The sequence below is a fragment of the Chenopodium quinoa genome, unplaced genomic scaffold (genome assembly GCF_001683475.1).
Source record: "Chenopodium quinoa cultivar QQ74 unplaced genomic scaffold, ASM168347v1, whole genome shotgun sequence".
NCBI classification, from domain to species: Eukaryota; Viridiplantae; Streptophyta; class Magnoliopsida; order Caryophyllales; family Amaranthaceae; genus Chenopodium; species Chenopodium quinoa.
The window spans coordinates 2,766,641-2,838,729 of NW_018743327.1; the positions used below are offsets into that span (position 1 = coordinate 2,766,641).

At 39.4% G+C, this 72,089-nt stretch overlaps 4 protein-coding genes across 5 annotated transcripts; all 4 read right to left on the bottom strand.

Moving 5' to 3' along the window:
- Window positions 1–8,136: 8,136 nt before the first annotated feature.
- LOC110737397 lies at window positions 8,137–31,353 on the bottom strand. The gene is made up of 27 exons (XM_021917752.1): window positions 31,204–31,353; window positions 30,864–31,124; window positions 30,340–30,399; window positions 30,126–30,218; window positions 28,957–29,185; window positions 26,809–26,915; window positions 25,362–25,424; window positions 24,848–24,948; window positions 22,976–23,070; window positions 22,142–22,162; window positions 20,934–21,029; window positions 20,731–20,851; window positions 20,405–20,602; window positions 20,039–20,229; window positions 19,553–19,824; window positions 18,448–18,549; window positions 17,522–17,698; window positions 16,910–17,098; window positions 14,557–14,798; window positions 14,320–14,466; window positions 13,500–13,734; window positions 11,852–11,980; window positions 11,581–11,721; window positions 9,673–9,738; window positions 9,399–9,578; window positions 9,171–9,230; window positions 8,137–8,782 (listed from the first exon to the last, which is right to left on the bottom strand). Exons 1-27 carry the CDS (start codon window positions 31,207–31,209, stop codon window positions 8,708–8,710), a joined length of 3,657 nt encoding a protein of 1,218 aa, XP_021773444.1. The 5' UTR covers window positions 31,210–31,353; the 3' UTR covers window positions 8,137–8,707.
- A 5,793-nt stretch (window positions 31,354–37,146) lies between these two features.
- LOC110737465 lies at window positions 37,147–39,582 on the bottom strand. Its single transcript, XM_021917825.1, has 2 exons — window positions 39,336–39,582; window positions 37,147–38,048 (listed from the first exon to the last, which is right to left on the bottom strand). Exons 1-2 carry the CDS (start codon window positions 39,580–39,582, stop codon window positions 37,147–37,149), a joined length of 1,149 nt encoding a protein of 382 aa, XP_021773517.1.
- A 722-nt stretch (window positions 39,583–40,304) lies between these two features.
- On the bottom strand, window positions 40,305–42,212 carry LOC110737466. The gene has a single exon (XM_021917826.1). It carries the CDS (start codon window positions 42,210–42,212, stop codon window positions 40,305–40,307), a length of 1,908 nt encoding a protein of 635 aa, XP_021773518.1.
- A 2,003-nt stretch (window positions 42,213–44,215) lies between these two features.
- Window positions 44,216–51,787, bottom strand: LOC110737398 (sucrose-phosphatase 2-like). Of its 2 annotated transcripts, none has more exons than XM_021917754.1 (9): window positions 51,493–51,787; window positions 50,684–50,787; window positions 50,292–50,591; window positions 50,051–50,152; window positions 49,767–49,955; window positions 49,366–49,656; window positions 48,973–49,159; window positions 44,703–44,749; window positions 44,216–44,606 (listed from the first exon to the last, which is right to left on the bottom strand). In XM_021917754.1, exons 2-9 carry the CDS (start codon window positions 50,741–50,743, stop codon window positions 44,523–44,525), a joined length of 1,260 nt encoding a protein of 419 aa, XP_021773446.1. In that variant the 5' UTR covers window positions 50,744–50,787; window positions 51,493–51,787; the 3' UTR covers window positions 44,216–44,522. The 2 variants fall into 2 exon arrangements, with proteins under 2 accessions (XP_021773446.1, XP_021773445.1); XM_021917753.1 differs by having other exon boundaries at window positions 49,767–49,951; window positions 50,038–50,152.
- Between the last annotated feature and the right edge of the window lie 20,302 nt (window positions 51,788–72,089).

Below are 72,089 nucleotides of genomic sequence, written 5' to 3' on the forward strand. Positions count from 1 at the left end.
GAGCCCGCAGCAACTCGATGACGGGGATGCTGAGGTTCCAGCAGCAGGCTCCGCAACCCGGTTGCTGGGAAATGAGGCCAACCGCAGCCTAGGTGCGGAGTGCAGTGATGTGCACCATGATGAAGCAGAACAGTCCGCAACCCTGTTGCGGGGAGATGAGGATAGACGCAACTTAGGTGCGGAGTACATTGATGCACAAAATAGTGAGGGGTCGAGTGAGGAAATATTGGGCCGAGGAAAGCGGATTAAGTTTCCATCAACAAAGCTTCGTGATTGTGTTACGCATACTATTCGGAAAAATAAAGTCCCATCGTTGTCATCCGCGGAATCACCTTCCTCAGGTACTCCTCATCCTATAACCTATTTTGTTAATTATGATCGGTTTTCCGAGAAACATAGAAATTATATTGCTGCAGTGACAGAGGCACGGATTCCGAGATCATTTAAAGAAGCAACGAGACATGAAGGGTGGAGAAATGCAATGGCATCTGAGATAAAGGCCTTAGAAGATCAAGGTACGTGGACCTTGGAGACACTTCCGAAAGGGAAGAGAGCACTTGGAAGCAAGTGGGTTTATACTGAGAAGAGAGATGAGGAAGGCAAGCTGATTAGATTAAAAGCAAGATTGGTTATTCTTGGAAATCATCAAGAGGAAGGCATAGACTACAATGAGACGTTCGCTCCGGCGGCAAAGATGTCTACAGTTCGTATTTTTCTAGCTGTTGCAGCAGTAAAGGGATGGGAGGTGCATCAAATGGATGTACACAATGCCTTTCTACATGGAGAGTTGGAGGAGGAGATTTACATGAAAGTTCCCCCTGGTTTTCAGAAAAATAATTCAGATAAGGTGTGCAAAATGAAGAAGTCGTTGTACGGGCTAAAACAGGCGCCTAGGTGTTGGTTCAAGAAATTGTCTATGGCTCTTAAGAAATACGGCTTCAAGCAGTCATATAACGATTATTCGTTGTTTACTTTATCAAAAAGTAAATTGCAATTGAGTGTGTTAGTTTATGTGGATGACATGATTATAACATGTAACAGTAAATTTGCATTGGAAAGTTTTAAAGCATATATGTGTGAATGTTTTAAAATGAAAGATTTAGGAGCCGTAAAATATTTTTTGGATCTAGAAGTGGCCCGTAGAAAACATGGTTTTTATGTTTGTCAGAGAAAGTATGCCTTGGATATTATTTCAGAGACAGGATTGTTGGGTGCTAAACCTACAGACTTTCCAATGGAGCAGAATCACAAGTTAGCAGTTTCAAGGGGGAAAGAGTTCGCAGATGTTGAGAAATATAGGCGTTTGATAGGGCGTCTAATTTATCTAGTTGTGACTAGACCAGACTTGGCATATTCAGTGCATATTCTATCTCAGTTTATGAGGTCTCCAAAGGAAGAGCATTGGGAAGCAGCCTTGAGGGTGGTGCGCTATCTTAAGAAGTGCCCGGGCCAAGGTATTCTTCTTAGATCTGATAGTGCTTTGCAGTTAGAAGGTTGGTGTGACTCAGATTGGGCAGGTTGTCCATTGACTGGTTGGTTTGTGTTACTTGGTTTCTCTCCTGTGTCGTGGAAGACCAAGAAACAACCTACGATGGCTACAAGTTCGTCAGAAGCAGAATATCGATCAATAACAGGCGTTGCATGCGAATTAAAGTGGTTGAAGAGGATGCTTCGAGATTTAGGGGTTGAACATAAGCAAGGGATGAAAGTTTTTTGTGATAGTCAGTCAGCTTTACATATTGCTAATAATCCAGTTTTTCATGAGCGAACCAAGCATATTGAAGTTGATTGTCATTTTATTAGAGATGTGATTCAAGAGGGTCTCATATGTCCGTCATATGTGTCTACGAAGGTACAATTAGCAGATATCTTCACGAAGGCGTTGGGCAAGGCACAATTTGAGTTTATTCTTCGCAAGATGGGCATTCGAGATCTCCATGCTCCATCTTGAGGGGGGATGTTGAGATAATATTATATTTATGTAAAGATAATATTTAGGGAATATTGTTAGGATTCCTTAGTTATCTTTATGCAAAGATATGATTTGATATTATTCCTAAATCTAAGATAATTAGGAATATATTGTAGCTTATATATGTACACATTGAGGCATAATGATAATTTGAGATCTTGAGTTAATTTTGACACATTCCACAGCTAGCACCTTCACTTGCGGCACACCTCGGAAAAAATAAAGTCCATTATCTCGTTCACCGACGCCAATCACCGTCCTCGTCAACTGGTCCTGAATAACACAAATTTTGTTAGTAAATTGTATTGTACATCTAGATTCATCACTCAGTTGAGTGACAGAAATTAAATTACAATTTAATCGTGGTACAAACAACACATTATCAATGACAAGACCACCCTCTAGAGTCACCGTACCCAATTGATTCGCGTTCACTGTTTGACCATCCGGTAATCCCACTGGACAGTTTTGAATTGTTTTAATGTTTCTCATAATCGACAAATCATTTGTGACATGATTAGAGGCTCCGGTATCTAAAATCCACGGGACTTTTGTCTTACCTTCTAAACGAGTCTTAGATTTATTACTAAGCAGTTCAATAATTTGTTGTGCCTGATCGGATGTCACCCCTGCAAGGCCTTGTATGGAGGAAACCCGACTGCTGCCTGCTGCACTGTTCACGCCTCCTTGGACAGCGTTTGTGCGATGTGTGTTGCTTGTAGAAGCGTTACTTATCCCCCCACTAGCACCACGACCGCCACTTCTTCCCCCACGACCACCTCTTCCTCGGCCTCTACCTCCTTTGCGATTGTCATCCCACCATTCGGGAAACCCGATTAATTGATAACAACCCTCTTTATCATGACCCTCTCGATTGCAATGGGTGCAAAAGGGTCTATCACCATCTCCCGAGGTTGACTTGGCTCTTGTGTCTACTTTGAAGGCCATAACGTTCTCCTTGGGATTTCCATCCTTAGAACGAAGCCGCTCGGTGTTTGTAGCTGCTTGATACGCATTGTCCACATGAGGCAAAGGGTGTTGTGCCAACAATTGAGCCCGGATTTCCTCATACGGATCATCTAGGCCAATAAAAAAATAGTGTAGGTAATCTTCATCTCTAATATCACCTACTTGCTTGGCAATATCACATTTACACTGCCCACATGAACACTTCGGAACTCGAGAGTATTGTAGCAGCTCCGTCCATAATTTAGACAAGCGTCCAAAATATTCCGTCACCGATTCTGTAGATGTCTGCTTACACTCTCCCAAAGAGTTCTTTAATTGACAAACTCTAGTACCACTAACAACACAATAGTGTTGCTGTAAATGCACCCATAATTCACTCACATAGTCATAGTCTCCAATGGTTGAACGCACTGAATCATCCAACGTATTACTAATCCATGAAACAAGCATAGAGTTGACTGCCATCCAGTGCTTCCTCTGTGAAGAATCGGCATCAGGCTCCTTGATCGAGCCATCCACAAACCCAAACTTCCACTTAGCAATCAACGCTCTACGCATAGCCTTAGACCACTCATCATAATTCGCCCCTCGCAGTTTTATTGGGGTAATAATAATGCCGGATGATCACTCGATCCCAAATGATATTCAAGATCAACAGGGGGTGGTGGTGGTGGCGGAACATCATCATCACCCTTCGCCATCACCATTTAGTTGATCGTGAAAAAAAATTATTTTATGGCTTCTCAAATCTAGCTCTTGATACCATGTCAAAATTAACTCAAGATCTCAAATTCTCATTATGCCTCAATGTGTACATATATAAGCTACAATATATTCCTAATTATCTTAGATTTAGGAATAATATCAAATCATATCTTTACATAAAGATAACTTAGGAATCCTAACAATATTCCCTAAATATTATCTTTACATAAATATAATATTATCTCAACAGGAATCCATTGAATTTCACTTGAAACATGAGTTTTGCTCCAACATTTTCTTGTATGAGATTGTTATTGAGGTAACAATGTTTTGGAGTGTAGTATTCAACAACATTTATGACCTTCTGATGGATATTTGTTCTTTTTCATTGCAATCAAAATTTGTTCTTTTTCATTGCAATCAGACTCATGTTCATACAACCCCATAATCCTCCAAGTTTTCTGCCATGTGTTGTGCTTATCTTCTTTTTTTCAGCTCAGGGTTGATGACACAGGGGTGGCAGTAGCTTGTTTTTGTGGAGATTAAGCTACCTTGTGGGTTTGTATGGATGATGGAGGTCTCAAGCCAATGAAGCGTCTGTTTTTGTGTAGCACTAATTGTAGTTAGGCTAATTTTTTGGGTACTGATGGGGTAATTATGTGGGGTTAGTGCTAACTTTTGGAAAACTTTGTTAACATTTGAATGTTTTCATGGCTTGTACTTTTGAATTAAACATTGAATCCTTGTAGTAAAAAGAGGTTGTATTTATAAGCCTCGTAAATGAAGGAAGTCACTTGTTGCAAACAAGTGAGAAAAAAGATGGCTTTTTCTATTTTATTTATTTTTTATTTTATTTATATATATTATTACACAGGTGGGAAGCTTTAAACTTCCAAAATTTCAAACTTTTTAAATATTTGGTGATAAATTTAGAGGGAAATGGAATTCCCTCCTTACTTGACAGATTTTCCCACTAAAATGCAAGTTGGGGGGGGGGGGGTCCTACATTCTCTCTCCTTAAAAATTTAATCATTCCCCTTAACTTTCTCTAATCTTTGCCCCTTAAATTTTGCATCGTGAACCGCAAACTCCTCCAATGTTGTAGAAAACATTTAACGGAGGTAGTATACAACCAATTTTAGCACATAAATAAAAAAAAAAAATTTATTTTAAAAAATTCAAATAAATCGTGTATTCCACGGGCTTTATCTAGTTATCAATTATTTTTTAATATTCTCTAGTAAGGAGGTGTTTTCTTCTATCAAGTCATAACCGATCAACAAGTCAATGACCCATTATACCCAGTTACCTAGATACATGTCAATACGTGATTTGTCTAAAATATATATATAAAAAAATTACCCTGTCTTCGGCTAAATCTTTGGTATCAAGCTTCATCTATGATATTTTTTGCACCTACTGAATAAGTTTGTGTTATTGTACCTATTAGTCAAAAGTTCATGCTTAACCTTAGGATCAAAGATTTGTGTTTTATAACGTCAGAGTACACAGAATGAACCCAGTTACCTAGATACATGTCAATACGTGATTTGTCTAAAATATATACTTCATCCGTTCTTTTATTATTGCACCACTTGCCTTTTAAAGAAATTTCACAAATATTGCACCATTTTCATTTAAAGAAACAAAAAACGTGTGTTCACACAACAAATATCCAATATACCCTTACTTTTAAGGGTTGATTCTTTACTTTATGTTTACATCACATGGATTTGTAATTTTACCCTTCTCTCTCTTCATTTTTCCCACTACCAAAAAATGTGTGCCTAACATGTATGGTGCAATAATAAAAAAAAATATCGTGTCTTCGGCTAAATTTTTGGTATCAAGCTTCATCTATGATATTTTTTTGCACCAAATGAATAAGTTTGTGTTATTGTAGCTATTAGTCAAAAGTTCATGCTTAACCTTAGGATTAAAGATTTGTGTTATATAACATTAGCAGAAATAACGTTGAGACGGGGTAGTACATTTTTGTACTCCAAGTTTCACCTTTGTGTTATTGCAACTTGTTAAAAGTTTGTGTTGTTGTGGCCAATTTCGCCAAAAATAAATTAAAACCTGTTATACCACCCAGCCCCATCGCCAACGCCACCATTGCCCAGCCCCTCATCTGAAATCACTTTCTCCCCCCCCCCCCCACCAGAATTCAGCCCCTCCCTTAGCCCCACCAAGAACCCAACCCCATCCACCCGAAAGCCATAACCTACCTAAAAACCGAAGATGTGGTGGTTTAGGCACTCGCATCTTGAAAACGAACGGGTGTGGTGGTTTCGAGGGACTGGGCATGGGGCTCCGGTGTTTTCGAGGGGGGGGGGGTTTGGAGTTGCGGTGGTTTCAGGAGAAGGTAGGGGTGAATTGAAAATGGTGGCTTGCAGGTGGTTTCAAGAGAAGGGGGTGGGGCCGCGAGTGGTTTTGGGGGATAGGAGTGAGGTTGCCTTAATTTAATGAAAGTCCGCCTTTTTGTGTTATTAGTCTTGTATAGGTGGGTTTACATTAATTTTAGGAAAATTTGCTAACTACTATTTAAATGGCTACTTTTGAGAACAACTACCATTTAAATTTTTCTTCTTAAAAAAGTACCACAAAGTCACAAAAACTTTGAGTATTAATACCATGTTTAATTTACCGGCAAATATTTCCGATTGAGAGAGCCTAGTTTATAGAATTTCAATCAATTATGGTATAAAAACAAGATATTTCGATAATCAAACACAAGATCAATTATCTTTAATTTTACATTATAGTTGATTTAATTTCTCAATTAAATTTTGAAAGTAGTATTTATGGTCAAAAAATTGAATTAAGGGCTTTACATAATTGGGAGATATGGGGCAATTGAACTGCATTATCCAATTTAAGGTTAATGTAGAGCAATATTGTGATTTAATTTGAGTTTTTTAGAGGGAAGTTTTATAAAATATGTCCTCAAAATAGAGATTCTTCTAGAAACGATGAATGTAAGAGTGTTACTCAAACTTGTTGTGTTTTTATGGTAGTTTTTTTTTTTAAAAAAAAAAATTAAAAAAATAAATGATAATTGTTCCCAAAGTGATCATTTAAATGGTAATTATTGGCATAATTTCCTTAATTTTACTGTAAATCGACCCATTTAAGAGTAACTGTAACTATTTTAGGAGAAAATACAAGTTTATAACTGTGCTAAATTAACCAAGTTTAGCACATGGCATTTTTGTAATTAAATTACATTGGAATCTGTGCATAGCCAATAAACAATAATAAACAATACTAAAGCATCTGACATTTGCCATGTGCACAAACAAACCATCTAACAGCAACATACCAGCGTCTGTTAATGCAAATAAGGGGTAACTCTCACCCCCAACTACTGTAACTCTTACTCCCAACCACGGTAATTATACTTGAGTTAAGCTTTTACTACCTATGAAATCTCTTTTTCTCTCTCTTTGCAACTGCCATAGTACTCCATTGAAGCAACCTTGAGTTTTCTCTCTCCCCGCCATAGTACCCCATTGAAGGCCTTTGAGTTTCCTCTCCACCGTCGAATCTTGTCAACTACTCAGTTAATTATCGAATTTCAGTTTCATAATTTAGCATTACTCGTTGATTATAGAATTTCAATTTCTCAATCTAGCAACTTCAATGGAGGAGGGAAAGCACAAGAAAACAAAAAACGCCTATCCTTTAGGGTTAACCATACCCTTAATTTCTCCCGTATTCTTAGGGTTTACGTTAAATATAGCGGCGAAGCCGCGAAATGGCCGCCGGAAAAGGTGGGTTAAGGTTGGTCTATGTTAGTTGTGGTTATGGACCTTTAGCTTGGAATTTCAATGACGAACTACTTGCTTCTGTCCTTCCTTCGTTTTTCAAAGGAGGTGTTGGTTGTGGTGCTTGCTTTAAAGTTTGCCTCCTTCTTGTTAAAGTTGCTCGTGTTTCGTGGTGCAATGGTGGGTACTTGTGAGGGAGGAGAGAGAAATTCAATGGAAAGTTGAAGAAGAAGACACGTGTCGTTAAAGTCTGATGTGTTTGGGTAGGTGTGACAGCAAGTAACCATGGTTAAGCAAAGCAAGGTAACGGCAAACATAACAGCAGTTAAGTATCAATTTTGCATTGGACATTTTAACCCTTACTTTTGAAGCTGAATGGACGAAAATGCCCTGTTATAAACGGCTCAAGTTTAGCACAGTTATTAACCTGGGACTCTTATTTTAGGGTAACTTCAATCCCTTTAAAGGTATATCTTATGCAGCAGGAAGTCCAGAAGTAATGCCAAAATAATGGGACTAACGAAGATCCCATATACGAAAATTATCTAGACAACAAGGATAATGAAGATGGCCTAGTTATAGGTTGAAATTTTTGCCTTCGATCAATGAACTCTTTCTCACAAAAAAAAAAAAAAAAAAAAAAGAAGACACACATAGTATAGTAAATAGAATCGACACATGTTGAAGTAGGAAAATATCAGGCTAACCAAACGAGAAACATGCTACAAAAAATGGGTATCATAATAAAGTCAGTTGACGTCAGTTGCATATCATATGCTACAAAAAAGAATGGGTTTTACATACCTAGGTCTTGAAATGTCAACTCTACAAAACTGCATCACACTGTAAGGACTGCAGTTTACACAATCAAGATAACTATACATATGTTCTACCTACAATGTCTTTCAGTATATGATTTGGAACTCGATCACAACATGAGTTTCCATAAGACAAATCTGACTACAAACAACACCAGGGCTTCAAATAATGCAGCTCACCTAATGAGCTATACAGATAACATGTACTAAGCTTATCGGCGCAGACCAGATCAGTAGATACAAATCTAGTATCGGGTGGACACATTTTAGTCAGCAGGACTCATCAGTCAGCAACAACAATCTGCATTAACTATTATTAATAAAAGAAAAACCTTTTCCTCCAGTGAACTCTCTTTAAGCCGCAGATACAGTTACTAGTTTCTTTACATATACCACAAGGGGATAATTATGTATTTTCTGAAATACATCATGAGATGGCAATTGATTTATCCACACAAATACAGGAAAGATCATCAAGACTGATTAACATAAAGTACTGGTACTAGCCCAGCCACCTTCCCATCTCTACCAGGGCGTTTCTTTCTTACCTGCAAGTTCAGAAGTAATAGTCAGTAAGGACAATATGTGTATGTCAGAAAGTAGGAAATGTGTGCAATGGCATCAAGTCAGGTAAAGCAGAAGAGTGCTATTAATGCACAATTTCAAATCATGAGAACCTAACCAAACAGCTTTTTGACACCTCAACTCCTAAAAAAACACATTTTGTAAATAGTGACTACACCCCAAAAACTCCAAAAGCTGAAGCGGTGTTTGCCCATATAACAACCCTACATTAGAACAGCACCATATGCAAAATCGAAAACATACTCACCCTGTATTTCATCTAAAACCAGAGTCAACACAAGCATATCAAAAGCTAGGGTTTCTTTGCATGATAAAAGTTCTTAAGCAGGGAAAAAAGACATCTACACTTACAAAAAACCAGCCATCCACTTCATCCTCAATTTCAACCTCTTCGCCTGCTGTTAGATTTAACTGCATGAAATTGGGGAATGATCAATAACTAGCTGTTAAAAAAACAATAGGATTTATGCTTTGGCTGCATAAAATGACAAAAGAAAAAAATTCAAACAAAACTTAATCACTCTAATTCACCAAACGATAAGAATCCAAAATCTGAACAGGTTGCACAAGTGGATTTACCTCGTCATCCCCACCAGCAGTAAAGTCATACAGAGCAGTTCCAGGCTGAGGATTTCCAGAAGAAACTCGTTCTTCATCCTGGGATCCAAAACTATGAGATGCAGAGCCAGCTAATGGATTAACAAATGCATCATCTCTCTCAAAGGCATGTGATTCATATGATGGTGGTTCTTCTTTAATCTGAAGATGATAGAGGAATCAGTAATGCATAGCTAATAGCAAATTAAACACAACAGAGAACACAAGGGGGAAAAAAGGTTTAGTAAGCACATACCGGAGAACCATAGCCCTCATAGAGAGATGAGCTACCCCCCATGGGATACTTGTTAGACGCCTTCTCCTGCAAGTTAAAGAGTTTGTTATTCCGGATAATTGCTCACAAGGAAAGATGGTATGAAGTAAAGTTGTAAAACAGATCAGTTGGTCCAGCATATAAAAAGGTGTGCTAGGCGCAAGACGACATGGACCATGCACCTTTTCTGGTCTAGGTAAGACAATCACGGAGAGACACAACTTTTTTTTTCCCCCAGATTTTTTCCCCTTTTTTTATTCAGTGCGCTTCACTTCAATAAGAAATCCCAATCTCCTTGGTACGCCTTGAGCCGTCTACGTTATTTTGTTGGGTTGAGTTTGTTTAGTATAGCTAGAATATCAGGTTTGAAGCCATGATAATCAAATTCGTCACCTATCTAGCTGTACCCATGTTAGGATGATACTACCTGAGTTCAGACACATATTAAAGGCCAAAGTAAGAAACAAACCCCACTCAATCTCTACAAACTTAGCCTACCTCAGTCTCTTTATAGATGATATGGGATACCATCAGATTCAATTTAATCTAAAAAAAAAACACTAAATACTTCCACCATTTATTTATAGATGCAACGTCTTGCAAATTACACTATTTAAATTCTTTGACTTCTTTTGGAGATTTACAATTTAGAGAAAACATAGTCATGTGGGATCTTGCTAGTTTCATCACAATTACGCTTTAGAAATATGAACTTTTTTATACTTGTATTTATTGGTCATAAGGAATTTGATGGCTGAAGTTCTGCATAGGCTAGCGTGAAGATAGAGGGGTTACATCTCCAAGTAACGAAGACATAATATGCCGAGTAAGTATTAACTTCGAAAAGCCAAGATCTGAAAATCATGCATCAGCTCTTGTGGACGAGTCAAGGATATTACAGCTTTCACTCACCTAACAGAGACAACCTCTGGTCTATTGCCATCCTTCCACGGCTACCGTTAATTTTTTTTGTACAATGGTTGAAACACTTGCTTTAGAGCAACCCTCTCACAAGTCAGAATCCCTAAAATTAGAAGGATATCCCGTAATGAGGCTAGGGAGGGGGGCATAGGAGAAGAGTTTTACATTTAATATGGAAACCTCATTGAACATAAAATATGTCTCACTGAACTTGGAGAAGTGATTTCATTGGGAAAAAAAATCAGGTTAACAACCTATTTTCTATGTCTCTAATGACAATGAGAGTTCTTTAAGAAGGGGATCAAGATAAATGTTCTAAGGATGTGGGAGATGTGTGCTTAGATAAGGTAGTCTCTGCACAGAAATGGTAAAAGCCAATCTTATGGCTAGCAAAGAGGCAGTGAGGTAATGGATTTTCAAAGGTCGAAGGAAGTATCCGATGAGGATCCCTTGGTTAAATGCATTTATGTTTTGCAAAGTATGAGTGCACAGTGCAATCAGGGAAACAGAGCTCTACCAAAAGCATCAAGCCTTATAAATTTGGTCAGATTCAGAGAGGCTTGATAAGGCTAAATAGGTATGTTTTATGGTGATTGCAATGCATTTGATGGTTGAAGGGAAAAGTTACAGAAGAAAAAAAGGAGCCACATTAAATTTTTGATTTCTACAGTAGGCCACAGAAGAAGACCTCGTAAAGAAGGAAACATAACAAAGATGTGACGAGACTAGCCGTACTCTAAATTACCTAGGTGGAAATCACTTACTCTCTCAAATATATCTTTTAAGTAATCCTCAATGTTGAAAAAAGGGGGAATAAAAGTCAACAAAGGAGGAAATGCTGGTATTATATTGTAACTTAGACTTTTTCAGCAATTAAAAAAGAGAGAAGGAAAAAATAGCCATGAAGAAAGAGACAAAGGGAAGATATTTAGAAAAGACCAAAATTTAGTATCGACATCAATTACATACCGATGACTGTGAGCCCCCATACGATGGTTTTGAACTAAAAAGTGAAGGATAATTCATTCCACCAAAATGTGATGATATGGAGGTCCCAACTGATCCTGCTGAATCTGGAGATGATGATCCATATGACCGCGCATCTTCTTCCTGCAAAATCGTACATACAAACAAGATGTAAAATTTGTGGCAAAGGAAATGAAAAGGGAAGTTTGGAGGACTTTCTAGATAAGAGAAAATAATACTAACAATAGAATCTAGAGAATGCTCAGATGCATACCTCAAGTTCTGTGGTCTCCAGAAGTGTCTTTGCCCACATGTCATCATAACCAACAGAAGGTCGAGCAATGACGTTCTCCTCCTCAACATCTGGAGCATCGGTTCCCATCCCAGCCAGAAACTCATTAACCTAACACCATAAAGCATGCAACATTAAGGACATGGCGTCAGATGACAAAATCAGAGCATAGAATTAAGCGTACTTGATTTTGGCAATAGAAAAACTATTTAAAATGGTAACCAAAACAAAGGCAGCTTAGCATTGCAGTAGCATGGTATTAATATAAGAGGCACTATGTCAAGGACTTAAAAACCCACCAAATGTTATATTCTAGTTTCATTAAATCATATGCGAACATCCACTATGGATTATTACCTATAAAACTTACATTTCAAAATAAGTTCATTAGACCCAGAGGGAAGCTCTGGACACATTCTATTTATTACCTATGTTTAATCCCCTCAACTCTCAATATAGGACATAAGGTGTTACAAAGCATAATATCGAGTTGACTTAATAAGAAACTAAAAATTTTCAACTCATACAGAGACAGCTCATCATTTATGAAAATGCCAACAACTTGGCTACTTCTCACCACAAACCTTAATATCATAATCTAACAAACATATAGCATATCACTGGGAGGTGATCTGACAACTTGATAGTATCCGAGAGAATTAAGTGGTTGCCTATTATAAGTTTGAATATTAATATAAAGCTAAATAATAACATAAATTTCAAAGCTCAAAGGCTGTGATACTTCTATTTGGACAATGTATATTATCTTTGTGGACAGTATTTCAAGTCTATTTTCCTTGGACCTACTATAATTATCAGTATAATTTGGGGTTTATCTGATACTTACATCTAGCCTATTTTGGGCAATGAAAGTCGGATATAATTATGGTGAATGTAAATGACTGCATTTGATACATTGTTTAGCTTTTCAGATGATTTGGTCAATGGATAAACTGTATTTTAGTTTCTAATCCGTCATCGGAATTTTCTATAACATTAATAAGTCTAGTTATGGTTCACTATGCTCGAGCATTTTTAGGTATAAAATAAATAATTATCAAAGTAATAAAACATTAACATTTTATATTATTAATTGATATTATAAACAAAAATATAAGTAGATGCTGTATATATGTGCTATAGGAAGTGAGTAGAACGGCCCAGTCTTGAAATTTATTGGGCTTACTAACCCAAAAAGCTAGAAATTAACAAGTGGCTAGACATAATTTCTGACCAGAATGTGTAGGCTGTGACTTTGTCAGGATGATGTTTGTAATCGGAAAATGCAGTGTTTTTGTATATAGTAATGTATCTTGACCTGTTTGAATTAGTGTATGACATATACTATTGTGGACTATAAGAGTATAAGCTTAATAACAAAAATCTCATATTGAAAGAAGAATGGGAGTAAGTAGGAGAGAAGGTTATAAATGAAACAAGCTAGCTCATTGGCATAATATAAGAAGTCCCACATCGAAAGAGAATTGGTAAAAAAAATAGAGTGGTTATAAGAAGCAAGCTAGTTGTGGAACATCATGGCTACCTAATGTGCTTGCAGCATATTTGTCTCATCAAGCTCATCATATCTAGACCATACAGCATGAAAGACAAATACAATAATTTATCTTACTCTGTTCATTGCAGGCGCATTCTTTCCCAGCAAGCCATCGTCACCAAGGTTTGCTGCCCATGCATTGACAAGGTCATCATCAAGCCCATCAGATTCAGTAGGCGTTGCTTTGGTTTCATACATAAGGTCAGAAATCCCAGTTGCAACAGCAGGATCATTTAAACTGCTGAATCCACTTATACCAGTCGACACACTAATATTATGCTTGTTGCGGTAGATCTCAATAAGCTTTGAACTGCAATGTAATTTCAAAAGGAAGCAATGTATAACTGTCAGCATAAATAAAATAAAAAGCCAATACAGTCAGTAGCAGTCCTGCCTCATATGTCTTCCACCAACTTCACTAACACCCCTCCCCCCCGGGCGTAAACTGCAATTTTGAAACATGTATATGCAAAATTTTGACTTTTTGTACTATTCATTTGCTAAATTTGAGTACACTTTTTACATAGATATCAAACATAAACATTTATAACGTTATATGTAAAATAATGTTGGATTGGTCTCAATGTATAGTTTCAAAATATAAATTTTTAAATTTTTTATTAGTTAATGTATACAAAAATTAATGGTCAAGGTAGTGTATGGAAAGTAGAAAAGTCAAAACAGTGCATCTATTGTAAAATGGAGGTATTATAAAAAGAACAAACCCCACAGATCAAGTCAATCACAATGATAATAGAATATGGAAATGAGAATGGTCAAAGGCTGAATTATCTTTCTTTCTCGAAAGTTTTTAAATTTCTACTTGCACAAAAAAGTAGCTTCTACTAGTTAGACAGATTGAAATGCTAATTATGTCAAGAAGAGAAGAACTTACCTTGTTGGTCCCAGTGGGAGATACTTTGCTCTAGGAACATAACAAAATAGTGAAACAAAATCCAACAATCTCTCATGGGTATCATATAATTTTTTCAGTTCTTCATCAGTCCATTCCTTATTTGCATTGTCATGGGTCCTTATGTCCCTGTGTTAATAGTAGGATAGGCTCTTTGAGGATCAACAGAAAAAATTGAAAATCAAAAAGTACATACAAAAAAGAGAATTGACTTCTTACCTGATTAGATCATCTTGTGCTTTATACATTTCATCAAGCACTTGTATCATTGGACTCAAAAGAGATCCAAGTCCCGTGCCACTTGCCCCTTGATCTTCACCATTACTAACATGTAGATCAGAAAACTTCGCCTGTACTCCACCGTGAGCTAAAGCATTCAAGAACTCATAGATCTGAATCCTGTATGGCTCACCGGATCTGATAGCCATTGTCGTCAAAGCTTGCACAGCAACTATACGGATCTAATAAAAATTCCAGATAAAGGGGTTAATATCAACCTGATTTGCATATGAGATATAGAAGATTCTAACCACAACACTATATAAATATTTCCCTCATAGTTTTACTCCTTTTCTTGCCTAATCTCCTCAAAGGGTACAAGGGTGAATTGAGAATATATGAAGAACAAATCTGGCCTACCTCAGGCTGCGATTGGCTCTAGATAACTTCAATGCAGGTCAGTGTAACATATGAAGAAACATTTCAGCAACATCACTTAACAATTTTTAATTGGTTCTGGACAGTTAAGCATGAAAGATTAATCTATGGTGTAAGGTACCCATGCCAAACAGTTGGATGGATCAAGCTTTACTTCATTTTCAGAACATGTTCCTACATACAATCATCCTACTTTCAAGCATCACCCCACCAATCCAGCCTACCACCCTCACACTAACAACATCCTCATTGATCACATAACAATTAGTTCCCAGTCTTCCCACCCCACAATTATTTCTGGTTGAGTACACCTCCAGCTGGCTCCAGTGCTCAGTTGTGTCCAAATAACCCTTCCACCAGAACCAACACCACTTTAGCACAATTTTGAATTTGCAATTTGCAGTTAGGGACTCAGGGTGAATTGGGAATAAACTTCAAAAAAATTCTGGTCTTGATTATCATATTAATTTCATGATGCGGTCCATTTTTCTGAATTTTTAGCTCTTGAATTACCTCAGATTGTTACTTGGATAGTTAACACATGCTTGATTTAATTTAAGTTATTTTGGAAAGACGTTCAGTTATGGAAAAGACAGAAATAGAGGAAGAGATTTATGTGAGTGAGAAAGATAAATGATTGATTGTTGAAGGAGATTTAACGAGAAAGAAGATACGGTGTCTGTTATGAAGGCAGCCATCATTGGTGGACATAAATTATCAAAACACTGACTCCATGGTAGATTTTCTCCAGGGAGTATTATAAAGTTAAGTATTAGTTTAGGAAACTGAAATAGGGAAAATTTGGTGACAACAGGTAAATTTGAGACAAGTTAAAGCACTTAGTGCACAAGCTGAGCCCACATCTAGGGGTTTTAAGCTCTCAGTTTGGCTCATTAACACCCCTAGCCCTAGTAGGACACAACAGACCAAAAGGAAGAGAGATTGCGAGGAGGGAAAAGCAATTATGAATTTGTTCAATCTAATTTATAAACCCTAGAACTGTTACTTAGGGGCAAATTTCACCCCTGCTTCCCCCTTCTAATTTCTCTATACTAGTAGTTCGAATTATATTTAGTTTGCAAACCCAAAATTGATTTTATGTATGATGTTAAGTAAAATGGTATGGGAAGGTGGTTGAATAATGGTGGGATGGTGGAAATGGAGGTTAGGGAAAAAAAAATTAAAAAAATAAAAATAAAACCAAGGCTTTTGAAGAAGGCACATGCATTGCACGTAACAGTCAATGCTGGAATGTAGTAGTCAATGGCCTGAATCCGGTCTAAGGTCCCAATCAACAAAAAAAAAAATTGTTTTAAGGTCCAGAATGCCATTATATATATATATATATATATATATATATATATATATATATATATATATATATATATATATATAGGTCACTTGTCACAAAATGACTGATATAAAAGGCCCTTTGTAACAAATTTTCCAACAAGAAAAAATAAAATGAAAAAAGTTTATAAAATAAATTTTTTATAATTCATTATCATGTTAACTAGGGATCCTATGTGGAAAATTTTATATGATCTAAAAGCACAGCTGCGCAAAGTATGAAAACTAGTTCTTAAGACAACTGATATGAAAAAGAACCATCTTGCACACAATATTTTATATTCAAGAACTTATTCTATCATAAACTATAAAGAGATTTAAAGTTGAAAATATCACCTCATTGCAATATATAATTAAGGACACTATTTGCACACAGATTAAGAAAAGAAGAGAGAGAGTGTTTAAGTAGGCTAACACGCGGACAAAAGTAGGTTTTAGTGTAGGGTAACAGAACAAGTGTGTAAAATAATTCATAACCAAAAATGGAATAAAACAAAAGTGTTAAGACTAAAAGAAACAAGCATGTGTGGAAAGCTTAAAGAACATTAAGGAACAAAGGTAGTACCTCCCAACTGCCATTAAAGGCACACCTTTGAAGTCGAGTCAAAGCAGTAGCGAGTGTGGGGTTACGAGAACTTGCTGCTGCAACCATTTTATCAGCATCCAACATCATTAATGCAGTACCTGGGGGTGTTGCTGATTCCCAAGCATATTCAGATGCGGCATAGTTTGCATTTTCGCCAAGAAACCATACCTGTGCAGCTAAAGTTCAGAAAACATACAACAATCTAATAAAATACTTCCTCCATTTTTTTCAAGTGCTTCGGTTTGACCGACACGTAGTTTTAGGGAAGTGAGTTGAATGGAGTAAAATATTACGTATGTAGGTATTGTTGGGAATCAAAAATAATAATTATAGAAAAGAGAGTAGGGTAATAGTTGATTAAAGGATGTGATAGAAGAGAAATAATAAAAAACAGTAGAGGTGGGAACCATGTGCGGAGAGAGGTACAATAATATATAAGAGAAGATGTCATAAAAAGGAAGTAATGCATTTAAAAAATGGCCGATTAAGGAGAGTGATGATGCCCTTAGGGAAAAAAATGGAATTATAATTCATGAATTTTCAAAATTAAGGAAAGAAAATTCACTAGAAACTTAAAAATGTAATATTCACCGCTGCTTGGACTAATCTTTGTAAAGCCAAAGCTGACTTTGGATCAGAAGCTGATACTCTGTCCACAGAAGTGATGCCAGCCATTGAACCTGGCTGTGGAGGAGGTAAATCGAGGACGATGGTCACTGCTTCTAAAGCAGTGTGTTTGCCATCTGGACCAGCCCCCACAAGGCAAGTCTGCAAATATATAGGAATATTAGCTCCACTATTTTTCCATTTCAGCTACTTAAATTTTAAACATCGAACATCAAAGACAAAATAAATCACATAATATCTAGAGAAACCAAGTGGATCTCACTCAGACCAAAATAAAATGACACTATTCCCTTGTAGGGGTCCGAATTTGGCGAGTCATAATTAAGGTGCAAGCTTCCAGGAAACTTGTATTGAAGCCCTGGTATATGTGGAATTGTTGACATTAGAAGTCTTAGTACAGTTCTCTATATTGAATAAAAGAATGAATTAGCAATTGAGAGAATCCACTTCATGTGTTGTGTTATCATCTTATTTCACTTATTTAAAGACATAAATGCATATGAATTAATTAAAAGGCAGTAGGTCTGGTTATAGGCAAATAATTGCTACCTTTGTCAAAATTAAGTTTTAGGACTAATAAGTTCATATTTTAAATTTAGGATTAGGCTAATATGTTAAAATAAGTTTGAACATTGTTGATAAAACTTCAGGGCTAATAAGTTCAAATAGGAGAAATTTAAGAAAAAATCTCAACCTCTTAGATTCAACCATTGCTACCAATTAGGGGTGGCTCTAGAAGCATAAGAATATGGCATTTCTTTCAGCTATACAATAGCAGATCAATTAGAAAGAGATTGTATGACTGCATGGGAATTACTCAAGAGTCAAAACAAATAAGTGCAGTATTTTAATTAAGCAACTTGATTGCTGGGAAGAATGCTTGAACTTACTTTCCATAAAAGTTGTAGCACGTCTGCATCAATCTTTCCAGGAACCTTTGTGGCGAAAATCCTAGCAATTTCTAGTAGAGTTACAGCCATATCTGGAGTTGCCTGTAGTCATGAGAATTAAAAGTACCAGAATAAGCAAAATGTTTAATAATGTCAGCTACAACTACAGGGCAGTAAATTAAAATCGTGATCATGTGTGACAGAATACAGAAGCACAAATAGCTAAAAATTGAACCTTAATGTTTTCTTCCGACCAGTATTATGAATCATGACCATAATTATTGTTTTACAGAAGCAAAGTACAGTCCACTTCAATACCAAAATTTATTACAATAATAGGGCACTGGCGAATATAAAAAGAATGTATCTTCTATTATCTGCATCCTACTATGCACTAATCACATTATTTCAAATCTGCATCCAAAACCAAGGCAGCCTAGAGATGTTGGCACCAAACCTTTCACAAACAATTTACATGACAACCACCAACCCCAACGCTTGAATTTTTGCTCCTGGTAGCACAATAAAAATCATGCTCCAAACTAAAGATTCTTTCCACTATACTTGCATGTCCATTTCATTAAATATAAATACGTTTATAAAAATATAAAAAATAAAAAAGGTTCTCCAACCCACTATTGGCAAGCTGACTATACTTTTGACCTTTTACCATGCTCCTTAGCCATGTGGCACATTGGGAGAAACCATGTTCACATCCTGTCTTTAAATTTGTTTCATTTTCAGAGCAAAGCGTATTATTAAAAAAAAAAAGGGTTATTTATGTTTCACGATCTACTCAAAATAATATTGGAAATATATCATATAAGTTCGTTCATCAGAATTACCACGTGGCCAACGCCACCAAATAGATATCATTTCATGAAGCAGATAATATGGAACAATCACTTGCAATAACTGAAGTTATAAGATAACTAAACTGTGACTAAGGTCCATTATTGCATCTAAATGAACAAAACAAATAGTTTGAACCGCCAGAAACATATAAGTCGCAAAATACAAGAAATAGACCTCAAACATACGTGATACTAATCGGTATTAACATGGTAAAATTTCCTTGAAGGCGGTATAGCATAAGATTTCTAACCTTGAACCGAGCATGGAGAGTCAGCAAAACATCATTCAACAGTGCTGCTGGCCATGCAGGATCTGACAACTCTGATGCAATGATGGATTTTAATTCATCAAATGATTCATGAGGACTTTGCATCCAGATCAATGCTTTGATTACCATAGCACGGACATAAACACATTCACAGGCTACTGTTGTCCGCACTATTTCCATTAATGAAGCTAATAAGCTTGCTATTGTATCCCTTGCACCAGTTCCATTTGAACCAGAAGTTGTTCTTCTAATACCTGGTTATTTATTGGGATATGAAAAGACTTTTGCCCATCAGCATAAGCGACATATTAAGGACAACATAAAAAAAAAAAAGAAATTTTGATAAAGAGTGTCAACTTTGATGGCTTGAAAGTGCAATTCAATGAAGACGCATGAGGGAATCACGAGGCATGTGCAAACATGACCTCCACAAGATGTCCAGAATTAAAAAATGCAATACAGATCTACCTTCAGGATGGGAGCTGTCACTAACATCAGGATCATCTTGTGTATCAGAAAATGTATTAACGTAGTCACGTTCATCAATATCCTGTAAACCAACAGAGATAGCTGCAGCTCGGCTTTTTCCCATTTCCTGTACAACCCTTGCAGCAGCATGCAATACAGGCCTTGAGAAACTACGGAAAGCACTCTCCAGCCTGAAGCAAAATACGAAAACATGATCCAAATAGATGGGCAGACCACAGGCAAAATTTATCAGCAAGTATATTTAAAAGACAGTCAATATAATGATTCTGGACTAAAAATTCTTACAAAACTAGTTGACTTATTTGCGGAGTTAGAAGGATTACTGGGAGAAGGGAAAATTCCTACCTTCTCATGACAAGTTTAATAAGGGGCTGAGGACGCCTTGTTTTCTTCGATTTGTCTTTGGCTGACTTTGGAGGGAGCACATCTTTAGCTTCATCCTTGGAATCTTTCTTAGATTCTTTTGACAATACAGATGGTGCATCAGGCAGCTTCAAGATCTCTCTAGTCAAACGATACCATCCAGCAGCTCGTTCTTCAGTCCTACAGAGCATAAAGCAAAACATGAATAGGGAAATCTTTTTTCAGCTAGAGTATTCAGGGGAGGCAATTTCAAATGGCATGAAAGATATACAAAGGACAGAAGAAAAGAAGTGTTTACTGATTCAGACCTTTCAGAGTTGTCATATTTTCCCAAAACACACAGGATAGCCTCAAAGCAAACTCTTTCACTTGGATCAAGGAGAAGTTGATAGAGCAGTGAATTAAACTGAGTTTTAATATCAGGCCTTTCTGCATATAAACCATTAGCATGGAAACCATCAAGTCACATATTACTATAAATATTACTGCAACAGGATATGCAATCCCTTACCATCTAGAGCCCGTGCTCTTGAAACTGTATGGCACAATTTTGCAAGGGCAACTCTAGCAAGCACATCATGCAAATGGAGAACATCATGAAGTGCACCTGGTTCATAAACATTTATATTATTAGTTTTGCAACATAAATAACATTTTAAAACGGGAAAAAGATCATCAACATTTTAAACACCTGGTTCAAATGATCTTGAGAGGACCAGATTCACTGGTCTTCTCAAGATCATCAATTTAAGAACATGTTAACCATGCTTTGTGTCATTAAAATAGTAACCATAGAAAACCCCTATACTGTAGCAGCAAATGGAAAGCCAGAATGACTATTCATTCTGCAAAGTCCATAATCCACTTAATCCTACTCTAATATTATGCCAATCTCCAAGAAGGTTTCCTTCTGTGTCTTCTACAATAATCTAATTTGGCATAAGATAATTTCATCTAACTGATGATTGATATCGGATAAGGCCAACTTCACATCACACAATATTAGTTTCTTTACATTAAATATGATATCTAATGGTAAAGATCACATAAAAGTATAACAAGAATAGTGACAATAGCTACCAGATTGCTACTACCACAAACATATATAAATAAAGGATTTTTTGTCAGAAACAACCTAATTAAACCAAGATTTTATGAGAAACTAAATTGTTGTAAGAAACTACCTAATAAAAGGTAAAACGTTGTAAAATACTACCTCTAGCCAGATTTTCACCATTGACCTAATTTTCCAGCGTTGAGCCACCTCAAAACACCCCTGATACCACCATGAGGATTGGTATTCAAGGTGATAATGTTATTTTTGGGGTGGTTGGGGGAAATTCCGAGTTGGTGGGGGTAATTTCAGGCTACGGGTGGTGGTTTTTGGGGTAAGAGTTGGTGGTTTTGGGATTGAAGGGTGGTTTCAATGCGGCGGAGGTAGTTTCTAGTTGGTTATGTTGGTTTTGGGATGAAAGTAGTGGTTTCAGGGGTGTTTTGAGGTGCGTAAACGGTGGAAATCCGGTTGAAGGTAGTATTTTACAACATTCTACCTTTTATCAGGTAGTTTTTGACAAAAACAAAAAATCCATAAATAAATAAACTACTAAGTAAACTAGCCAAAAAAGGAAATACTTGTAGAAAATATAAAAAAAATAATAAAAACTAAGTAAATACTAATAACGCTGCGAAGCAGTCCATGTTTACAAACTACCAACATACCTCCAGATGCAATTTGCTTTCCTGCATAAAAAAAAAAAAAAAAAAAAAAAAAAAAAAAAAAAAAAAAAAAAAAAAAAATCTCAAGTGTCAGATACTCAGATAGCCCAGGCCCACAAAAGGTGACAGCACTTACTTGCAAGATCATTGTAACCAACAAATCCCTTAATTGCAAGAACTAAAGATAGATGCCAGAAAAATATTACAACCTTAAGATTATATAAACTTAAGTTGATCATGTCCAAAGGATATTTCTTCATCATATATACAAGTGGCTGCAGATTGCAGCTGCCAGTCAGCCAGAGTGCTAATGTGGATGTTTGTAGTAAGAAATTGAAGTACAAGGACATTGATTGTGCACATCAGCAACAGACACAAGGCAGCAAATCATTTAAAGAATGACTTAACAAAAACTTAAATCGCGGCCACATTTTCCACACAATCTAAAGCATATTAAGCAACTATATTCAAAGAATCATACTAATATAATCTCACAATTAGCATGAACACAAATCCTATCTTCTTCCCTTCCCCTAAACACAATCTTCTTTGACAGAGATCATAAAACAGCTAGAGTCCGTCAATCTAAAACAACATGACACCTGGCTTACACAGTTACACTCATGAGTAAAGGAATCAGGATCACACGTACAAATTACAAATACTCAGTAGGCAGTGTACTCTGAATTAAAGCAAGAATATTAAATATGAATGTGAGAACAGTATCTACAATTGACAAGAAAGAACACAAATCCTAAAAATAAACAGGCACATAGTAATCTAAAGGTCACATTTATTCAAGTTTACCAGAATATGTCACAGAACTGCATGCTTTACCTAATGTCATTGCAACAGCATAAGGGTCTTTAGCTGCTAGGTCAGATAGTATTCCCAAAGAGTGTCTCACAGCAACAGGATCAGCAAATGAAATCCTGCAAGATTCAAAACTTTTTACTCTTTCACATGAAAAAGAGAATAACTATCCAACATAATTTACAAAGTAACCTAAGTAACTTAAATCTCCAAATTAGAGCAAATCACTACAAATATATTTGTTGATTACTTGATTCCAATTCTACTACATCACAGAACAACCATAAATACAGTAGCCCACGGTAACTTCTTCTTAACAAATCAAAGTAGGACTCCCTAGTCCACATGGCTCATGCAATGCAAACAACTTCCTTCAAAGATATTTGCCACCTGGTGGTAGCAAACTTCACACTGACCAGCAAAGCAGATAAATATCTGACATGATAGCGATTAGCAAACTACACCCTCAGTTTTAAAAGCATACCAATTAGCATTGCTCCTACCCAAACCAATAGTCCACACTATTCACAACTAGGGGTGAGCAAAAAATCAGGGTACCCTTTATCAAAACCGGAATCTGTTAGGAATGCAATAGGTTCTGATTCCGGGTAGTAAAATGGAGAACCAAATGGAGAACCTGTAACAGGTTCCGCTTTAGGTTCTCAAATTTTTGGAACTGGAACCTTTAGGGTACCTTGTAACCTAATAAAAGTAACACTTAAGCCCATATCATACATCAATTCAAGCCCAATTTTTAATAAATAAAAATTCAATTAATAATTATAAATAATTAAGTTTGCAAAACAACTATTTTTGGTTGTATTTGCAAGTTGTAAAAGTAGTAAATTTATGACCCTAAATCGGAACTAGAACTTGCAGGTTCCGGTTTCGATTCCCATTTTCCAGGGACATATTCAACACGTTCCGGTTCCGGTTCTCGTTTTGAGGAACCTGTGCAACAGGTTCCGATTCTAGAAATTTTAGCAGGGTACCCTCACCTCACCCCTATTCACAACCTTAAACAAACCGTAGCTTCCAAAATAAATATCGATGAATTAGGATTCAAAAGATAAAGAGTCTAGGTAAAGCAACTCAAATAAGACTAATATACAAGAAATAGAAAATGCCCAAGAAACCAACACTAATATCAGTACAATCAAGATCTATCTACCTAAATATAGTGAAACCCGAATTGTCGATCATCAAAATAAGCTCCTCTATAGATTTGGAAAAATTGACGGTTACCATATTACCTAGCCTTCTCTTAACTTCCTGTACTTTTATCTATTCAAGCATTTAGCTTTCTCATCAAAAGTTGGTGGTCAATCGTTTGCTTTTCGGGTAGTGACAAACAATGTTTTAATGTTCGTAGGGGTGCCACTCATATTTCTAAGCTGAAGAACTGCTCACTACCTTACTAGATTCCACTAACGTTGATTCAACTAGCACTTGTAAAAATATGAGATAAAAATGAAACCGGACAGGCCTTGAGTTAAAATGTTTTCTCCTAATCAAGCAATAATTCATCATTCAGTGGAAGAGAGATCACTGAAAAAGACAGTGTCGTCCGACAAAAGGGAAATTTCACTGGTGGATGCCAAGAACGCTGATTAGTGGATTAATAATGTGTTTCAAAGCAAAACAAGGTTTTGCCAATGTTTGTACTTTTGTAATCAACACAATTGTCATTTGTCCTTTGTAATCAACAGCAAAGAAATTTAATTAATCGACTTTCAATTCAATTTAGTTCAAGGGAAAGAGTCAAGCTTTACTTCCTAGTACTTTTTTAACACTATAAGAGTTGGATAATATGGAACAACAGGGATACATTCTGAATTACTTAGACTAGATAATTAAGTTAGTTAAGTAAAAATCAATAATCAAATAAAAGCTTACCCCTGTGCAGCTCGATTCAGGAACACAGGATTTCCTGGGTCTAAAGGAAGTCTTCTCAATGCGCTCAGGGCAGCATATTGCAAATTACTCCGGACAATGAACTACAATTCAAATTCAAAGCAAAACCTTCGTTTAACATAGCAAAATACTTTCTCGATCCAGAAAATTTCATCGAATAACAAAATACAGCTTTGATTTACAAGAATTGAGGGCAACGACTCTGAGTATCTTGAGTAAAAGAAACCAGCATGCCATTTACTCTTCATATCATAAAAAAAAACCAGGAAATATCCCCCACAAAATAGCACCTAAATGAAACAAGGAAGACTTGCTCTATCCTACAACCTATTAATCCCGCTAAGATAACTGCAACTGCATCACCACTCCAATGCATCAGTCACAAAATTTTCCAACTCACTCAAAATTACAATTTTTAATATGCATGAAAAGACCACTATGCAAATCACTACATAAAAAACTTGAAGAGGGGCCTACATAAGTTCATAAGCAGTACCTCCTTATCACCACCTTTTGTCCCAAATATTCCCTTTTTTGGTTTGTTGGGTCCATCTGCAACCTGACAATTAGAAAAAAATGCAGGAAATTTTTTTAAAAATTAATACATAAATAAACATTAAAAAAAACCATAAAAAATTGTGTTTGCATGGTGATGAAACAAACTCAATAAAATTCTAGGAAAAGATTGAATTTCAGGATACTCCAAATCAGAGATGCAAAAAAGAAAGAGGCAAAATCATTAAGGGCACTCTTTAATAGACTTTGTGTGTTTGCATGTAATGACTAATACGAGTATGAAATTGGGCTGCCTTACCCCAACTTGTCACCCCATTCGGTAGTCTATGATGGTAATAGATTTATTTTGTAATGTTGTTAGGTTAGACTTGTGCAAGAGTCCATAGTTATGGCTGTCCTCCCCCCCCCCCCAACCCCCCAACCAACCACCCTCCCCGTATCATCTTTTTTAGGGCATACCTGGATTACTTGTTAATGGGGTGGAAAAATCAAGAGTAATAAACTAGAAGTTTTTAGAACCCTAGAGCAGGATTAAATGCTGTTCCCTGAAAATGAGGGTAAGAGTTACCAAGGCCCCTAGGGTAATCATTCCTCCCATACCAACTCTATTTCTCTCTTCCCATCCCTCACTTCCTCCTTCCCTCCCAACCTACCTCCACCACCACTTCATCTCAATTTCCAATGAGCTCGTTGCCAACATGAATAATGTTGACAAACTTCAAGTCTTTGATGGTAGGAAAATAAATTCAACTGCCATGGAGTAATATTTTGCGAGGTTGGGGCAAGATTTACGATGGTATGTGGGTTGGTTTGCAAGGATGGGGTTGGTTTGCAAGGATGGGGTTTGTGAGGTGTTGGGTTTTGTTACTAGTGGTGTAGCTGTGTAAAATCGAAGGGAGAAATATCTTACCTGAGAAATATTGTCAAACTTGAAGGACAAGAAGATTAGCTTCTTAATAGTTCATTAGTTCCTTCGGTTAAACTTTCCCCGTTAACTTTTACTCCTTTAATTAGTCAAGGAATCTAGGGATTCCCTAAAAGATAATGGATGTTTATGAAGAAAACACATGCTTGGAGGGAAGTTTTGTTACCATGGACATTGGCATGGGACTTCCCTCATAAAATTACATATAAAGCTACCTACCACTTACTACCGCCTAATAAATGGAAAGTTAAAGGGATATAAAATAGGTTAGTAAAACTCTATTGCACACAATTTGGCTTTCATTAACAATACCCATATCATAATTTTTTTAAACTCGAGACTTTGAGCAGCCAGTTCATCACTTTTTAAAAGGATCAAAACCATGGATATATCAAAACTTAAATCTGCAAATTCACTCCAGACTATAGCTTATCTAGTCACACGTGAAAGGAAGCTACACTTGGATCTACTTTTTAAAGACTGCAGTAGAGCAGAGACAAACCTTGTCAAGAATTCCAAAGACAATTTCATACACTTTCATAAGAATTTCAGAGTTGCTCGATGGAGCATATGTAAGAGCCTTCAATGCTTGTAGTCTTCGTGCATGAACTTTAACAAACAACAAATACAAAGGTCAGATGGCAAGACAAATCAATCGAGTGAGGATATAATTTAGTACATCAATTTCCAATGTTAATTCATCACAAAACAAGATTACAATCTTGCTTTAGTGGAACAAAATTTGGTTTGGAGACCACTAATTATATACTATGATGCTCTTAGTCAGATACAACTAAAGCATAGATAAGAAAGTCAGACTTGGAAAATGTTAATAGCAAGAAAACTGGGGCAAGTTCAAGAAGTGTCCAAATTTTGAATATGGACAAGACAACAATATAGACCCTACAATTTTACATCAACCCCTTCTCAGTCCCCCCTCCCCCCCCCCCCCCCAAAAAAAAAAAAAAAAAAAAAAAAAAAACCTCCATTTCTGTATACTTGCAACACTTTTCTTTTCAAGCTTCCCGATGCATTATTTCATTTGTTTATATCTTTAATTAGCAATATGTAAAAATTATAAATGTACGATATTAAAATAGTGTGTAAACCGAGACGAATCTAACAAGATCCCACAAGACTATATTTTTTCTTACCTATAAATCATCGAAGCTAGACAAAGTGGAGTACATGAATAGTATAAAAGTCAAACTGTTGCAAGTATAAAGAAACGGAGGAAGTATGTTTTTCTAAATTAACACATAAGTTCAACAATCCTGTCTAGCTTAAGGGCGTATGGTGTGGATTTGGAATCATATATAAGGTTTAAAACTTGATTCTTGGTACGATGTGTTTGGTTCCATTCGGAATTGAACATTTTTCTATTTTGGTTTATGCCTGAATGTTTGGCATCATCTCCCCCTGAGTTTCAGACCCCGTCACTTTGGGGATTTGAGGTATGGGTTTAAAATTTGGAATTTTTCTCAAACAAACACAGTTACACAAGGTTTGAGCTTCAATCATTTTAAACCCATACCTAATACATGAACTCTGTGAAATAAACACCCTCTTAGCAAGTTGCTGCAACTTTCAATCAACATCCAATTTAAGTTGTAGACTTGCAACCCAAGTTTTAATGCCATAATTCAAAAGCTTGATGGATCAAAAAGAATTTTAAAATGAAAACCCAATAAATGATGCTTGTCTACTAGTTGGCATATTAGTTTGTTCACAAAGGCACTACTAATCAATTAGAGGAAAAGAATAAATATTAGGGACATCATGTCTGCAACTATATTATATGTAAATCAACTCAAGGAATCAACCATATCAAAATCAAAAACTTCCAAAAGCAATGGCAAACATAGAAATTATACAAATCATTGTTCAAACATATAACACTGTTATATTATTCTACAAAAGACACCCTCCATTCATATGATATAAGGCCATCAGAGTAGCATTACAAATTTACAGTTAGTAGTTTTCTACAATAGTCATATCGTGTCCTTATAAAATTTATAAAAGGGCAAGGAACAAACTTTTTACCTGTTTTTTGACTAACCAAGTAGCCTAAGAATATAAGTAATTTTAGTATCTCTACCTTATAAAAAGTTTAAGAAAACTCTTATGAATACTGCATGGATATTTATATCCCTAAAAATGCTCTTGTACATATTTGTCCCCATTTGATTTCAAAAGTCTTATAATTGTCTCTCGAATTCCCTATTGATTTAAAAAGTTATGTTTTTTCAATATTTAAATCCATCTTTTACTCTCTCTATTTCTTATTATTTTAATTTACCTATTTAGAATTTTTTAGACATTTATATTTCTACACTGAACTCAATATCTTTTTACCGTTTAATCACTAAATCAAAGTAGCTAAGCTAAAGTTTAAAACGGTACACAAATACACAACATCCAACACATTTATCGTTTATATGCAAATAGTTTTAATAAAATATTTCACAAATGGGCATAGGGCATAAAGAACATCGATAACAATTCTTCTCCAAAAGACTAGTATACCGCGTGCGCTTAGTAAATATAAAATCTACAAAGAAATTCTTGCAACTACTCCAATAATTGGAAACCAAACAGCTTATCAAATACAAGATTATTTAGGACAAATGGAGAAAAGATCACTCACACTCAACATCTTCATTTAATGACTCCGTAGTAAGTTGCTGGCTTATTCTCGGAACAACATCTGCTCTAGTAACCCCACCAACAGCATCAATATCAGCTAAAGCATCCCAATTAGGAGTTGGTATGCCACCACCTGTACCTAGACCTTGTGAACCAGTATCTGATAATATTCTTGCCAAGTAATAATAGACGTATCGTAGAACATTTCTATCTTCACACTGCTGAAGAAGCTGCCAAATTTATAGCAAAGAGAACAGTAACTATTAGCTAACCAGCAACGTGCCCATATACAGAATTTAACAGAAATCACAGAAGTCAAATTTCTTAGGATATGATCATATAGTCATGTTGTCAGCAATACTTCTTGAGTTTGAAAAAGGTTATGTTTTAACCAGAAAAAAGAATACAGTAGATTATACACAACGATATCAAAATAAAAATATTAAATTTGATCACTCACCAATCACAAAAGCAAACATATACCACCAAGCATAGGAAATTATCCATTATTACTCGCTCTTAAATTAAAGTAGTGCAAATAATGTCAACCAAATGATATGGGAAACACACAGGCAAGCACAGACAAACACACATGCAAAGCAACAATGGACACAATAGAGGACTTGGTGCCAAGGACACCAAAAAAAAGATATAGATACTACAAAGAGAAGCTAGATTCTAAGCACAAAGTCATACTACCTTTGGTTCAAATAAGTGCCTCAATTTGATCGTCACATATGCCAATGTGGAAGTTTGAGCAATAACATCTTTTATTATAAATAAATATATATAATAAAATACATTGAGACGATTCCAACAAATACTCAAATGACTGTTCAATCTTATGTATAAAGTACCAACATTGCTGAAAGTGGTGTATGTGAATAGTGCACAAGTCAAATTGGGCACTTGAAAAGAAACAGAAGGGGCATGAAGGATCATATCCTGAAAAACAGTTTTGTTCAGAGAGCCATGCCTACGTATTTCCCCAAAATTTCATTTTTTTAAGAGTAAAACAAATCTCATTCAATAGGAAAAGTAAAACTAGGTTGCCATACATAACGATGCAGCTAAATTCACCTGTAGACATACAACAGAACTCTTTAACGAAAAAAAATTTGTGGCAATTTTTGTTTCGTGCAAAATATCGAAATCGGAAAAAGAACTTACCATAAGAAGGGACGGAGCCAATGAAGGATCAACAGAGTTATACACAGCAAGCTTTGGAAATACATGATTCACCAACTGCTTCTGGGAATTTTTCTACAAGAGAAAACACAAACAAAACAACAGAATAGAACATACTTAAGAAAGGCGAATAGGAAGGGAAACACAAGCACCAAACATATGGGTACAAAGTAATGCACTAAAACAAAGTACATACTTGATCAGATGTAGCTGCTAGTTCATGTATACTCCTTGCAAGTTGGGCATATGAAACTGGCTGCAAAATGCAATCAACAAAGACAACAACAAGTCACTATTATTTAACAATAATAATTGTGATGAATATCCAAGAACAAACACTATCAACATATTGCAAGACAAGTTAGACATTCCCTTATAGCCTAAAATATCGCGAAAAATGAAACTTGTTGAATTTCACCTCAGAATCGGAAAAATGGCACAAACTTTCCATTTCACCTCAACAATCTTACACTACAATAAAATTTCTCAACAATCAAATCCATCAATACTACTCATTACACCCAAATTAATCATCTATATTCGTATTTATATCAACAAATCAAATTACAATTCTAATTCTAATTCTAATTAAAGCAAAATTCAGAAAAATCAAAGTGGAGCAAATGTGACTTTTCTTCATTAATCATCTAATTTCGTAAATTTATCAACAAATCAAATTACAATCCTAGTTAAAGCAAAATTCAGAAAAATAAAAAATACCCTTTTCTTCTGCTTTTGGGGCAAGATATTAGCACGAACAGCTCTAGCAGCAGAAAGTGTATCGTGCTGTATAGATGTAAACGTATTCTTCTTTGATTTGCGATCAGTAACCGGTTTTCCGAGCGACGAAGGCGGCGGCATCGTCGTAGATGGAGCCATTTGCATTGGCGCAGTTGTAGCCGACGAAGTCGAAGAAGGTGGAGGTGCCGCCGCCTTAGGGTCCGACGTCATGAGATCCATCAGCGTCATGCCGGACGAATCCTGGAAGAAGAGAGAGAGAGAAAGTGAGAAAGTGATGCAATTGAAGTTGTTGAAGAGGAGAGAGATCTGAGAGAATTACCGCCATTTTGGAGGTCAAGTTAGAATTTGTGATATTTCAGGAAGAAGAGATCACAGAAGGTGGATTCAGAGGAGACGGCCTGATCGCCGGCGACCTCAAGTCTGATGTTTCTCGCCAATTTCAGCTTTTGTTATATTTCACTTCATTTTAATTAACTAGAATGTACCCACGCTAAAACACGAGATATAGAATGAATAGGGCCTCACTCTCTTGAAAGAGAATTACAAGAGATTTTCTAGTTCTACACGGTTATTTGTGAGAACTTCTTTAGTGCGGAAGGGTTAGTTTCTTAATTATACATTGTTTGTTTTTCATGTTTTTAGTTATCTTGGTATAATGGTATTGCAGTGGTTGAGTTGTTGTTTGCTTATGTTTCTATGTTATTCCCTAGTGGAGTGTTTTTTGTGAGACTGAGTTGTGCGATTTGGCGGTTTTTATCTCTTACTATTAAAGTGTAGTGTGTCGTGTTTCTCACTGACGGTTAATAGTGAGGAATCTTAGCATAGTCCAATTAGTGTTGTTTCAACTTAAATGATGATGATAATTGTGCTTCAAATGCTAATGTTCTCATGAGGAAAAGGAGTTTGGATGATGTTGATGTTGCTTCCTCTAAGGAGATTAAGGAAAATTCTTCTTGCGTTTATTTAGACGGCTCAATTTCGATTCCCATGGAGATTGAACCTTCAAATGGTATGATGTAACTAACGCAAAATGTAAATGAATTCAAATCGTGTGAGTCTAATAGGTCCTCTAAGCTAGCATCAAAGTACATGGAGAGATGGCTCGACTAATAAGGATGGAAAGCAATATCATAGATTTTTGAAGACTCAAATATCGCAAGTCTTATTTGCGAGTCCCAATGGAAACTTTGGGGAAGATTGCTTCAATTTTATAACTCTGCCTCTTTTTTCTTTTGTCACAATCCGAGTTGTTCGGATGGTTAAGAGTATCTCGGGAGTGCCTCTCCAAACTCATTGTTTCGGGTGTTTTTTGGATTTCCTCGGATACTGGTCGCGTTCTTCTAGCAACGAGACTGAGACACCTGCAAAACAACGAATATTCCTTTGTCAGAATATTCGCCTCCGACGATCAAGTTAGTGATCGGAAACGGAAAGGGCTAGAGAGAGAAAGTAGAGAGAAGTTGGAGCTATTAATGCTCTTTTTCTTGTAATGTCATCATCCACCCCTCCCATCATAAATGATTGGGGTATTTATAGGGGAGGGAACTTGTGCCCTTTTTACGGTTTGTACCCTAAAATTACGTGACGTGATTGGCCGCGCAATCACGCGATGCCACGTGCGACATGGGGGCGCCGTTTTACGGCTTTTAGGGATATCTCTCGGGATTTGGCCATGATGTAATTAGGCCCCTTTTTGTGCTGATTTCAGGGGTTTTATATGCCCTAAACACGTGGCATCTTCCTGTAGTGGCACGTGTCACCCTCTCATTGGGCCACGTGTCGCTACAGGATTGGCCAGTGCTCTTGAGTGCTTTTAACCTGAATGCGTGGCATCTTCCCATAGTGACACGTGTCACCCTCTCACTAGGCCACATGTCGCTACGGGACTGGTCTACGTATACAAGGTATTTTTACCCTCAACATTTGCCCCTCAGGGGGTGTCGTACGCTTACAGGCCGCCTCCTCTGACCTTTACTAGCCTTGGTGTGTACGAGTTCATTAGGGTTTTGACAGACGACTTTTGTCCGCCTAAAAATTTTAAGCGAACGCCTATCTTTGCGGAGGGAGCGGACAATAGCGGCCGTCTTATTTTTAGGAAAAGCGGCCGTCTCATTTTTGGGAAAAACGGTCGTCTATCCATTGAGGAGGGAGCTTTAGCTCCGTCTTCTTATCTATTTATTTTTTGGACGTGCCATTATTAGGTCGTCTTCTTTTCCGCTTGTTCTAATAGCGTTATCCTTCGCCCCTTTGAATTCTAGGTTAAATTTTCAAATTTAACCATTCAACTTTTTTGGGCGGGAAAAATGAATTTACCATCTTACCCCTATAAATTTTGCCTATATACACAAAGGGTTGAACCTCATTTTCACACTTTGGAACTTTACATTTTCTAGAGAGAAGTCAGAGCATTTCTAGAGAGAGAAAGTGATTTCCCTTGAATCTTCAAGAGCTCCGCTGCATAGTTTGAGTTTCCAGGAGACTTTTTGAGTTTTCCGGTCAATCTTTCAAGAACTTTTCAAACTTTCAACACGTACAGAGGTAGGCCGCCCGCTTTCTTTTCCTTGTATTATTAATATACATTTTTTTAAAACTGGCTCAACACTCGGCTTCGTCCGTTTCTCCTCATGGGGCCGACCGTTCGCCTGGGACTGAGGAGTCTAGAGTGGACGAAGACGAGTTGTCTCCTTCATGGAGTGGGTCCATTTCTAGTGCGTACCAACTCACCTCCACCTATTCTTCTCTGTCCCTGCAATCGAACATGGCGAGAACCATGCAGACGCATGATCGTCACACAGCCAGAAATCCGGACGACACTCTGGTGAATCCTAGGGTCCCCTATGACCCAAATAATACTGACATTGAGACCAGATCCACTACCCGGACAACCGCCTACACGGGCACCCATCATTCGGCCGTGGAGGTTACTTTTTCCTTCGAGGAGCGCCAAAGAACTCAGGGCGCTTCTACCGTGGTGGGAACGTCCGGGCGAACTCCGGGATTAATGTTTCCCCAATATGCCAAATCGGTCATGGATGAGGCAGAGTTGCTACTTCGTGAAGGACCTCCTTCCTCTTCACAGGCGGACGCTGATCCGTCCGTCCCAACCCCTTCTGAACTCTATCTCCGATATGGCAGGTCGGACATGCCAAGGACTGGGATTTCGATTAATGAACCGTCCGACCTGCCTCCTCGCAGTGCCCCTCCTACAGGAAGTCAGGCGGCCACTGCCAAAGACAAGGGCAAAAGCCCATTAATTCCTGAAGACGTTCCCTCAACCAGGGCGGTCGTAGTTCTAGGGGTCGCAGCTCAGTAGAGGCAGCCGATCTAGATAGGGTGTTGTCCTCTGAGTTTGGGAATGCCCCTCAAGAAGATGAAGAGGAAGAGGTTGAGAAAGCGGCCGAGGTTGAGGCGGCGGCCGAAGAGGACATCGCCAATATTGACAACTTTAAAGATCCGTACGCCTGTACGGTGGGTAGCACGGCCTTGGGCTACCTAAATGACAAGTTTGAAACATACAAGACATTCCTCCACCTTGGGGAAGGATTTGAGATCCAACCTCCAAGGAAGTCACATGTTGTGGCCGCTTGGGAGGAAGAGAGGCCGCGCCAAAGGGCCTTCAGCGTTTATAGGGCGGCCTTGGACGTTGGACTGCGCTTCCCTCTCCATGCCTTCGTCCACACTATTTTGGACGAATATGACATCGCTCTCTTCCAGCTGATGTCAAACAACTGGTTGAACATATTTGGGTATTTGGTGACGTGCATCTGCAAAGGCTTTAAGCCGGACTTTGCGGTCTTCTGTGAGATGCACTCATTAACCAAGCTGGATGCAGACGGTGTTAGTTTTGGATAGAGTTTGATATTTTGTTCATATCTTTTCCGTTATAGCTCGGAATTGATATTATAATATATCATTGGAAAAATAATTTCAAGGGCTATCCAACCATATAAAATTTGGATAAAGACTATGGGGCACGAAAATAATATCTGTCTATCTTTGAATGTCTTTCAATTCGAATAAAATTAGAACTTTTAAAAAAGGAGTTTTATTCAATTTCAAACTCTTTAATCTTATCTTTTCAAAAAGGATAATTAGGATGTTTTAGTAACTTATAGAAGTTTCTAATTAATCCTAATTGGTTTAGGAATTTTATTAAATCGTTTGGACCCTCCACATGATCATTGGGTCGTAGGTAAGGCGGGCTTAGGTTTGGTTTGGGTTCAGTTTAATATTTTGGCCATAACTTATTCGTTATAACTTTTGGGCTTATAATATATCATTGGAAAGCTCTTTTAAAGCCCCATCCAACTATTCAATCACTGGACCCAGATTATGGACCAAAATAAACTAGATTAAACATTTTTATAAAAAGGACACTAAATGAATGATTTTAAAGGACACGAAATGAATTATTTTGGGTTTAAAGGCACGAAAAGAGGAAAATAAGTTATGGTTTGGGGAAATGGGATAGGAGTTGGGTTGGTTTTATGAAATGGAAATATGGATTTAAGCACTACAAGATTAAATACTCAACCCGACCAATAATGGCGGTGAAAAGTTGTTCATCATCGGGTTTGGTTTTGGGGAGACATTTTTAGGTGTCTACAGCACCACATCCGGTCGCCGTTGCATACCATCAACAAACACCTTCCAGATCTGATCTCCGGCCGGCTGAAGATCAGGCCGAGTCATCTCAGCTAAAAAATTAGCAAAGGCCTGTCCCTTGATTGCCTTTCTTGGCTCAATCGTAATGTCAAAGCCTCTCATTTCCAAGGCCCACTTAAGCATACGACCACTGGCCTCTAAGGTTGTGAATGGATTCTTCAGAGGTTGATCAGTGTAGACCACAATTGAATGTGCTAAGAAGTACAACCGCAGATTCTTTGATGACATCTATAATGCTAGGCCAAATTTTTCAATAGGGGGGTACCTTAGCTCGGCGTTGTGAAGTACATGACTGATAATATAGACTGGGATCTGATGGTCGTCCCTTTCAGCAAGCAGGACGACACTTAGAGAGTGTTCAGAGATGGCGAGATAGATGAATAACTTCTCATTCTTGAGTGGACTGACGAGCCGAGGCAACGTATGCAGATGGCTTTTTTGCTGTACGAATGCCTCCTCGGCCTACTCTGTCCACTCGAACATGGATTTCTTCTTGATAGTTTGAAATAAATAACGACACTTATCCCCTGACCTTGACAAAAATCTACCAAGTGCTGCTAAGCAGCCGGTCAACCTTTGCACTTCCTTGATCGTCCTTGGTGACTTCATGTCCAGGACAACTTGAATCTTTTCAGGGTTGGCCTCAATTCCACGTTGATCAATAAAAAATCCGAGAAATTTACCGGACTCAACACCAAAGACACATTTCTTTGGATTTAACATCATCTTATGCCGCCTGAGTTCAGTAAAAGTTTATCGTAGATCCTTCAGATGGTCGGCCGGCTTTTTTGACTTGACAATCATGTCATCGATGTACGCCTCCATATTCCGGTCGAGCTGATCACTAAAGACTGTATTAACAAGTCGCTAGAAGGTAGCAGGGGCATTCTTGAGGCCGAATGACATAACTTTGTAACAGTACAACCCCTGATCAGTTACGAACGCTGTTTTCTCTTGATCTTCTTCCCATAAGGGAATTTGATGGAATCCAGAGTATGCGTCCATGAAACTCATCAGGGCATGCCCGACCGTTGAATCAACCAGGCGGTCGATTTTGGGTAAGGGAAAGCTTTCCTTAGGGCATACCTTGTTCAGATTGGTGTAATCCACACACATTCTCCGAGTTCCATTCGGCTTTTTCACGAGAACTACATTGGCTACCCAGTTTGGGTAATAACATTGTCGAATGAAATCGGCGTCCAGCAGCTTTTTTACCTCAGCTGCGGCCGCCTGATTCCTCTCTTCTCCATGATTTCTCTTCTTCTGGCGGACAGGTTTAACGGTTGGGTTCACAGCCAGCTAATGCACGGCCAGGTCAGGACTTATTCTTGGCATCTCACCAACGTTGAATGCAAATAAATATTTGAATTCTTTCAGCAGTTGAACTAAGTCATCCCCAAGCATACCCAAAGCTATAGTACGTGCCTACACTAACCGTCCGACCTTGTTGATCGGGGTCAAGCACTATATCTTGGTGACTGCCAGCCGGCTGGGGCCTTAACTCTTCTGGCTGACGGACAGTCATTAGCTGCTATGCTTGCTCTATCTTGGCCGCCTTACGCTTCTGGCTGACCTGGTATGCTGAGAGTGAGGTTCCTTATTCTTTTGGCTCGGACAATTTTGGTCCACGTGTTGTAGGCTTAACGGTCAACTGATTACATTCCTTAGCCATTTTCTGACTTCCTTGGATTGTCCCAATTTTTCTGTCCGTCCTCTCGAACTTTAGCAACATTAGATGAGGTACAATGACTGCTTTGGCTGCATTCAGTGTAGGACGGCCGAGTATGACGTTATATCCAGTCAGTTCTTTTACAACCAAGAAGCGGACAACCATATCTCTTCCTTCCCTTTGTTGCCCATAGCGGATGGGTAGGTCTATTCGCCCAACCGGGTGGATAATATTCCCCCAAAATCCTACCAACGGGTTAGTGATGTCTTGAAGAGCATCCTCTAGGAAGCTTAGATTCTTCAAAGCGGCCAGGCTAATGATGTCGGCCGAGCTACTCGTATCAATCAATATTCGTCCAACCTTCAAATTGGCTATCTTCATAATGAATACCATGGGATCATTATGCAGGGCTTTGACATCCCACCGGTTAGTCTCGCTGATGATTACTTTGGGAAAGGGTTCGGCCTTTACTGCATCCGTTTGCATCACCTTTCCCAAGTTCCAGGCGTCTTGCTTGATCCCTTTCATGGTTAGGCCGCCTGAGGCGAAACCTCCTGATATCACGACCAAAAAGCCTGAATCAGTGTTATTCCCATCATCTTCCTTGTCTTTGCTCTTATCATTTTTCAGTCTCTTCTCGGACGTGTTGTCTGTCCGTGTGTAAGTGAATTTGGACTTCATCACATAAGAGTTCAGCATGCCTTTCTCAGCTAGCTTGTCCAACAATCTCTTCAAATTGATACAATCGTTCGTGTCATGTCCCACGTCCTTGTGGTAATGACAATACTTGTTCTTAGCTTGTTCCTGTACTAAGCCGGGCCTCTCAGTGGCTGGGGATTTTCAAACTCAAACTTATCTTTGATTTCCATCAGGAAGGAATAACAGTCCTTGTTGAACTCATACTAGGGCTCGTACGCCTTGACCTTCTTGGATTTCTGTGGCTGACCGTCGGACACCCATACTTCTTTTCTCTTTTTTCCTTTTTTCTTTTGGCCGGCCGAGTCTTGCTGAGAAGATTGTTTCTTCTCAGCCCCCTTGGCCGGCGCTTCTGATTTTGTGAGCGAATAAAAGTCCGCCACCTCAATATAAGCTTCGGCTTCCCGCAAAACACCTGCGTATGTCTGAATCTTTTTTCTTACCAAGTCAAATTTAAAACCATTATGCCTTAATCCCCGGAGAAATTCAGAGTAAGCCATTTCATCCGGCATATTATGAATTTGGGCTTTTTCTTGGTTAAATCGCTGGACGTACGACCGTAGGCCCTCATTCTTTCCTTGAACAATAGTTGCCAAATTAAGACTGGTCTTTCGAGGCGGTATGTTGTATGAAAAATTTCCCACAAACAGCAAACTAAGAGTAGTAAAGCAATTGATACATCCAGCCGGGAGGCTATTGAACCAATCCTTTGCCACACCCTTTAAAGTGGCCGGAAAGAATTTGCACCAGGTAGCATCATCTACACTTTGCAAGTACATCAGGTTCCTGTACGAGGTGATGTGTTCTTCTGGGTTGTCGTGCCATCATAGGCTCCCAGGAGTACACTCTTCACCTTTGGTGGCTGAGGGGCAGTTAAAATATCTTGCGAAAACGGAGGCGGCTTATCCCCAAGATTCAACAACCACATCTGCCAATCAATTGGCTAGGGCTGCACAGGCTGTCCGGCCATATAAGGAGTCTGACCGGACGTCTGAGCGAACGACCCATATTGTCCGAAAACCTGGGGGCTTGGCTGCACAATGCCGTTAAGACCCTGAGGGGGCGTATACTGCGGCGGTTGTACTGGAACAAGGGTTGGAGTACGCACAGCTTGACTCCGACTGGAGATGGCTGTGTTGCTATGCTGAGAATAAAGAGTAGTTGGAAAATTCGTCCGGCATAGTGGGGGTTGAGGCCGTGTCTGAGTATGCGGCACGTTCGCGCTGCTTATGCCGGAGATTATCCCTTTCATCCTTCAATCTTCTAGACGGCTCAGGCTCCTCTCTTTGTGGCCGCCTACCTCTCCCCCCAGCCAATTGGATTTTCGTCAGCAGATCAGAGAAATTCGTCTACAACACCCTTGGAGACCTACCACTCGTTCGGCGAAATAGGGTGTTCCTAGCATCTGTTGTGTTGGTTGCCTTGTTCGTTCGGAGAAATGGGGTGTTCCCCCTCTTTCCTAGGCGGCTGCCTAGAGGTAGAGGCTCTATTGCTCTCAAACTCCTTTCGGAGCTTGTTGAGTGCGGCTTTCAGAGAGGTTGCAGTAACAGGAGGGTCATCAGCCTCTTGAAATGTGGCGATCAGCGGATCGCTGGTATGGATTGTAGGGATTATATCCTCTACATGTCCGTCCTCGCCTGGATTAGGTGTCTGACCATCTATTGCCATAACGGACAAGTATCCCCATTGACAACGCCAAATGTTTCGGGTGTTTTTTGGATTTCCTCGGATATTGGTCGCGTTCTTCTGGCAACGAGACTAAGACACCTGCAAAACAACGAATATTCCTTTGTCGGAATATTCGCCTCCGACGATCAAGTTAGTGATCGGAAACGGAAAGGGCTAGAGAGAGAAAGTAGAGAGAAGTTGGAGCTATTAATGCTCTTTTTCTTGTAATGTCATCATCCACCCCTCCCATCATAAATGATTGGGGTATTTATAGGGGTGGGAACTTGTGCCCTTTTTAGGGTTTGTACCCTAAAATTACGTGACGTGATTGGCTGCGCAATCACACGATGCCACGTGCGACATGGGGGCGTCGTTTTACGGCTTTTAGGGATATCTCTCGGGATTTGGGCCATTGTAACACCCTAGAAATTCCTTTCCTTTAAATACCCATTCTACTCTTTTAAAAATACGATTAGGAATAACTAAGACATTACCGTCACCGTGAAAACGGCTAAGGCAATTATCAAAGATACACAGCGGAAGACTCAAAATTAAAAACCGATTAAACAAGTCAACCCAAAGTCAACCAAACGAAAATAAAGTTTAAAACCAAACGAAAATAAAATTTAAAACCAAACGAACAAGTCAAATAAAATCAAACTACAACTTGGAACCATTAAAGGCCCCTATTAAAAAAACCGTTCCCAAAACAAACCTTTATGTTAGTCCACACATAATATATCATAAATAAATAAAGCATAAAACACATTGTAATCTAATTTCTGAGTTGCTGGATACCTATAGGGTCTGATATTAATAGCATCAGTTCCCTCCCTGAGTGGTATCTGGTGGTCGAATCTTTCCCTACTAGGTGGTAACCCAGCAGGTGCAACAAATACTTCTGGGAATCTACCCAAAAGAGACTGCAAAGCATCTTGCTCTGGCTGACTGTATGCCCCTTCCTCAATCTCAGAATGTAATATGAGATCTGAATCTTCAGTTACTAACTGCATCATGGACAGCTCACTCTCCCTTTGCAGCAACTTAGAGAGTTGGTCAGCCTGTATGCCCTTCAATTTCTTGTTTGTTGCACCCCTAAGCTTCACCTTCTTTTGATTCAGCTTAAATTCCATTGTGAGATTCTTAAAATCCCATAATATTGGACCCAAGGTAGAAAACCATTGGATTCCCAATACCATGTTGCTACCACTCAAGGGTAGCAGTAACAAATCTGCAGTGAAAGTGTAACCCTGCATTTTCCATGTAAACCCTTTAATCATGGCATCACACTTAATCCTGCCCCCATCAGCTACTTTCACCCATCTAGGTGGCATGTTCTCCACCTTACACTGTGATTTGAGAGCAGTAGAGGTGTCTATGAAATTATGAGTGCTGCCACTATCCAAGAGAATATGAAGAGATTTCCTTCCAAACTGCCCCATCATTCTCATGGTATGAAAAGTGGTGTTGCCATCTAGAGCCTGTAAAGAGATTTGAGCACATTCAGCCTCAGCATCCATCTCATTCTCATTCTCATTGTGCTCCCCCTCCTCATCAGAATCATCCCCTACTTCTATGTGATAGAATTGGGGTTTCTTTCCCTTACATTGATGGCCAAATTCATATTTCTCATTACACCAAAAACAAAGGCCCTTGGCTCTTTTCTCATTCATTTCCGCAGCTGTTAAGGTTTGTCTGGTTGTGTTTGGTTTTGTGTTTAGCTGGTTCGTGTTTGGTTTATTATAAGTGGAATTGGTCCCTCTCCAAGTGGAAGGGGATCCTTGGGTGGATAGGAAGGGTCTAGGGGGAGTAGGTAAAAGAGGTTTGGTTTGAGGTCTTGGTTTTCTAGCTTTATGGGCTGCTTCCTGTAGCTTAGCTAGACAATGAGATTGTTGTATTGTGGTTGGAGAGAACATTCTCACAGCCAGCTGAATCTCTTCCTCCAATCCACCAATATAGCAACTGATTAAGTATTCTTGAGAGAGATTCAATCTGCTAGCTAAAGCATCAAAAGCATCATGGTACTCTTGAATAGTCCCAGTTTGCTTAAGAGCTTTTAGACCAGCTATAGGATCATCATAGATTTCCCCAAATCTAGCAGTTATACCAGCCACATACTCAGTCCAGCTACATTGTGGTGTATTTTTCATAAAATTTTGATGCCATAACAGGGCTCTGCCTTCTAAGTGTATAACAGCAAGAGAAATCTTATTTTCATCAGATATACCATCAAGATCAAAAAACTGATTGCACTTATATAACCATGACTTAAGATCATCACCATCAAATTTAGGGAAATTAATTTTTGTGAGTCTAGAAGAATATTGAGAGTAATTTTTCTGTCCTGGTTCAGAAGTGTCAAGGGTTTTCACAGGAGTTTTAATGGGTGAGTTAACATCATAAATTAATTTAGTAACTTGTACAGACAAACCCACCATCAAATCATGCAATTCATAAATAGATTTGGTATTTTGACTGATATTCAGATTATTAGTGCTATTAGTTTCGTTCAGGGTCTTACATTGCTCATCCAGAAGAGATCTGAGTGAGGATTCCAGCTTCTGAAGATCAGCAGCTGTCATCGCCTCCGTGTCATCAGTGTTATGATCGGAGTTCTTTCGTGGTGGCATTGAATATCCAAGGAGCGTATGGCTCTGATACCAATGATGCGACCAGGACAATTAAGCTAGCCCAAACTCAGCTCTGAATGAGAGCAAGAGTTGGATTGCTTGCTCAGAGAAAATCCGAGAAAGAAAGGAATTCTCGAGAGGTGAACCAATGAAACAATGATAACAATAGAACAGAGAAAATGAGATTTTAGAGAGAAAAGGAGAGTAATTTCATTAATCATGAAAAGTTCTTACATCATGATGATGGCTTATATAGCCTTACACTAATAATTCAAATAACAGAAAATGAATAATAGAAAATGGCATAACAGAAAGATTCTTTCCTAAATACAGAGAACTTGATTATTCCTTCTCAACAACTTTTGCCAACTGTCAACATAACTGCCAACTCATCTCCTCCCTTTTCCTCATCTTCATTCAATGTAACAGTGCCCAATTCATCCAGACTCATGCTCAGGCTTGTATCACTGAACATTAATGTTGCTTGCAAGACAAGGAGCATACAAAAGCAGCTAGCTCATGATCTGAAGGAGGTCTTAGCAAAGGGTTGATCGTGAAGGAGGTTAATAAGGGCTTGGGTTGGCGTTTTACGCATGGAAGACGTAGGTCTTAGTAACTCTGAAATATTTGGGGTTTGTAAGAGGTCTCACGTTGTTTTGTGTTTTGTTAGGAAAGTAAAATAAACTTTGCAAAGAAGTTGAAGTCTTTTAACAATAATGTTGATGGTGATGGTTTAATTCAAGTAGAAGGTGTTGGTTTTGTCCAATCCCTCGAAAAGCCATGAAATTTTTAGTTGAAACTGTCAAGGGCGTGGAAACTCGTTGACAATAATTAACGCTCTTCGGAATTGGTGTTGGAGAGAGAGGCCACACATCGTTTTCTTTATGGAGACGATCATAAATGCAAATAGATTGGAAAAGATACAATATAATTGTAGTTTTGTGACAGGTTTATGTATTAGCAGTGTAGGAAACACTAGTGGAATGGGTTTTTGGTGGCGCGATATAAATGTCTTGATTGAAGATTATTTTTCCCATCATGTTAATATCTTTAACCAAGATAATAATCCGGTTCGACGTGCAATTAGTGTTTTATGGGTAGCCTCAAACCAAAAATAAGATAGTGTGCAACAATTTTAGGGGCACTAGATCATTAGATATGATTAAATTCGAATTTTTTATTTTATAAATATACATAATATGCGACAATGACCTTATATCCTACAAGCAAGTATTATAGATTTGTTATACTTCGTATTAGGTTAGTTGTTGTCTTTGTAGTCCCGTAGACATATAAATGATATTATTGAGTAGTAGAGTAGTAGGTACGAGTATATTTACAAAAGACTAGCTACAAAGTAAGCTAAACTGAACATAGTTCGGCTAGGTTTATACTAATATTATCAAGTTTAACTTCAAGATTAAACTTGGCTTGAAGTGAAAAGCCTTGTTAAAACAAGTTCTAACGATCCGAACTTTAGCTTATTAAAATGACGCAATATGTTAACCCAAATTTGATTCGACTCGAAGTGACCCAATCAAAATGACATGACACGAACTTGACCTGATACCCGACTTAACCCGATTTTTGAATGACCTGAAACCCGAAAGGATCTGACCCGAACGCGTTTCAAAATGACCCGACCCAAATGATGACCCGATTTGTTGGGTCTAGTGATTGGGCATAAATTTGTTTATTTGTTTGCTTTTCTTCTTGTTCTTTTTGAAGAAAAGTTGGGAGTTAGATTCACACCATCACTTCAAGAGCAAGTCTTCAACAAAATGACAAGTTGTAATAATGTAATTCAATTTTTGTCAAAATGTACAAATCTTACTTTATGCTAAATTGTCGCAAACCTAAAATACCCCTCTAGACATGTTCAGAATTCACTGTTATCTCAGAATAAATTATTGTGAGGCCATCTAATACAAAACCTGGCTTTACTAGACAAAGTTCAATAAACCTCCAAGTCTTCAACCATGACAATTTTAAAAAAATGACCATTGTGTATAAATTGCATTCATGTGATTAAAAATGCATACACTGCTCTAACCAAACCCTTTATCTATAACAGCAAGCAGTGTACAGGGACGTTTAATTTGTCTCCCTTATCAGCACCATTGTATCTGTAACTTACATGGTTTTATGAAACTTATAACTCCATATCCATTCCTGGAAGAGAAGCAAGGAGAAGTTAGTTATTTTCCCCAGATATTTAGCACTTCTACGGTTCTACCCATGAACGAACAACCTCCAATAGTAATTGTCATTCCTTCTTTTAGGTATACTTCGACCTTCTTAGTCAAGGTTCTAGAACAGCCACACCCTTTCAGTTTCTAACGTGCTTCCGTTCATCCATGTCTGGTGTACATGCATCCAAGTGAATCCTTTGGGCTGAAATTCATGCACAACTTATATCAGCACGACTGTCAAGCTGAGTCTTTTTTGAATCTAAGGATTTAGCTGATCAAAACTTTTTTGAAATGATACCTTTAAGTTCAGTAAAACTGTTGTTAAACAGCAACGGCACTCCTTACCTAGACACACCATAGCAAAATTTATCAAGACAGCAAAGATTCTGGTTATTTCAACAGCAAGACAAACATACTACAGTATGATATCACAAACTACATTGAGAGGAAAATGGATTACTCAGAACCCATGAATATTTAAAAATATATCAGAGTCCATGTCATAATATGGATGGAATATACGATAAAAGAATTCAACATTGGTTCAGATATTCTCTTCCCAAAATCATACTCTAGTAATAAAAATTATCGGCATTGAGAACCAAATCCCCTCCAGCAAAGCAAGATGATAAGTGATCATTGAATCCGATTAGATAAAAGATTTCAATCCAAAAAGAATTTGAGTGGAGAGAATTGCATGAAAACCAACTGTGGCATATAATGTTTCTTGCAGATAAAATGTGAGTTGATTTGTTAAACTGTAAAGATAGAAGTACACGACACAATTCAAGGATGATAAAGATTTGATATGAGGCTTTGACCCTTTAAATGAAAGCTATAATTCAATGTATTTGGGCCATCAACATATCCAATGGAAAGACCCTGTATCCATTGGCAGAGTTGAGTTGCTGAATGTTCTAAGATATATATATTATTTAATGTTACTGAGGTGAAAAGCAAGGCCTGCCTGCTACAGACTTCTGCAATAAGTGCTTGTGAGCTATTAAATGGTTACGAGAACTGCAGATAACCTGTAAAAGTTCAGTATCTGAAGCTTCTACATCTGAAAGAGCAAATTGAAGTCCTTACTGTTCGATCAGCACTGAGACAAGGTAGGACCACCAGAAAAGCAAAGAAAACGGACAGAGTGATGAATCTTAATCATATTTGAAGAGATCAAATGAAGAAGACAGTAGTTGCAATCTATATATTACAATACACCAAAGCTTCCCTGGCTAACAAGGACCTAAAAAACGAAATAATCAGAATGCAGTAAATGAAATGGTCCTACTGCTGCTCATTTGAGGACAATATGACTGATTCTATGAGCTAGGGATCAACTTGAGTCAAGTTCAATATGCTCAAATTCAACTCATGGTCCAATTTGACAGAAGAAAAGCTTTAGTCAAATTGATTTGATGATTTCCCTAACCTGAATAAGTGCTTAAAGTTAAATATCAAAACAGCAAAACAATTTGGAGTACTTGTAAAAAAATTAACATCCAACTAACAATGTCTTCCTGCACACTCTCCGAGTGCATTTTCACATGTTAGAGATACACTCAAATTTGAGTTGAGTCGAGTGATTTTGGGTTGAGTTTTGACTGTTAAACTTAGCTAACTCGAGAGTTATCTTGCCAGGTATGATGCAATCAGAAGACAGTAAAGGTAAATTATTAACCTGTCTGGTAAATTTTATCCTAGAGTAGTATAACATAGCAGATTATGTAAATATCTACCCTCTAAATTAATGAGTTGACCATCCCTTCTGCAATAGAACCCCAAAATAACCAGCCTGATCAAGCTCATTAAATAACCCCTTGTTGGTTTGGGAACTTCCTAAATTTTTTCCAGCAAAAAGCGCATCTTAAAGTTCTGAGAAAATGACAATGGAAAGACAGAAAACAATTTATACATTGCTGTTAACTCAGTAACATACAGAAATCTTTATTATACTTTGGGCTTGTTTGGTTCACAAGGGAATTAAATTCCCGTGGGAATTTTTATTTTATGGGAAGTAATTTCCATTATGTACTTCCCAGGAAATGGCCATAATTTGTTTGGTTGGCACCAAAGGAATCTCCCATTTCTATTTACCAAGGGGATGTTAGGTAAATGAATTCCCAGAAATTTCTGTTGACTAAGGGGATGTTAGGTAAGTAACTTCTCATGTTTTGCGGGAAATCAATTTTCCTAGAATTATCTATTTCTTCCATTTCTTTTACTTAGTGCTAACCAAACAACTACCAAAAATTATACTTCCCATGAATTTCAACATACCCCCATTTGCAGTAACCTGGCCATCTCTAATAGTATTTTACTAATTTGTTCTACTTTTTTCCTTCTTATTTTTATTTTTATTTGGAAAAATGGAAACTAATAATCCCACCTTTGCCACTTCTGCTCAAAACAATCCCACCTTTTCGAATTCCCAAAATAATCCCACCTTTGACCCCCATCTTCTCAAAATGAGCCTTTTACCGGTTTGTAAAATTGGTAACTTATTTTAGAAGGTGACTTGCCACGTGTCACCTTCTGATTGGTACAATTTTAATTTGGAAAAATTGCTCCCATTAATCTGAACTTTGTCTCGTCCGCCTAAATTAATCCCAACTTTCGTTTATTATCTATCACTCCCAACTTTAGGGGGTATTAATTTATATTGCACCCAAATGACTTGAAACCGGTTGAAGAGGTAAATTTTGCTGACTTGTGATTAGTTGCACACGTGTCACATAATGATTGGTTAAAATTAAAAAAAAAAAAAACCAAAACCTTCCCCACGACAGCAACAACCCGCCCCACCCACCCACAGCCACAAACACCTTCCCCCAGAGCACCGACCACCGCCCAGAACCCCCCTTTCCTGCCCTGGTGTCGGCGCCACAGCTACCACCCACCCTCCTATTCTCCTTCACTCTCCACGACCACAACCACAACCCCATGTTTCTCCTTCCTCGCACCAAAACAGGGGAAAATAAATCGGGGAACGAAAAGGGGGTGAAATTCGACGGGGAAAGGGATGGGTAGGCGAAATCCGGCAGGGAAGGGGAGAAAACGATGGTAAAGAGGGTGAAAACGGCGGGGGAACTGGGCAAGTGAGATGCGTGGTCGTGGTGCTGCGGTTGTGTGGTGGTGCTTGGCTGGTGCGTTGTGTTTGTCGTGGTGCTGCGGGGCTAAAGGGGGCGAAAACGGCCGGCTGTTTTCAGTGGTTTAGGGGGGTTGGTGGACCGGTTTCCGGCGAGTTTGGAGGCTGGGGTTAGGGTTCCGGTGGGTTAGGGGGTAGGGATAGGGTGGCTGGTATTTTGGTTTTAGTTTTTTTTTTTTTTTTGTATTTTTTTAGACCTATCACGTGTGGACACGTGTCTAGGTAACCTGCAATATCAGGTTAGATTACCTGTTGGGTGCAATAGAAATTAATACCCCCTAAAGTTGGGAGTGATAGATAATAAACGAAAGTTGGGATTAATTTGGACGGACGAGGCAAAGTTCAGATTAATGGGAGTAATTTTTCCTTTTAATTTTTGCAATTTTTTTTTTAAAAAAAATAAAAAAAAAACTCCCCACCACCGTCCACCGCATCACACACCACTTCACCACCCCCCCCCCTTTCCCCATCTCCCCAATCCTGGTTTCGTGGGTGAGATCGGGGTTCATGGGTGGTCGAGGTTTGTAGGCGGCGGTATTTCGGGGTGGTTTGGGTTTCGTGGGAGATCGGGGTTCATGGGTGGTTTGGGTTTCGTCGGTTGGTCAAAATTCGGGGTTGGTGAGTTTCGTGGGTGAGATCGGCGGGGGTGGTTTGGGTTTCGTGGGTGGTCGAGATTTGTGGATGGTGGGACTTTGTGGTGGCCGGGGTTCGTGGGTGGTGGGGATTCGTGGGTGGTGGGGATTCGTGGGTGGTGGGGATTCGGCGATGGTGGGGATTCGGAGAGAGAAAGAAGGTGGTTGGGTTAGGTGGTGATGTGGTGGTGGTTATGGCGGATAGCTAAGCGGGAGATGAGAGATTGAAAAAAAAAAAAAAAAAGTTAACCTGTTAAACAAGTTGTGTGTTAAAAGGCTCATTTTGAAAAGGTGGGAGATGATGAGAGATTGAAAAAAAAAAAAAAAAGTTAACCTGTTAAACAAGTTGTGTGTTAAAAGGCTCATTTTGAAAAGATGAGGGTCAAAGGTGGGATTATTTTGGGAATTCGAAAAGTTGGGATTGTTTTGAGCAGAAGTGGCAAAGGTGGGATTATTAAGTTTCCATTTTTCCTTTTTATTTTTATTTCCTCTCCTCTTTTCTCTCTTCTCTCGTATGTCTTCATGTGTTATTCTTGGGACAAATTCATCAATCTAGGCCATGTAAGGAAAAAATATAGCTATGGAAATGATTTATGCTATAAAACCTAATCCATACTAGCTATTTTTTAAATCTCACATAATCCTAACCGCAGTTTAATTGTGGTTTATGATAAGGAAGGTTTGTTAAGCAAAAACAATTAGAACTTATCAATCACTACAAGCACGACAAAAAAAAAAAAAAAAAAAAAAAAGAGAGAGAGAAAGAAAAAGAGAGAGAGATTTATCACCTGACAATTCCCACTTGTCGAATTTCACAAGCCAAGTATCAGAACCAATCTGAGCAGAAGAAACTCGATCAACCCACACCGTAAATCGGCGACCTTGCATATGTCCATAAGACTTCTCCAATGCATCTAAGCAGTCATAGAGAGGTTTCTCTACTCCAGAAGCATGGACAAAGACCCCTGATGAAAGCTGGTTGTCAAATAACAAAAAGAAACACAAGTGGCTTTAGCATCTCAACCAAAACTATACAACATGAAAATTTTCTCAGCCTTCTAATTATAATTGCAAAGTTGAGAACAATATGTCCTTGTATGTATGCATTGATAACAAAGTTCATCTCTAGAGGAAGTACTAATTATGTAGTTCTATGATGATATATTCAGAATCACACGTACAAAATTTGACTTCAAGTTCTGAATAAATTTCTCAGACTTGTCAACTTCTCCACGTTGCCATTTCTCACAAGCCAGATACATATTAACAACTTCAAATCCCGGATTCATATTTTGCTTTGAGTATTCCAAAGAGTCCATCTTATCCCTTGGTGATATACAAGGCCCTAGATCAAAATGGCCAATGGCTTGTATGATACCAGCAGCACATCTTTCAGAGGAATGAAGTATATTCTGGTTGTTTTTCAAATTTAATGCATGCCATTGCAATAACTCTTCTTGTGCATTACTGACCTGCATGTGAATAGATGAGAGATGCTTTGCTAACTGAAAAATTAATATCAACTAAAATGAAAGAATACACAGGAAAACAAACGACGTTTTGGATATACTTAAGTACTAACCATGACACCATAAACTCCTGGAACACTGAACAGCTCGGCATCATTTCCCGAATCACCACATACAAGAGTGTTCCTAGGAGTTTTACCATCAAATTTATTCGTTAGGTATGAGAGAGCCTGTCCTTTGCCAGCTCCTCTTGGCAACACATCCAGAGCAACCCCGCCACTATAGATAATTTTGATGTCTAACTGAGAAATAACATTTTTCTGATCAAGTGTTCAAAATAGAAGGGGATAACCTCTTTGAAGTATCAGAGTTGCAAAAGGATACCAGAAAATTTTACCCCTCTTTCTACTAGGCGTGCTTCAAGAACCTCAATCACTTTGGACGCCTTGGCCTTGTCCACGAAGAAGCTAACCTTGTGAGGCCGCTGCTCAGTTTCAGACTGTGTTCAGCATTTGAAAATAGGCTCTATGAATATCTACTCATCCATTGAAATCCAAAAGTGCGTATATTACATTATTTTGCAAAAAGAAATATCTCATTGGAAATTTGGCATAACTGCCAATAGCTTAAAGTGAGACCTGAAGCACAAGTTCGGAAAACTTATCAGTTTCTTCTGTCACAATCTTTCGATCCCACTTGTGATTGAGAGATTGTTCCCAATCAACATCAGGCACGAAAGAATCCCCATAAGCAATCTCAGTTCCCACAGACATAACAGTTATATCTGGAGTAAGCAAGGGTTTTTCATTCCTCAACTCTTTGTAGCTAATAGGTGATCGCCCCGTAGAAAACACCAGTAGGGAATCATGGCGAAAATATGCTTCCCACAGTGCATTGAACCTTAAGAGAGCATTATTCTCAGAATCATTATGATCAACCTGTGAATACCACCATCTCCGATGAACAAAACAACAAGATATTGAAACCAAAAGCGGACTAGTTTCATGAGGTAAGGAAAAAGAAACAATACCATTGTGTAGTCAAGATCTGAAACTAGCATAACGCGTGCTGCATTGTCTAGGCGATCCATAGTATCATGCCCCGTATAATTCCAACTTATTAACAAGTCTGTCTCTGCTCAGAAGTCAGAATACATGATCATATTAGCATTAACATGAACACAATTTTAGGCATTTTTCTATGGAATCATCTAATTTCCAACCCTGTGCGCAAAACTACCCTTCAATGTCAAATTTTCTCTGACTTTTGAAACAAAAGAACCAATTTATACATTCATCAAAGACCAATTAAGTCAAAATTTTGAACATGTGAGTACCTAACACACATTAGGAGTATAAATGATCAATTTGACATTTTTGCATATTTATAAAGCTATGTGACTATAAGTTAGCTATATAATCTTGCGTTTTCGCTTATCATATCATTTAATCATATATATAAAAATGGGGTAAATGTCATTAATCGATCTTTTAATATTTATATGAGCATGGAATTGACAATAAAAACATCTAACATTTTCAACTGATTCAATTGGATTAGCTTACAATTCTATAACAGATGTGCATAAATAAACTGTCAAACTCGTCAAATGGGAATCAACGATCATTGCCAAAGGACAAAAATCATAAAATAACGGGTAATTCTTAATTTCTTACCCCAGAAAATAGAATTAAACTTTAAAAAAAAAAACATGAAAAAAATAAAATGCAATTTCATCAAGATTGAATCATAAGTAGATAAAAACTCAGTACATTAAAAAAGAAAATAGTTCCAATATTTCGGATTGAAGCCAAAGTACCAGCAGAATAACATATTTACCAGTTTTATGAGGAGCTTGAATCTCTCTGTCTTCAGAGTAAAATGCCAAAAAATTTCTCAAGCACCGACTATAACAAAAGGAATCCTAATTATCACGGAGCATTTACGTACGTATGGAGGCTTTAAAAAAAAAAAAATCATATGTCTAATAACATTTCTGTAAATAAATCAGTAAAATATCTCAATTAGGTAACATTTTCAAGCCTTTCCTTCTCCAAATAATGTTGGGAAAACACGCAATTTTCAAAATACAACCAATCTTTTTTTAATTCCCACCGGACTGTCCACGTTAGCTAATGAGAACAAACTGGTTTTTTTTTTTTTTTTTTTCGGTCCAGCAACAAGCAACTACTTGATTTAGCGGTGTTAAGAGAATAAACTGCTACTTCAAGTAGTGATTTTAATTTCATACACCGCTACTTAGGTTTATAAAATGAAAACCGCTTTTGCTGTAAATTTTTTTTAAAACAAAATATTAGTAAATCAGCCAAAAAAAACCTGCAAGTGTACCTGTAAAACCTTAAAACCTACTATTCAGCCTGAAAAGTCCATATACCATATCTTCTACACAACCACCACAAATAACAAGTTACTTAAACATTCTAATCCATGGAAGTCAAAATTGTATTAAGGTAATCTAAGAGCAATGCCAAATACTTATCAAATAATAAAATATAAACAAAGTCTCAAATACTAATCATTTGCAAAATAGCATATGTCAATGGTACCAAAATATACACCTAGCTCGTACGTTGCTTCTTCCCATAAAATGATGATGAAGGTGATGTAGCTGTCTCGTCCTATGGAATATCATGTAGGCCAACTCCAACTCCAAGCTGAGACTTACTATTTCCACGCCATTGAACTCTTTGATATTGGTGTTGCACTAGTGGAGGAGATGTGACGATGATATGTTGAGGAGAAACAAGTAGAGTTTGAGGAGGAGGAGGAGGAGGAGGAGAGGGTGGGGGAGGTGGAAAAAGTGGAGCATAAGTGACAATTGGATGTCGAACCGTAGGAGAGGGAGAAGGACCATGTAAAGGAGAGGGGGAAGGAGCATGCAAGGGAGAGAGAATGGGAGTCGGTGGATGAAAAGCACATGATGAATGACCACCACGATGGGATGGTGGTCTAATCGGCCGAGTGTGCACAATAGAAGCAGAAGAAGATAGTGAGGTGGACACTAGAGGCTGCTTAATAAGATGTGAATGCCCTACCCTAGACAAGGTCTGCCCACAAAATGATGTAAGACTCTGTATCATTTGAATGACAAATGGTAGAGCCTTGTGTGGTGGCAAATCAGAGATGGTCTTAGTAGCTCCCGATAGCTTCGCGTGCAAATCAGCAACTGCATGTGCCTGCATTGAAGTTAGTTTTATTGTTAGTATAATGAATTCAAAAATGAAATAACTACTTTATAATTGAAATGAAATGAAGTTCATACAAGTACTAGGTTAGAGCTAGATGGCTGGTAATGACTTGGGGGGCGTGGCTACGAAGGTGGAGTAATGATCTACCTCGTGATGCGATGGTACCAAGCCATGTACTCTGTCATGACTAGTGAAGAAGTCCCAGTGAACGGGTTACCCTGGACTACTAATGCCTCTCGTCGATCCCAATCATGTACATGGTCCGAATGTCGAATCTCCCAGTTACGCTGTCCTCTTCGATCCTTCTTGTGTAGAGCAATGTTTGTAACTACTGCCTCTAGGATCGGCTGCTCTAAACCGAACTGACGCATGACTCGTTCTGGGAGGTGGAACTCAACGACGTCAAAGCAAATAAGAGGGGCGCGTTTACACCAAATGTGAATGTCTGGAAGTCGCTCCATAACCGCCACAGTATATGGCTGCCAAATCATCTAATTCCCAAAATAGGTATGTTAATTGTATAAGTTAATATAACTATTATAATGAACAAATACCAATGCATAAAAAAAAACAACAATTATACCTGGTCCTCTTGCTGATGGTCAAACGCACCTCGATAGTATGAGAGTCCAGAAGCAGTATGCGCACACGAAAGATGTACATGTAGCCAACTGTAAAAATAGTTAATAATAATTCTTAGTTCTAATCAGGGACAACAATGTAAGAACTAAAACTGTAAGCAATACACTACCTGCATGCCAAGGAGTCAACACCTTGCTCATGCTGAGTCCCTAAAATATCATCCTCTTCCTGAAGGTCCTCCTGTGGCTGATCTCGAGGCTTCCTTACATAGGGTCGTCCAATACAAATGTGCTCCCATGACCACAACTGCACTAGGATAAGTGGGCCTCCAATCTAACACGCTCCTCTCTCACATGCTTAACAGAGTTGACGGTACAAAAACCAAGAGTCGCACTCCCCCAACTATAGGTCGAAGGTGTCTCCCAATCTCTATGTAACGACAAGTAGTAGAGTGACACATCATCGCCTCTCTTGTCCGCGGAGAGAATAGATCCCATGAGAGTAAGAATGTAAGCACGACTATGTCGCTGAACAATAACGTCATTGACTCCCTTTGGAATCAGTGAGAAGTGTCGTCTGATCCATGTCAACTTCAAAGAAGATCCCTCTAAAAAAGGCTTACCCTTATCATCAACGCTAGGTCGAACTCCAAGCAACTCCTCAACAAGGTCATGCCATTCCTCAAACGGTGGACCAATGACAAGTGGGCCGTGAACTTTCAAAACTAACAACATTAGGCCCATTGTAAGTGGACCAATGGAAAGGATCAAGAACTGGTGTGAAACACTTTGAGTATGAAAGTCCGTATTCGGCACTCCTAAAAAAAGAATCCATAAAATCTGAGTTTGATAGGCTTCGATGCCGACAAACTGCTAGGACATGAGAGCATGGTAACTTGTATATTTTTAACTTCTCACAACTACATGTCTTTCTCATCAAATTCACAGTGTGGGAGTTACCACCTTTACCCGCTTTTCTCCTTCCACGACTTGTCCTAACTTGATACAACCCTATGGCATCATAGTCAAAAGCAACAACCTCATGGTGCATGGCTTTCTCCATGTTGGCCTCTATTGTCTTTGTAGCCTTTTCTGATAACTCATGGCCCTCTTAAAGTCTTATTTTACTCCAACTTCGTCTAGTTGCAAAATAGGAGTTAACTCGAAAAAAGGTCATTTGCACTAAGGCAGTTATCGGGAGACAACAAGCCCATTTAAGACTCCATTGAAAACTTCTGACATATTTGTAGTTGTAGACACCCATTTGTGTCTCCCCAAAACCAAACCCGATGATGAGTACCTTTCACGTCGAATCATAATCGAATGAAGTGAAAGTGTGGGAAGTTTAGTGTTGCGGATGGTTTTAATTTTTTTTTCTTTTCTCTCTGTTTTTGAAAACCTATTTTAAGAAAACAGCCAATCCAGTTTTGTTGGTTCATATCAAGGGTCCAATAATGGTGTAGTTGGATGGGGCTTGAAAAGAGCTTTCCAACGATATATTATAAGCCCAATTCTGATGAATAATGAGGAAGTTATGGCCAAATTACTAAACTGGGCCCGTTTTGAGCTTTATATGCGGCCCAATGATCTAGAGGGGGGCCTAATATGGATTTATCATTCCTAATGCAATTAGTAATGGTTTTTGTTTTCTAGATTCTTCTACAAGGTTCTTTTCATTCCTAATTCTATTAGCATTGATAAATTTGACTTTTGTGGACTTTTTAGAGAATTAATTAGAATAAAAGAATGTTTTTAATGAAAATACGATTTTATTCTTCTGTACGGTTAAATTTTATTTGAATTTAGAAAACGCGTAAAATATTTGATTAGCGCCTAACGCCAGTCGTTAGCGCCTGGCGCTAATGTCAGCGTTTGGCACTAACTTTGTTTTTTCACGTCGAAACTCTGATTTGTTTTTCTATCTTTTTGGCTGATTTTCTCTATAAATAGCCTTCTAAAAACTCCATTTTCAATTAACTACAATAATCTACAATCACCAATTCTCTAATTCTCTTCTCTCTTGAAGCTAAAACTTATTTTTTCTCTCTCTTTTCTAAACCAACCTTTATACAAAATTCCGCATTCACAAGATCAAGAAACACCTAGCATAGTACGAAGTTGTCTTCGTCCTAGACGTGAAAGGTTTTAATTTCTGAGGGTTTGGTCCCAAATCTCTATTTTAATTATTTAATTTAATTCTTTGTTTATTATTTTCCTTGAAGTTACTAACGCATGTATTTTGTTATTAAAAAGAGGTACGAGGCATCCAAGTAAGTGCTTTAACGGTTTTTATTGATATTATGATGTAAAAATCATGCTTAGGTTGTTATTATGATTCCTAGCGTCATGTTAGGGTGTTTTGATCTTCCTAGTATCATGTTTAGGGTAACAACTAAAAAATGCTAACATCAAGTATGATTAAAAGTATGATGCCTTTTATATTCTTCCTAATATTTATGATTGTTAGTATCATGTTAGGGTTAAAGCTTTGATTTTTATTGTTTAGTGACATGTTAGGGTTTGTTATTAATCTTGTTAGTATCATGCCTAGGATCTTGCTATTATTATGCTTTAACATGAACATGTATATGATTATTTTTATTATTATGATTATTATTATGTTGCTTGTTATTTATTGCTATTTCTTTATCACACCTTTTATGCATGTTTAAAGGGAATTTGTACTTGTAATCACGCTTAATAAGATAATTAATAATCTTGTTTAGGGTTAATTTGATCATAATTCAAGTGATCAACAATAATAGTTTTGTTTGTGCATTAATATTAATGTCCAATTGATTGCATGTTAGTCAGAAAGCGCACATGAATACGATCAGAGTAAAGTAGAGGCCTATTATTAGGGCAGGTTCAAGCTCTTTTAGGTTGGATTTGTACCTTCATCCCTGAACTACCAGTCATGGTTCCAGACCTATTGGAGTTGATGATCTCCTGGATCGTTAAGGGGTGTAACCTTCACCTCGTGAACAGTTTACAAGTTCCTGAAACTTGTAGGCGACTCTTTTTCTCTATCTTCTTTCCCTTTGGACGCCACCGTACTTTAGTGTATGATCACAATGGGGTTCAAGTTTGGGATAACGCTTGAAATATTCCCTACAGTTTTTGGCGACTCCATTGGGGAGGATTTCTATTTCAATTCCTAAAATTTATTTTGGCAATTATTTAGAATGACTGGATGAGACTCGAAAAGTTCTAAGTATTTCATGTGCGTAATTTTGATTAACATTAATGTCATATGCATAAAAAAGATCTCATTGGAAAGACCATCCGTAATGAGTTAAAACATAGGATTTTACACGTAGGAAATTTGAGGAATATCTTTCATAACTAGGATCAAAATAATGCTGCGCGAAACTGGAAAATTTTATCGAGCACAGAATGCTGCTGAGGCATGTAGGAACTAGCGTCAGCAAACAAAGACTAGAGCCAACATTTTGACGTTAGCGCCAGGCGATAGCTTCTGTCCCATGCGCTAAAGCCAAAAAGTGGCGCTGGACTATGTTTGCTGGCGCCAAGTTCTTCCAATACCGAGCCAGAAATATGCGTTCTAATTTTGACCAGTTTTTAGCATTGTTTGCTCGATCCTACTTCCTGATGGAGTTTTTCTCACTTTTCTGAAACTCATATGTGTTCTATATATGAACATAACCCCCTGGGAATTCATGCTCCATCTACCTGATTGAACGCTCTGAGCAACAAAGGGTGCATCCGAGAATGTTGAATTCACCAAACCATGGAAGCGAGTTTTTCTAAACTCGTGGTGTCTCATTCACTCGCGCCAACCCTTCACGGTTAGGCTTCCGCGCGGTGCATCCGGACAATTAACCATGGACCCTCTATTGACTAACCCATATCCCGAACTTTAGAGAACTAGAGCCATGGTTAGGTTGCAAACTCATTGCATCATGTTGTGCCTACTTGACTATTTGTGTATTATTGGTTGTGCATACTTTATGTGTTTTTCCTAACCGTTTGTTTGACTTGTGATAAGATTAAATAAATTGATTTATGGCTAAAAGAACTTTTCCAAATTAATTAATTAATTAGAGTAAATAAAGTTTAATAATTTAATTAGAATTGACTTAATACGACTTTAGGCATACCCTGTAGAGTAATAACACCGAAATCAGTTCCAGATCGACGCTCCAGCAATGGCGCCAAGATTTGAACTGCAGCGCCACTCTATGGAGTGTAGCGCCTGGCGACAGTCCTGTCGTCTGGCGCTACACTGCAAAGAGAGGCGCCAGTCCTGTTGTTTTGGCGACAGTTCGGTTTGTTGCTCGAGCCATCACCTTTTGTCTAATTGAGCAGTTTTCTAGTCGATTCAGTTAATTTTTACTGGTAATTATACCTTGTTAAGTCATTAATCGAGTCTAAGCACTAAGTCCCATGGTCTTACACAAGAGTCAAAGCATGTCACTTATTACACTCACTGTATAAAGCACACACTAATGTACACTTTGACCATGTCTAAGGAAGTCTTGTATGCGCGTATTTTCCGTCATTTTTTTAGGGGGGTAAGTCAGATATTAATCCTCCAAAAAATCAACTTGTTTGAACCCTATACTTAACTCCCTAATTTGAACCTTATAATTAATTCCCAAAAATATATACCTTATTTTTGCCAAAAATATACACCTATTTTTTCTTTTTCTCTTTCAAATCGTAAAGTCAAGGTTAAATTTGAGTCAAGTAATTAAAACAAAATTGGTTTAATTTACAGCGGGTGGTCAAGAAAGGAAGGGCGTTTAATCAAAGACAACCTTTTTATCCAAGTCCAACTTTTCGACAAACCCATTGCTCGTAAGAGGAAAGCTAAGACAATAATGGCAACTCAAGAAAAAGTCAATGAGCTCAGGAACCAACTGATTACTGTGACTGAGGCGTTAAAGGTTCTAACCCTCAAGATTGATGATCCTGTGAAACAACAACAGATGGACCTCATGCAAGAGAGTTTGAGCAAACTGTCTAGCGACTACAATTTTCAAGGGATTAGCTCACAAGGGGTCTCGGTGGACAAGGATCTTCTTCCGCAGAAGTTCAATGCCAACGACATCTCGAAATTTAAAGCGATTGAGAACCCTTACTTTCATTTAAGAGCCTTTGAAACAATAATGAGTATTAAGGGTATTGACAAGAAAGTGTTTCCCTCCTTGTTTTCACTATCTCTCAATACCGTTTGCCAACAATGGTTCTTTTCTCTTGAGAAAGAAAGAACCTCTACTTGGGAGTCTATAGTAAACGCTTTCGTTGATAGATACAAATGCAATATTCAAGTTGAGACTAACTATAGGGAACTTGAAATCCTCAAGCAGAAAGAGAATGAAGGTTTCACCTCTTTCTTCAACAAATGGAGAGAAACCTCAGCTAAGATGATCGAGGTGCCAAGTGAAAAAGAGTCCGTAAGGTTATTCATCAAAAACCTTCAAGAGAAGTACTCCAAGCATCTCAAATACTAGAATAATCTCCATACCTTCAAGGCCGTCTACGACATTGGAATCAATATTGAAGACGACCTGGCTAAGCTGAAAGCTGCTAACAATAACTCCAACAGAGGCTGGAAAGGCAAGAAGAACGACAATCCTTCTTCTTCCAAAACCACCCACTCGAAAAAGGTTAGCACCTTTAAATTAAGTGAAGTCCTTGCTATGAATAATCAATGACAAAATAAACCATTTAGGAGGAACTTTACACCTATCGGTATGAGTTATGACACAACATTTGACCGATTAAATGCAAAAGGTCTTATAACTCCTATTGGACCATTTGGGGACCCACCAGTCGAGAAGAGGACAGATAATTGGAACCCCAATGCACATTGCAAGTATCACCAAGGTAGGGGCCATCTTACTGAGAATTGTTGGAAGCTTAAGGAAGCTATCCAAGACTTAATCGAAAATAACAAGTTACCATTGCCTCCTGCCAGTAAGAAGCCAAGTATTGATAATGCGCCTCTCGCTCACTCCTTGGCCATCTCTGATGAGGAAAACGAGGTTGATCCCTCATCTCTCATCAAACCTGTCGAAGAAATCCATGCTATCGAAGAAGAGGTGGAGATCTTTCTCGATGCCATGGATAACCTTTCTGAATTAGCAAGTAAAGAGGACATACAATTGCTTACACTGTCCATGTTAGAGGGATCAAACTTGCTACGTGAAGCTCTCGAAGTTGCGAAGAAACTTCAGAAAAAGTGTGACGAGGTTCCACCCTCGAAAAATAAACCCCGGAGAGAGTTCAAACCCATGAGAATGACCTATGATGCTATCTTTGATCGTCTCTATGATCAAGGATTAATCAAACCTATTGGCCCCACTAAGGATCCAACACCAGAAAAGCGATCTTCAAGATGAGATCCCAAGTCCTACTACAAGTACCATCGAGGGAACGGTCATACCACAAATGAATGTTACAGATTTCGAAACCTCATTCAAGATCTCATGGAAGCGAATAAGATCCCATTGCCTCTAGCTAGCGAGGAAACGAAGAAACACTTTTCTTTGCAAGTAATCGATAAACCCAAGAGGAGTAATAGACTCTATACTCCAATTGGGATTCCATATGCTCAAATGTTCAAAATTCTCTCCGGGAGTGGCGAGGTCAAACCTCTCGAACCGAGACCATTTGAATCGTTAAAAAGGAAAGATAGATTTTATTGTCAATATCATCAATCAGAGGATCACACTATTGAAAACTGTTTTAAATTTAAGGATTTAATTCAGAAAATGATTGATGACAAAAGACTAGTCCAAGTTCCACAAGAAGAAGACGTAAATATTAATGGAGTTTGTGACAGCGATGAAGAAGACGTTTACTTGAAAGACATGGTAGGACCTCCACCTTCGGTGTCATATGCCATGGATGACTTCTGGGTTGAAGAAGATTCATCCATAGACGTCCTCACAAGATCCGGGAGAATGCAACCTCCTGTTTCGACACAACCTATGCCAACCACGCAGCAAGTTGCTATACCTATCATAGAAGACAATGACATTGTCAAACAGTTCAAGAAAACCAAGGTTGAAATGAACGTATGGAAGCTTCTAGCAACATCCCGAGAGCATAGGTTGGCAGTAATGAATGCCTTAGATAAGATAGGGATAGATTCTGACACCACTCTTGAGGGGTTGGCTAACTTCCTTACGAGTGATCTCCCTAGTCCTATCAACTTGATCACCTTTTCCGACAAGGACTTACCTCCAGAAGGTGACAAGCATTATAAGGCCTTAAATCTCACAGTGGTTTGCAAAAGAATGAACGTCCCTATGACTCTTGTAGACAATGGATCGGCCATTAAAGTCTGTCCACTTAGAACTGCGAGGATGCTAGGCATAAGGGATGAAGACCTAACCCCGTCAATGCAAGGAATAAGAGCTTACGACAACACTCGTCGTCAAGCTCTTGGCAAAATCACTATGAATGTAACGGTGGGAGCAATAGAACACGCTACTACATTCCAAGTAGTAGACATTAAGGCTTCGTTCAATCTATTGTTGGGACGCCCTTGGCTTCATGACCTAAAGGTCGTCCCTTCATCTCTCTACTAACAGGTAAAAGCCATAATTGGAGGAATTCCTATTACAATCGATGCTTCACCCATGAGGATTAAAGCTATAGAGAATCCAATAATTAATGTGGAGCACGATGAAGAATTGTGGGGATTTAATGAAGAGGTCTCCTTAATCGAGGAGGATGAAAGGACCCCTCTCTGCCACGACCCCTACTCCAATATGATAGTGAACGCTATTCTGAAGAAGCAAGGACATTTTCCTGGGATGACCCTAGGAAAGAAAAAAGGAATAGCAAAACCGCTGGAATCACATGGCCTCCCTAAATTAGACACTTTCGGACTTGGTTTCGAACCGACTCGGGAAGATCTCAAGCGAGCCCAAGAAAAGTCAAAGGCACGTAGGGACGCTCGCATCCACAAGAAAGCAATCCCAATGGATCAGTATCCTCTTACCCTCAATGGACAATTCATAAAAGAAGGAGAGGACTATCTATGTTACGAATTTTTTGAACCGTTCGTCGTAAATGGCATAAGGAAGCCGGAATTCGAGATTTTCTTAGATTGCTGTTTTATAGATGAAATTCCAACTCCTGTCCGCAAGGAGAAAGCACCCCCATGCTTTGACTTTAATTTCATGGGATTACTATTTGGGCGAGAAAAAGATGAGCCAACATACAAAGAGGATAACTCCTCGCTCATCCAAACAGTCCTACAAAGAGAAAGCTTTGATCTCTCAAAGCTCATCACTCCAGCGGAAGGATCACTACAAGGGTGGTGCAAGACTGTCAAGGTGACTACTCCAAGCGGAAGGAAAATCTCCATCACAACGGGGCAAGGACCGATGTTCGAAGAGTCGTCTGAGTCTGAGTCAGAGTCAGAGTCTCTCCCTACAGAGTCATCTAAGTCTTTAGTTGTAGCACCCCCTCCTTCTATCTCTTCCCCTAGGATAGTTAGCGATCAAGTCCCTGAGGACATATCCCTCTTTGATGTAATGATATCCGAATTTAATAATATGGCTTCTTCTCCTTACTCCTTGTGTTCTCCTTTAATCCAAGATGACGAGCATTGCTTAACTAACAATGAACATGACAAAGAACTTATTAAAGCAATGGAAACACTTGAAAAGAAAACACCGATAATTGAGGAAACTGAGACGATTGATATCTCAAATGATTCAACCAATAAAAGAGAAGTTAAAATCGGATTAACACTTATTGAACAAGAAAGAACCGATTTAATTAACTTGCTTAAAGAATTCATCGATGTATTCGCTTGGTCATATGAAGATATGCCGGACATTAATAAAGAAATATCTCAACACACCATACCATTAATTCCAGGCATGAAACCTGTAAAACAAAAGTTACGTCGAATGAAACCCGACGTAGCTCTTAAAATAAAAGAAGAAGTTCAAAAACAAATAACTGCAGGTTTTATCAAGGTATCCAAATACCCCGAATGGGTCGCCAACGTCGTCCTAGTTTTGAAAAAGGATTGAAGGGTAAGAATGTGTGTCGACTATCGAGATCTAAATAATGCATGTCCAAAGGACAACTTTCGTTTACCACACATCGATATTATGGTGGATAACACAGCAAATCATGCACTTCTCTCGTTCAGGATGGATACGCGGGGTATAATAAAATTCTCATGGAGGAAGAAGATATGGAGAAAACAACCTTCATAACACCATGGGGTACTTACTGCTACACGGTAATGCCATTCGGTTTGAAAAACACGGGTGCTACTTACCAACGAGCAGCGACTGCCTTGCTCCATGACATGATGCATAAAGAAGTTGAAGTATATGTGGACGATATGATTGTGAAATCAAAAGATCGCCCAGGCCATCAAATAGCCTTGAGAAAATTCTTCAAAAGGCTGAGAAAATACAACATGAGGATGAATCCATCTAAGTGCGCTTTTGGAGTCACCTCAGGCAAACTTTTGGGTTATGTCATAAGCTCTAGAGGAATATAGATAGACCCAACCAAGATCAAGGCAATCATGTCAATGCCACCTCCCAAAACCGAGAAGCAAATTCGAGGATTTATTGGCCGGTTGCAATACATAAGTAGGTTCATATCAAAATTGACAATAATATGTGAACCAATCTTCAAAAAGCTTAAAAAGAATGTACCAGTGATATGGGATGACGAGTGTCAAAAAGCCTTTGAAAAGATCAAAGCCTATCTCGCAAATCCTCCCGTATTAGCACCAGCACTTCCGGGAATACCTCTTAGGTTGTAATTAACGGTCACCAAAGAGACAATGGGAGCCATGCAAGCACAAGAAGTAGAAGGCAAAGAAAGTGCGATCTACTATCTAAGCAAAAAGATGCTCGAGTATAAAGTACACTATACACCACTTGAGAAATTGTGCCTCGCATTGGTGTGGGCCACAACCAAGTTAAGACATTACATGCTCGTGCATACAGTCTTTGTAATTTCCCGATTAGATCCAGTCAAGTATTTATTCGAGAAATCTACACTCAATGGGCGCATATCAAGATGGATAGTCAACTTAGCCCAGTTCGATGTAAGGTTCATGCCACAAAAAGCTATCAAAGGATTTGTGGTTTCGGTTTTTCTAGCAGACTTTCCAATAGAAGACTCGACGCCAATACACGATAACGAATTTACAGATGAAGACTTGATAGTCACCGAAGACGATACTTGGACCTTATACTTCTACGGAGCTCAAACCAAAAGGGATGTGGCGTTAGAGTATTACTAGTATCACCCAAAGAAGAGCATGTTCCAATCTCCATAAAGCTTGATTTTGACGTTACCAACAACGTTGCCGAATACGAAGCATGCGTGGTAGGCCTCGAAACTGCTTTGGCATTGGGAGTGAAAAAGCTACGAATATTCGGAGACTCTTCATTGATCATCAATCAAATCTCTAAAAGATGGAAAAGCGAAATCCTAGCCCCTTACCAAACTTATCTAGAAACCCTCACTAATCAGTTAGAGAAGGTGGAATACACATATCTGCCTAGAGAAGAAAATCAATTTGCTGATGCTTTGGCAAGACTAGCCTCAATGGTTAGGATTCCTACGGAAATCGAGCAAATGCCTCTAACTATAGAAAAAAGGCATAAACCGGCTTATATTCAAGCTATAGAAGATGATGAAGTGATCCAAGAAGAAAAAGAAGAAGAAGAACCATGGTATGCTGATATACTCAACTATGTCACCAAAGGAGAATACCCTCCCCATGCTGACAAAAGAGCAAAACGAGCATTAAGACTCTTGGCTTCCCAATACGTACTTGATTAGGGGATTTTGCTCCCACCAATCGGAATGCGCCACGTGGGCCAATCAGGTCCTGCCAAGTGTCCCCCAGTTGGAACTGTCAGGGCTTGCCACGTGGCACGCGCTTATTCGTCCACCTTGGACTTATTATGTCATGACACGTGGCATACTCCATGCCTAATGGAGAAACCGGCCACCCAGGCCCAACTTCCGAGGGAAGCCCAATCAGCCCTAGGTTAACCTAAACCTAGGATTGGCACGTTTCCCAAGGTTATAAATACCTCCCTTAATCCTCATTAAGGGGGGATTACGGAGATTACACAGAGATAACAGGCTGATCACGCTAACAAAGCAGATTACCTACATTAAACACTCTCACCTAGAGAGACCTAATCACTTTAATTTCCGCATTAATTACTCCTTAATCAAGTACTAACTTGACCGTTGGAGGCGGAGCTCCCACCACCAGGAGTCTCCGTTGTTTTGCAGGTACAGGCGTCCGGTTCCAGTCTCGGAATTGTAACTCTCCCGCAGGACATCAGAAAACCCCGAAACATTTGGCGCCGTCTGTGGGGAGAGTACTTCTGAGATGGCATCCAAGTCTGTACCGACTCCTGAAGAGAGGCGTCCCCTAGACGACCCTCAAGTTCAGCCGGACCACGATACTGAGAGTGAATTTGAAGTTGAAGCTCACACAGCTTCAGACGGGACCCTAAGGGCCCGACGTACCCGTCATACCGAAAGGAGGGAACGGGAACATCTTCAAAGTGGAAGCGAGCCAGCAGGCGCACCGCCTGTTCGGCAGCAGCCGACTGATGGATCTTCTTCCATCACAAGAAACGAACTCATGACCTTCATGAGGGACTTCAAGGGCGAAATTCAAGAGTTGATCAACAAGAAGCCGCCTGCTCTGGACAAGGAGCAGTCGGCTAAGAAACCTTCCACTTCACTGAAGAGGAAGCCAGTTCAAGGGCGAGAGGCGACTCCTCATCCTAAATCTAGGAAGCGGGAGCCGACTGCCCTTGATTTCACAAAATACCGTTTTCCTACTCCAGGAAATAGGAAACCTGTTTGTCATATTCAGGCGGACGGGTCGAAGAAATCATACACAGACGCTCGGCTACTGCTAGAGCAGAAGAAGAGTGATCGATTGTCAGAGTCGGCCTCTACTTCAAATTTCCAAGACAGTCTGCGAAATACCTCAATGAGGCATACGCAGTCGTATCATGAGAGTCAGTCAGGCGGCACCTCCCGTCAGTCCGGCTTTCATAGCGACCAGGCGGTACCAAACTTACCGTTTGTGCCGCAACAACATTATTTTTTACAGCCACCTCCGTTTGGTGGACATGCAGCAAAAAACGTTCAACCTATGGACTGACAGCTACGGTTGCTTAGACTTGGTGAACAGCCGTCGGCCTTCTCCAAGGAAATTACTGAAGCCGCTCAGCCGGCCAAAGTGAAAAATGTATTAGTAGGCGCCTATGACGGCACTACTAACCCAGAAGACCATCTTATGGCCTTCACCAACCTGATGTACCTTCAAGGGTTGGATGATCCCACTTGGTGCAAGTGTTTCCCAGCGACTCTCAAAGGAATCGCACAACAATGGTTCGGCAACCTGCCTACTGGTTGTGTAAATAGCTTCAGGACGCTTGCTTACTTATTCACCTCCAACTTCGCCATGAACATCCCTGCGAAGAAGACGACCCTTGATTTAGGAACAATTCAGCAGGGCGAGAAGGAGGGGCTTCGTTCTTACATCAGGCGTTTTAACCTGATGAGAATACAGATTCAAGGGTTACCGGATGAGGTAGCCTATACTGACTTTTTCAGAGGTCTCAAAGACGGGTCGACCTTCAAATTTGATTTGGTCCGAAAGAGGGTGGCGACTCTTCAAGAGGCCTTGATTGAAGCGGAAGCCTATATACAGGCGACTGATCTTTGTCGGACGGGAGAAGGTCCGACAAAAGAGAAGGACGACAGAAACAGTCGTCAAACAAAGATGAGAAGAGAAAAGAGGTTTGGGCGGCTGATTTCTCTAAACAGCCGGCCCAGAAAAAGAAAAAAGAATTCAAACCATACTCCCCAAAGTATGCGTTTAACAAGGATAACCAGTTTATCCTAAAAGAAATCAAGGGACGGATCTCAATTGAGAAGCCGGTCCCCATGAAGGGTTCTGCAAACAACCGGAACCAAGAAAAATTCTGTGCTTATCATGAAGATGTTGGTCATCACACCAATGACTGCATCAGTCTCATGCGGTATCTGGACCGCCTGGCTGAGCAAGGTGATCTTGACACTTATTTCAAGAAATCTACGGGGAACACTTCCTCAAAAAAGCAGTCGGCCAAAAAGAATCAACAGGCCGACAGCTCCGATACAGATGATGCAGTCGTCTACACCATTGCAGGCGGCTTCTCAGGAGGCGGCCCCACTATTAGGGGCAACAAAGACAATATCAGGCGGTTAGATGTAAATTCCGTTCACCAAGAACGGCCGTCCAAATATTCATTTCCTGAGATTGTCATCACTGAAGAAGATCTAGGAGGGGTAAGAGGGCCGCATGACGACCCTATCGTTATTGAATGTAAAGTGGCCAACCAGAGAGTTGGCCGAATCCTCATAGATACCGGAAGCTCCTCAGATCTCATCAGTAGAAAATTTCTGTCGAAACTAAAATATCAGACTGATTGCATACATCCGGCCTCCCACCCTTTAGTAGGGTTTGGAGGAGGAGGAGTCCACCCAGTGGGACGAGTGGATTTACCCATCCGTCTGGGCGAAAAAGGGGAAGGACGACACATGGTAGTCCGGTTCCTGGTAGTAGAAGAACTCTCGGCCTACAACATGATTCTGGGACGACCAACCCTGAATAATTCCAAGGCTGTTATAATCCCATCTCTTATATTGCTCAAGTTTGAGAGGGATAATGGAACAGTCGGCTCCCTAAGGGGAGATCAGAGGATGGCCCGAGAGTGCTATCTCTCGGATGTCAAGCCCACTGTTATGGCCACTGGGTCGACTGGTGGAAAACAGACCTTGACAAAGTCAAGGAGAGTGCGCCTGTTCAAAGAGCAGGCGGCAAGAAGAGAAAGGCATCCCAGACAGGGGCCGCAAGAAAAGACAAAAAATAGCAATCATTGGCAGAGGAGCGGTCGGATGAATTCCGCCCTCAGCCGGCTGGTGAGCATACGGACTTGATCTTAGACGACTCACGTCCTGAGCGAACAGTCAAAGTTGGGACGACTGCTCTGAGAGATCTTGGTGACGACTTTCACAAACTATTGAAAGAATACAAGGACATCTTTACATTCGAAGTCCATGAAATGCCAGGCATTAGTCCTGATCTGGCGGTACATAAACTAGCCGTGGATCCGAAAAAGAAGCCGGTACGGCAGAAGAAGCGGAACCATGGCGAAGAAAGAAGTCAGGCGGCAGCCGCCGAAGTTAAAAAATTACTTGATGCAGGGTTCATTCGGCAATGTTACTTCCCAGACTGGGTCGCAAATGTGGTGCTTGTTAAAAAGCCGAATGGCACCTGGCAAATGTGTGTAGACTACACAGATTTAAACAAGGCGTGCCCCAAAGACAGTTACCCTCTACCTAAAATTGATAACCTGGTCGACTCAACAACCGGCCATGCTTTGATGAGCTTTATGGACGCCTACTCTGGTTTCCATCAAATTCCTTTATGGAAGAAAGATCAGGAGAAGACGGCCTTCGTAACTGATCAGGGGTTATACTGTTACACGGTCATGCCGTTTGGTCTTAAGAATGCCCCGGCTACCTTCCAGCGAATGATAAACACTGTGTTCTTTGATCAGATTGGGAGAGTCGAGGCATACATTGATGATATGATTGTCAAAACTAAACTTCAGAAAGATCATCTGTCGGACCTCCGAGAAACTTTCGCCACACTCAGGCGGCACCATGTCATGCTCAATCCCAAGAAATGTGTCTTTGGAGTTGAGTCTGGGAAATTTCTCGGATTCCTTATCAATCAGAGAGGAATAGAGGCAAACCCTGAGAAGGTGCAGGCGGTCATTGACATGCAGTCGCCTCGTACCATCCGAGAGGTTCAGAAGTTAACAGGTTGTCTGGCGGCCTTGGGAAGATTTCTAAGCCGATCAAGCGACAAATGCCTATACTTTTTCCAGGCAATTAAGAAAAAGGCAAGGTTTGAATGGGGGCCGGATGCTGAGGCCGCCTTCTAGAAATTGAAAGTTCACTTGCATTCCTTGCCGAGGCTGGTCAGCCCTTTGCCCAAAGAAGTACTCTACATGTACCTGGCCGTCTCTGATCATGCGTTAAGCGCTGTTCTCCTTGCTGAAAGAGACGGCTGTCAGCTCCCGGTCTACTTTGTCAGTCACGTACTGAAAAATGCCGAGTTGAGGTATCCCTTAGTGGAGAAATTTGGTCTTGCACTCTTTATGGCTGTTAAAAAATTGAAGCCCTACTTTTTGGCACATGCAGTCGTCGTGTATACAGACCAACCTATCAAGCGGCCACTGACCATCATGGAGTCGTCAGGCCGAATGATCAAATGGGCCATAGAAATTCAGAGCCTCGAAGTTACTTTCGAGCCTAGAAAAGCAGTGAAGGGGCAAGCCTTTGCTGATTTATTGTTGAGATGACTCGTCCCCCTGACTCTCAAGTTCCAGACCAAGTCTGGAAGGTATATGTGGACGGAAGCTTTACTTCAAATGGTTGTGGAGCAGACGTCATATGTCAGTCGCCGGAGGGCGACAGGTACGAGTATGCTCTACGCTTCAGTTTTCAGGCCTCAAACAATGAGGCAGAATATGAAGCTTTACTAGCCGGAATCCGCATGTGCAAGGCGGCAGGGGCAAGAAAAATAGACGCCTGTTCCGATTCACAATTGATAGTGAGTCAGTACAATGGCGAATACGAAGCAACCCATCCGGCCATGATCAAGTATTTACAGGCGGTCCGACAAGCAGTCGGCTCCCTTGAGGATTTCCATCTGATCCAAGTGCCGAGATCAGAAAACAACCAGGCAGATGCAATGTCAAAATTAGCATCATCCGCCTCCTCTAATACTCCTCGAACTGTTTTTTGGGAAGTAGTGGAGAGGAGAAGCATTGAGGAAGAACCTATTGGAATCTTAGACAGAAGCTCAACCTGGATGGATCCAATCAGGGCATATCTGACAAATGGTACCCTGCCGGATGATCATCAACAGGCGGCAGCACTGAAAAAACGAGCCGCCAGTTTTGAAATAATAAAGGGAGAACTTCACAAAAGGGGGTACCTTCAACCCTTCTTAAACTGTGTTACTCCAGAGAAGGGACGAGAGATACTAGACGATCTTCACTCTGGTTACTGTGCTTCTCATATAGGCGGTAGGACGCTTGCTCAACGGGCAAGGCGGCAGGGCTACTTTTGGCCTACTTTAGAAGCAGATGCAATGGAGATGGTGAAAAAATGTGACAAGTGCCAAAAGTTTGGCAAGCTAATTCACCGTCCGGCTACTGACCTCACTACCATTCATAGCCCACTACCGTTTGCTAAGTGGGGCATGGACATTCTTGGTCCATATACGCCTGCTACAGGCGGAAGGAGGTACATACTTGTTGCCGTCGACTACTTCACTAAATGGGTAGAGGCGGAGGCTGTAAAGGGAATCAAGACGAAGGATGTAATTTCATTCATTTGGAAAAATGTCATCACTCGGTTCGAGGTTCCCATGTCTATGGTTTTTGATAATGGTCCCCAATTTGAGACGCCTGTTCTCAAAAGCTGGTTGGGTGACCAAGGAATTGCACACTAATTTGCATCTGTCGGCCGTCCACAAGCAAACGGCCAGGTAGAAGCCTTTAATAAAATTATCTCAGACGGTCTCAAGAAAAAGATTGAACGAGCAGGCGGCCTATGGGCGGATGAATTACCACATGTTCTCTGGGCCATTAGGACGACTGAAAAAGGGGCGACTGGAGAAACTCCATTCCTCCTAACTTATGGTGCGGAAGCTGTCCTTCCAATAGAACACTACGAGCCGACTCTTCGAGTAATGCTATATGACGAAGAGGCAAACTGGGAAGCCATGCGCCTGGCATTAGATTCACTTCCTGAAAGGAGGGGCAATGCTGTCTTGCGCCATGAAATTTACCGCCTGAGAATGACTAGATCATACAACAAAAAAGTAAACAGGCGTCCACTCAAAGTGGGGGACTTTGTACTTAGAAAAATGGAAGTAGTTGGTAGGGCTAATGAGTCTGGCAAACTAACTCCCTGGGAAGGACCCTACCGAATCTGTGAAGAGGTCAGGGACGGTACCTACCGGATGGAAACACCAGACGGACGACCGTTGCCTCGAACTTGGAATGTAGATAATCTTAAGAAATATTTCTTTTGAATGATGTAAATAATCAAGAGCTACTTAATAAAAGTTTACACTTAATATTCAATTTTGTACTAAGAGGGGTACGCCTACTAACAAACAGTCGGCTACTCTCCATAGTTTTTATTCTTACTTAAGAGGGGCATGCCGCCTGTACCTTTACAGTCGGTTACTCTCCATTAAGTATTTTACTCTATCTTCAGAGGGGCATGCCGTCTGTACCTTTACAGTCGGCTACTCTCCATTGAGTATTTACTCTATCTTCAGAGGGGCATGCCGCCTGTACCTTTACAGTCGGCTACTCTCCATCGAGTATTTTACTCACCATAAGGGCCGACTGGTTCCAAACACACAGCCACCCCCCTTATACTTAGCTAAAAAAGATTAGGGCCTGGCCGACCCTGTGCCTAACAGGCGGCTACCCTCCTTTTACTTAGAACCTACGTTCACCAAGAACTAACCAAGGCCACAGGCCGAATGATCAGACCAGGCGCCAAGCCAACTGATCAAATCTTCAAAACTAATACGACCTGTCCCAACATCATAGCAGGCGTCCGGCGGCATCCCTCCGGATGAAATTCGTCGCAGAGAGCAGCTCCCTTTTGGGTGGAACATTGCTCTATAAACTAATTACACGACACCTATACGACTGCCCCCAAGGGCAACCACGTAGCCGTTTTTGAGACAAGGATAATTGTATCACTAACCAAACCAGTGGTAGCAGTTGACATCTGAGTCAGATGACCGCCTGTATTACTTGGGATAAATGCAGGGGGTACCTCTTGAGTTAATAGCCAACAAACATTGGCGAATCAAGGGGTCTAGCCGGCCTCCGCCGCCTGGTACCTCTACTTCTCAAGCAAGAGTGACGGCGACTGAGTAACACCAACGTTAACTCATAGTCACTCCCTCAAACTTAGTATGGAACCTAAAAGGTTTGAGTAGACCGCCTGTTTTTTGGCAAACAGGGGCACTCAAACCCCTATTCCTACTAGGTAATCTCTTGAGTTAATAGCCAAATAACATTGGCGAATCAAAAGGTTCAGCCGGACTCCGCCGCCTGGTACCTTTACTACTCAAGCAGGAGTGACGACGACTGAGTAACACCAACGTTAACTCATAGTCACTCTCTCAAACTTAGTATGGAGCCTAAAAGGTATGAGTCGTCCGCCTGATTTAGCAAACAGGGGCTCTCAACCACTACTCCTGCTAGGTTAACAACCTCTTGAGTTAATAGCCAACAAACATTGGCGATTCAAGGGGTCTAGCCGGCCTCCGCCGCCTGGTACCTCTACTTCTCAAGCAAGAGTGACGGCGACTGAGTAACACCAACGTTAACTCATAGTCACTCCCTCAAACTTGGTATGGAACCTAAAAGGTTTGAGTAGACCGCCTGTTTTTTGGCAAACAGGGGCACTCAAACCCCTATTCCTACTAGGTAACCACTCGGGTTAATAGCCAACAAACATTGGCGAATCAAGGGGAACAACCGGTACCCACCGC

Excerpts from the sequence above, each read along its gene's own strand:
- LOC110737397 (XM_021917752.1), bottom strand. Across the intron at positions 19,825-20,038 it reads TGACAGCTCCCATCCTGAAG|GTATTAGAAGAACAACTTCT; the intron begins GTAGATCTGTAT and ends ATAAATAACCAG. Across the intron at positions 14,467-14,556 it reads GCACAAGATGATCTAATCAG|GGACATAAGGACCCATGACA; the intron begins GTAAGAAGTCAA and ends CTATTAACACAG.
- LOC110737465 (XM_021917825.1), bottom strand. The coding sequence starts at position 39,582 with ATGGCAATAGATGGTCAGACACCTAATCCAGGCGAGGACGGACATGTA. Across the intron at positions 38,049-39,335 it reads CATTTCTCCGAACGAACAAG|CCACTGAGAGGCCCGGCTTA; the intron begins GCAACCAACACA and ends GAAAATCCCCAG.
- LOC110737466 (XM_021917826.1), bottom strand. The coding sequence starts at position 42,212 with ATGCCACCACGAAAGAACTCCGATCATAACACTGATGACACGGAGGCG.
- LOC110737398 (XM_021917753.1), bottom strand. The coding sequence starts at position 50,743 with ATGGATCGCCTAGACAATGCAGCACGCGTTATGCTAGTTTCAGATCTT. Across the intron at positions 49,657-49,766 it reads CAGGAGTTTATGGTGTCATG|GTCAGTAATGCACAAGAAGA; the intron begins GTTAGTACTTAA and ends ATTCACATGCAG. Across the intron at positions 44,607-44,702 it reads CAGTTTTACTGAACTTAAAG|CCCAAAGGATTCACTTGGAT; the intron begins GTATCATTTCAA and ends CATGAATTTCAG.